General features: G+C 45.8%; 1 protein-coding gene across 1 annotated transcript; it reads left to right on the top strand.

Annotated features, from left to right (window-relative positions):
• The first annotated feature begins 2,115 nt into the window (after positions 1–2,115).
• Positions 2,116–33,793, top strand: LOC143386490 (palmitoyltransferase ZDHHC19-like). Its single transcript, XM_077107998.1, has 7 exons — positions 2,116–2,246; positions 2,607–2,728; positions 3,275–3,414; positions 4,173–4,345; positions 4,796–4,885; positions 18,946–18,961; positions 33,704–33,793. The coding sequence occupies exons 1-7, from the start codon at positions 2,116–2,118 to the stop codon at positions 33,791–33,793; spliced, it is 762 nt and encodes a 253-aa protein (XP_076964113.1).
• Positions 33,794–61,519: the final 27,726 nt, after the last annotated feature.

Below are 61,519 nucleotides of genomic sequence, written 5' to 3'. Positions count from 1 at the left end.
CACTGCTAACCTTTTTCCATGACCCAATGCATGTCATCCCTTCTTCTTGTGCTACAACAGAAATTGACATAAAACTTGGTGGTAGACTGTGACCCAAACATCACTTCATTCTCAGTAGAAACACAACTGACCAAGAGAAATCTGAAAAAAAATATTCAACATTACTAATCACTAGAGAAATGCAATTAAAATCATAATGGGATACCCTCTCGCACCTATTAGAATGGTTATTATCAAAAAGACAAAAGAACCAGTGGCACATGCCTTAATCTCAGGAACTCAGGAGGCTGAGGCAGGAGGATTATAAATTCAAGGTAAACCTCAGCAACTCAGTGAGACCTGATCTCAAAATAAAAAGTAAAAAGGTCTCCAGATGGCTATCAGGGTTAAAGTCCCCCTGGGTTCAACCCCCATCATAAATAAAAGAAAAAGAAAGACAAAAGATTTTAAGTACTGGTCAGGATGTGGAGAAACTAGAATTCTTGTACTATGTTTGGGGGAATGTAAATTAGTACAGTCATTATGGAAATTAGTATGGGAAGTTTCTTTAAAACTTAAAAATAGAGCTCAGTTGGGAGAGTGCTTGCCTTGCATGGACAAGGCCCTGGGTTCAATCCCCAGCACCAAAAAAAACAAAAACAAAAAACAAAAAACTACCCTATGGTCCAGCCAATCGGTGCATGAATGGATACAGAAAATGTGGTTTAGAAATATAAGGGGATACTCTTTAGTCTTTAAAAAAAATATAAGGAAATTCTGTCATTTATGACAAATGAATGAGGCCAAAGGACGTTTTATTGGGGGAAATAGCCACGCACAGGGCAACAATCACATGATCTCACCTACATGTGGAATCTATAAAAGTTGAACTCATAGAAACAGAGAGCAGAATGGTGACTGCCAGGGGCCCAGGAGTGGCTGGGCTGTGGAGGGGGAAGATGCTGGTCCCAGGAGAACAAATTACACTTAGATGAGAGGGATGAGTTTAAGGGATCTATTGTGCAATATAATGACTACAGTTAATAATAACATACAACAGAATGAGTACAGTTGATAATGTTATCTACACTAAAAATGACTCAAAGAGTAGATTTTAAGGGTCCTCACCACAAATAAGAATATGAAGTAATGTATATGTTAAAAAGCTTGACTCAGACGTTCTTCAATGTAACATTTTTCAAATTATGTTATATGCCATAAATATGTACAAATTATTATTAGTATTGTTATTATCATCATCATCAGGGATTGAACCTAGGATTGTTTAACCATTGAGTCACATCCCCAGCTCATTTTATTTTTGAGAGAGAATTACATCATAAATCCCACCATGGAAGTGAGTAAACTGGGAAGATATTTAATTGGTAGATTTCTACCTCCTTCCCCAAACTGGAGCTCTGTTACAACAAAAAGGAAGAAGTGGAGCTAGGATAGGCAATGAACACTGTTGACTCCAATTAGCACTGGGCCTGAAAGGGGGATGACCATCACCAAACTTCTCCCCATGCCATCTTCACATAATTTATGGCCTCTGTATTAGCCTGCTTTTTGTTGCTCTAACAAAATACCCGAGAACAGATAATTTATAAGGAGGTAAGTTTTATTTAACTCAGTATCCAAGATTTGGCAGCTCCTGCAAGTGATCTCTGGTGAGGGTGTTCACCAGATTGTGTGTCAGAAAACAGGGAGGGACCAATCTGGCTCTTTTGATAACAACTCCCTCTTACAGGAGCAAATGGGGGCCCATGAGAAGTCCATTACTCCCTTGAGGGGGCATCTTGCAGAGTGACTGAGTTACCTCCCACTAGGCCCACCTCTTTCAGGTTCTACCACCTCATCACTGAGGACCAACCCTCCAGCCTTTGAACCTTTGGGACAAACCACGTCATATCATCACAAGCTCCAACAAAGCTACCATCATCAGAGCAGGATGTCCCAGTCTACAACATGTGCGTATGTGGGGGTTGGGGAAGGTTGATCTCACAAGTCACTGGAAGCAGCCAGAGCCCCCATTCCAGAACCTCTGTGATGTCACTTCTGTTGTCATGGCAGTCTGGGTGCCAACCCAGAAGAGTTCGTTGGTGGCTTCAGTCTGTGAGACTTGGTGGTCTAGCCATGGCCTCTTCACAGAGTATCACGCCCCCAAATGAACCTCCGATCGAATCCTCATGGCTGAAACCAAGCCTGTTTCCAGCTTTTAATGCAATGCTTCTTATTACAATAAGTGGCATCTTCTTCGCCTTTCCGTGAGTCTCCCATGGAAGGTGTCAGTGTCTTAGACACAGAAGAGAAAATAGACAAGGACAGTACAGAGGCAGGGAGGGAAGTGGAGAGAGAGGGTCAGCAGGGGAAGGAGGATATAGAGTTAGAGGGAACCCAATGTGAAAGCACAGAGGTCTGGAGTGCCTGACGCATTTAGGGAACTATGAGAGACTGGTAATGCTGGTGACATGGTCTGATGACATGGCTGGAGTCTCCATGGTCTGTCTCTAACCTGGATATTTAGATCAGTCCTTAAGGCGAGTGAGTCCTACCTCAGGTGAACTAGGCCTTGTGGGGAGCTCTGGGTTTCCCCAGACTAGGACTGAGTCTGGCTCTGGTTTCAGGTGCCGGTGGTTGGCTCAGAATGGGCAGTGGGAATTTGCCGTGGTTTCGGGCCTATTCTTTATACTGTCCTTCTGCAGCCTCATTTTCCTCAACGGGTCAGACCCAGGCATTTTGCACAAAGGTAAGGCCTCAGACCCCTGGAGAAGGAGGTGGTATCCCAAGGGCTGATGCCTATAGGGGTGATTTCAAACATGCTAACCCCCCTCAACCCCACCCCCTGCCCCCGTGGCCTCAGGAGCCCTTCCCTCCATGTCATCATTACTTGGGCCCTGGAACTTCATTTCCCAAGCCACTGAAGTGCGAAAAAACAGAATCCTGGAGGTGTTCCAGCTGCTTTCGAAGGAAGGACTGGGCAGGCTGACAAGAGAGGCCAGCAGGCCCTTCCAAACCACGCAGTTCACTCCTCCGCGTTCCCATTTTACACACGACTTCAAGCACTGATCACTATTCCAAAAGGGGAGAGCTCTGTATAGAGCTCCTGTGGCTGGACAGCCCTTTCTCTCTGACTGCCGCCCATCTGAGTGGTCAGCTTGCTCAACAGGGACCGGGATTCCCCTGCACTCCTCCTCCCCACCCTTCTTGTTGCCCAATGATGCTATGGGGCAGCCCCAAGCAGTAGAATGGTGGAAGGGCCTCCTGCCACTGCCCAAATCTCTTCCCCTGCCAGGCTCCTTAGAAGAGGACCCCAACATTCAATACATAGCACGAGTGAACAACACGGCCTTTCGCCTGCAGTGGTGCTCGAAGTGTTCTTTCCATTGTCCACCCCGGACCCACCACTGTCCCTTCTGTAATATCTGTGTGGAGGTAAGTACTCCTCCTTCCTGTCCACTCACCAACCCATCCCAGGGCACCTGGCCAGGACCAGGAACCTCACATCATATGTGGTCCAGGGGTGGGTATGAGATCATCTTCCCACACTGCTACAAGTGGCTCTCAGCCACTCTTGGTCACTTATATATGTTATTGCCTCCAGTTCTGCACTTGTCCTGAGATGCTGGCATTGCTTGCACAGGTGCTGACATGCAAAGGGCACCATCTGTGCTGAGCCTGGTGGAGTCAAGGGGAGGAAAGGCAGTGACTGTCCCACTAGCTTGCTGATACTAGATACCCATAACTTTAGGCTGGCTGCTGCCCTGTTCTGGGTATTGTTGCCTGTCCACCTCTGGGTGTCCAATTGAGGGTTTCCTGGGTTCCGAGTGCTCTTCTCTCATGTGCACACCTTGCACGGGTTTCCAAGTACAGAAGGCTGGCTGGGCTAGAAATTCTTCTCATCCTTACCCAGTATCTGAAAAAATACAGCTTCACAGCTTTTCTGTATCCTGCTCAAAGTGACACCAGGCAGGTCTTGTCTCTAGAGACCTCACTCATGACAAATGACCTGATGAGCCATGGCGTCCTAACTGTGCTCTATCCATGGACGTGCTGGTTTCACCCTGGAGATGGGAGCTCACGTGCAGGGCCAAGAGCAGGAGGTCTAGGGGCTGGGTTGAGGGGGGGCCTCAAGATTTGGGGGTATTGGGCTAAGCCAAATAGACCCTCAAGGTCTGCCTTCTCTCCCCTAGGACTTTGACCACCACTGCCTGTGGGTAAACAATTGTGTAGGTCAAAGAAATTTCCGCGTATTCGTGCTGCTGCTGGTGTCCCTGTGCCTTTATCTGGTTGTTCTTCTGGCTACCAGTGTGCTTTTTCTCATTCGTACAAGACACATGCCCTTGTCGCTGGACTCAGCCATGGCGTATCCACCCAGTCCCAAGGGCCCACACTGGGAAGAGAATGGGTTGTGGGGAGGGACGGACAGCCAAGGGGCAGGACAGCCAAGAGGTGGGGTTAACCGAGGGAGGGCTGATGTTGTGGGCAGGGCTAAAGGGAGAAGCTACTTGGGAGGACCTATGAAGGACAGATTGAAGGCGAGTGGGGTCAGGGAGATGGGCGTGGTAGGATGGACTATGGAGTTAAGAATCTAGGGAGGCCAAGAAGTGGGGTAATGAAGGTTGAAAAGGGTCAAGTGGGAGGCCAGCATGGTGGGGTGAGGTTTCTCTTGGGTGTGCTGGATTAATTGTCCAGTCCAGGGAGGAAAAAGTGGGTGGGCGGGGCCAGCCAGGGCGGGGCTAATGAGGGCTGTGGGTCGTTGGGCGGGGCCAGGAGAGAAGAGTTTGTCTGTTCTTCTTAGCTTGTGTATGCACAGCATCGCAGTAGCTGTACCCGTCTTGGTACTCCTGCTGCCTGTCATTCTGCTCCTGATGATACAGGCTGTGTCGGTGAGCAAGGTAAGCGAGTACTGCAATACCAGACGGTGCGGAGGCATCTTGCATCTTTGGGAATCCGGCACTTTCGGCTGATCTTCACTGCCCTTGGTCCTGATGGTGCCTCATGAGTCCTTCCAGACCCACCCCTTAAGATGCAGCTCAGATCTTTCCTCCCCCTGGAGCTCAGTGGTCATTCTTCCTCGTGGGTGCATTGCATGGAGAGCCTGTTATTTGAGGGATGGGTGCATCATGCGCTTGTGTTGATAAGAACCCTGTGATCAGAATAACACCAGCAGACACCTAGGGAAACGCTTGAGACGGGGGTCGGTCCTGAGTGGTGTAGCAGCCTGCAAGAAACTGAGTTTGGCGAGGCCAGCATTGTAGAGGAGGACGTGCCACTCTTCCTGTCCTAGGTGTGATTTTGCAAAGGTGGAAGACAGGAGGGTGTTGTCTGTGAGAGGCACACCTTTGCAAAAAGGCAGAGAAACCCGAATGTAGGATGTTAAGGAAATGAGGAAGGAACGATTCTAAATCAAACCCAAGGTGCCAGATAATTTATAAGGAGGAGTCAAGATTAAAAAGCCACTAAAAGTTGAGCGTGAAATTTAGTTTTGATGAAGTGGAAACCTGGGAGCCATGGTGGGATTTAAAAGAAAAAACAACAAAAACTCATTTATTGAGGAATAAATTAAAACTGCAAAATTCACCCTTTTAGTCTAGGATACGGGATTTTGACAACTGTATACTGTCCTGCATTCTCCAGCATGATCAAGTTTAGGCAGTTTCTTTACTCCAGAATATCCTTTCATTCACCTGTTGTTGTCAGTCTCTCTCCCTATGTCCTTCTGGTTTTTCTTTTTTTCCAGGATCACATGTAAATGGAGTCATTGCCTTCTTTTCTCTGGCTTTATTTATTTAGGACAATGTATTTGAGATTCATCCATGTTGTCGCTCATATCAGTATTTTATTTCTTTTATTGCTGTGTAGAAGCGTATGGATGCCCTATAGATTGTTTATACATTCATCAAACGAAGGATTTTTTACATTATGTCTAGTTTTTGCGAGTATTTTTGTTTGTTTTGTTTTGTTTGTTTCATACTAGAAATTGAACCGGGGGGTGTTTAATTACTGAGGCACATCCCTAGCACCCATCCCATTATGTTTAAATTTTTTTTTTTTTAATTTTCAGACAGGGTCTCACTAAGTTGCTTAGCACATCACTAAGTTGCTGAGGCTGACTTTGAACTTGCCATCCTCTTGCGTCAGGCTCCCAAGCCTCTGGGATTATAGGTGTGGGCCACTATGCCTAGCTAGTTTGGGGTAGTTATAAATAAAGCTGCCCCATACATTGATGCACAGGCATGTGAACATAAGTTTTGTTTTTTGTTGAATAAATTCTTAAGGGTGGCATTGCTGAGTCATAAGGTAAACACGTGTGGAACTTTGTAGGAAATTGCCAAATTTGTCTTCCAAAACAACTGTAAGGTTTCTAAATTCTACCAGCAATGTTGGGAATTCCAGTTGCTTCACATCCTCACCAACATTTCACACTTTTTTTTTCAAATATATTTTAGGTATCAGTTGACCTTGTATTTATTTATATGCAGTGCTAAGAATCAAATTCAGTGCCTCACACACACTAGGCAAGCATTGTACCACTGAGCCACAACCCCAGCCCCTCACACTGTCCTTTGTTATTTTGTTTTGTCTTTTAATCAAACCTGTCTTATTAAATGAGTCGTAGTATTTCATTAAGGTTCCAGGTTGTGTTTTCCTAATGAGTAATGATGTTGAGCCTATTTTCATGTCTGTTTGGCCTTCAGTGGGTCTTTGGTAAAATGTTTACTCCTGGCAGGGCACAGTGGCGCACACCTGTAATCCCAGCAGCTTGGGAGGCTGAGACAGGAGGATTCCGAGTTCAAAGCCAGCCTCAGCAAAGCGAGGCACTAAGCAACTCTGTGAGACCCTGTCTCTAATAAAATACAAAAAAAAAAAAGGACTGGGGATGTGGCTCAGTGGTTGACTGTCCCTATATTCAATTCGTGGTACCCACTCCCCCCCAAAAGCGTTTACTCCAATCTTTTGCCCATTTGAAAAAACGGTTGTTTTCTTATTGAGTTTTAAGAGTTTTCTACATCAGATTCAGATCTAGGTTTTGCACATCTCTTCTTGCAATCTGTGACTTGTCATTCCATTTTCTTCATAGCATCTTCCCAAGAGCAGGAGTCCTTAGTGTTGTTTTTCTAGGACTAGGGGTTGAATCCGGGGTGCTCAACCACTGAGTTCTCCCTCAGCATTTTGTGGCTGTTGTACATTCTACATAGAAAATTGTCATCTGTGAAGAACAGTTTCATTACCTTCTTTGCAATCTGTGTATCTTTATTGCTTTTTCTTTTTAGTGTTGAATAGGAATGATAGGGGTGGGCATCTCTGCCCTGGGATTCCTTTAGTATGGCAATCTCTTGACTAAAGGCTCTTTCAGTAAGACTGGTGGGCAGCATCAGTGGGGGAGGGGACGCTGCAGACCCCGAGACAGTGAACAGACAGAGGAGCCTACCTGCTCATCACCTCCCATCCTTTTAATCCCCAGCCCACCACTGCCATATCTGGTCCTCCTCCCACCTGAGACTCTGTGCTTGGCCCTTATTCATCAGCCCTGTGGTCTGCCTTTACTTTGAGCTTGACCTTTACTGCTTTGTGTACTGAAGGCCTTCAGCCCAGATTTTCCTGGGCCATGTGATTTTTGACTAGGAAACTATGATGGGGCCTCCCCACTGCCCCTGTCCTCCCAGATAGTGAAATTCAGTTAAGGCATAATTTTAGAAAAAAAAAAATGAGAGGTGGGGAAATGAAGTGGGAGTGGGGTGGTGACATTGTCTTTGGAGCAATTGAGCAGCACAAGGAAGAGTTTAAAAGGTATCTGAAAGGGGCTGGGGTTGTAGCTCCGTGGCAGAGAACTTGCCTAGCATGTGTGAGGCACTGAGTTTGATCCTCAGCACCCCATACAAATTAAAAAATAATAATAAGGTCTATCAACAACTAAAAAATATTTTTTTTAAAAAGGGGGGTGTGTGGAAGGATGAGGTAAGAGGACAGGTGTGGCCAATGGAGACAGAACAAGGATCTTGCACAGGGAGGCACAGGATGATGAGGAGCCCTGAGAAGGCAGGAGAAAGGAGTGCAGTGTCAGCACTGTCTGCGGAGAGCTGCTCACAAGTGGGTCAAGGGAGGTCACTCTTCCTAGGAGCATAGGAAGGCAGGAGGCCCTGGGTCACTCTTGGGCTCCCCTGCCCTTAGAATCTTGCTCCAGGCCTGGGCTGAGCCCTGGCTAAGCTGACTGACTTAGGAGGAGTCACTGTGAGATGGCCTTGCCCAGTCCTGCTGATTCTGAGCTCCTCTTCCCATCCCCATCTCCCTCCAGGGCAAATCACTCCGGAACAACAACCCCTTCGACCAGGGCTGTGCCAACAACTGGTATTTGACCATTTGTATGCCAGTGGGACCCAAGTGAGTTGGTAAACTGAAGGCTCAAGTGGTGGATCTCTGGGGCTGGTGGGAGTGGGGTGAGATAAAGCTGGGTTTTCTTCTTTGGTCCCTGACCCCAGCTCCCAGGCCCTGTCACCCATTGTCCTTTCCTTTGGGGTTTTCCCCAAGGCACTCTGGGAGCCTCTGGGAACGTCCCTATTCATTGCCCTTCTAGGTTCTTGCCCTAAGAAATGGAGTAGAGGGGAAATGCAGCCTGGATGAGACTCCTGGCTGGGAACCCTGGGCTCTGTGCTTTCCAAGCTGAGGGTGAGGGTGGTCAGGGGGACCAGGCCAAGGTGGGTAGTGACTCCCTGCATTTGGTCTATCACGCCCCAGGTACATGTCTGCAGCTACTTGGATGCAGCAGGCGGAAGGCACGGAGTGGGACCCTGAGCAAGGGGACCCAGTGCACACACGGTTCTCGCCACAATATTCCCGTCAACACCGTCCCACAGAGCTCCCTGGGCCCACATCTCCAACACATGGGCAGGGCCCCCCAGGGAGTGGCGAGGCTGCAGCTTTACAGGAGGTGAGGAATAGTGGGTGTGCATTGGGAGAAGGATGTCTGTGGGTCACACATGTGTTGGGGGAGGCTCCTGAGGTTGGGCTGGCCCTGAAGCTGAAGCACATGGAGCTTAAGGAACGGAAATATGAACCTGAGTGTGCGGGTTCCAGGTTTCAGAGTACTCCCAGGTGTTGCTGAATAGACAAAGAGAAAAGACTGCACCACTAATTTGCTAGTTGGCCTTGGCCAGTCCCTTACCTTTCTAGGCCTCAGTTTCCTCAGTTATTAATGAGGATGGAGACTACTAATTTATGTTTTAAAGGAGATTCTTTTTTGGGGGGAAGGGGGACAGGGAATTGAACTCAGGGCACTCGACCCCTGAGCCACATCCCCAGCCCTATTTTGTATTTTATTTAGAGACAGGTTCTCACTAAGTTACTTAGTGCCTCACTTTTGCTGAGGCTGGCTTTGAACTTGTGATCCTCCTGCCTCAGCCTCCCAGGCCACTAGAATTATAGTCATGTGCCACTGTGCCTGGCTCTTTTTTTTTTAATGGAAATTTGTACTTGAAATCCCATGTGAAATATATGAAGTGGAGCATTAGGAGTGCAGTAGGGTAGATAACCCATGGTGTCCACCAAGGGCCCTTGCATTACTTGGGGTAAAAGCCCTCTCCTTTGTCCTGTCTCCTGGGGCCCAGAGCCATGACTGTGAACTGCAGGGTAGAAGCTAGAAAGAACACCCATATATTGACTTATGTGTTTAGATTTCCATCAGCCCGATGCCGCAGCAAAAAGCCCACAGAGAAGACTTGGCCTCCCATCCACGAGCCTCTCACTCACCCATTCAAACTGCTGGATACCAGGACATCTGAACTTCATCTTTTGAGCCTCCATGTGGAGGCCTCTCGTAGCTGAGCCCTCAATCACTCCCCTATTGGGAGTGCTAAGACTTCCATTCCTGTTGTACATTTGTAAATAGTTTTTACTTCTTCCTATGGCTGCTCTGTCTGTTTGTTCTAGGTTTAGAGAAGCGGTGTTTCCTGGGGATGTAGGGAGGCTCTGAGGGGTTGGAACAAAGCCCTCTTGGAAGGGAAAGATCCTTGCTCTCTGAGAACCCAAGCTAGGGAACCAACATTGTCTAGCTCATTGACCTTGAGCAAGACACTTGTCATTTCTCTCATCCTTAAAATGTGGCAACAGTAATAATCACAGTGACTGACCTGGCTGGCTTCCTGGCAAGGGCTGGAGATGGGAGGAGAGAAAACCCCCAGCTAGCACTAGGGATGGAGCAAGCCCTGTCCTGCAGCATCCCTGTCTGACTACAGGGGGTGCCAGCTGCCCAGGAATTTGAAAACCAAGTCTGGCCCAGCCCTCTAGTGGGAGGTGAGCCAGCCTGAGTCAGTCTGGAGCCCCCTCCTGGGCGCCTCCTCCCCAGATGTGGGAGGGTGGGGGCATTCATCCTGCATCTCTCCTGCAACTGTGTCCCACCCTGGTCCCTTCCCCCTGGGGTGCATCAGTTGCTGGTTCTGGTCCTGTCCCTGGGGTAGGCTCAGGAATTTTGAGTCTGCAGGCCCCAGAGTGTTGGGCAGGGGGCACATCAAACCGTGTGTCTGTTAGTCTCCAGAGTGTGATCTTGGGACTGGGCATAATATCACTTTCGTAGTAGGTTGTTGGAGGAGGAGGTGAGGTGTTTCATCTAGTGCACAGCAGGCAAGCAATGGATGCAGCTGGAATGATTTATGGTTATTTTCTCCACTAGTTGGGCGACCCAACCATGTCAGAATTTCCAGAGTACTATTAGTGGTTGTGGGGCTCTCTGAATTTGTATCAAGGACCCCATATCATCTTGCCACATGAAGCATCAGGACAGACAAACTATACTGCTTCTTTCCATACTTGTATCTGGGTGAAACCATCTTGTGTGATAAAGGTGGAGGCAAAAGGATGTCACCCAAGGGGTCAGATGCATGTCCCTAGGGTGTGTGTGTGTGTGTGTGTGTGTGTGTGTGTGTGTGTGAGAGAGAGAGAGAGAGAGAGAGAGAGAGAGAGAGAGAGAGAGAGAGAGAGAGTATGCACATGTTTGGTATGAGTTCATCCTCGGGGGTGTGTTCGCCCAGCCCCTTATCCTTTCTGACCAACTTTAGGAGGTGGGTGACCTATGATGCAGGATGTGTCTCCAAGTCTCCAGACCACAAAGTCCCACGACAAGACTGCTCTTCCCTCTTCCTTCCCTCCTCAACCTCTCCTGGGAAGCCCAGGCCCAGCCCCACCCCCCTGCCCTGGCTTGAACTCCAACACTTCTCATCCCCTTTCCCTGTCCCAATATCTATCTCCCTGGGCTCAAGTCCTTTTGGGGCTTAAGGCTTTTCTCAAATCTTATTCCTGCTCACTTCCTCTGTCTGGGAAGCCCAAGTTCATGGGCACATGGCAGAGAAAGAGGGGAGGAGTCCCTGTGCCCAGGTTTTAGTGCCTGTGAATCTGTGTGTGCAGTAGGGATGTCTCAACCCTGCTGACCAACAGGGGGAAAGGCCGAGTGGGGAAGCCAGAGGCTCCCAAGCTCATTCCCAAAGGACAGCCCTCCCAATAAACTGGATCTGAGTGAGGGAGGAGAGAGGTGGTCCAGGAGCCTGGGCCAAGTCCTGGATGTGCATCATGGAACTGCCTGGGTGGGGGAGTGCTGGAGGGAGTCCAGCTCCAAGCGGGGCCCAGAAGGCCAGGCCCCAGTCTCTGAGGAGTTCATGCTGCCTCCTCCAGCCCCGCTGGCTGTCCCCCTGCCATCCTGCCATTCCCCCTGCCATCCTGCCTGGTTCAGGTCTGCACTCATTGGCTCCCTGCCTTCAGGTATACAGGGCCTCACTCAGTCTCAGGCAAGGGCCTTTTAAGTCCTAAGCTAGATGTGACACATCTCCTTGACAATCTGGTCCTCAGTTTCCCCACTAGAAAAGGATGTAATTTCCCTCAGATTCTCAAAAGAGGACATGGCCTTTCCAAAGGCAAAGACTTCCTGCTCTGGGATGAAGATTTTAGGTGTGTCCGCCCCCTGCCCCCAGCCTAGGATTCCTAGGATTTCCTTAAGAAAGACCCTTGGATCAGGCTCATTGCTTCTTGAGCATTAAGTGGGACATAGAACATTCCTTCCTTTGACGTCCTCCACCATACCCTCTACCCTAAGCCTTGGGCCAGTCTTGTGCCTCCTTGCCAAGTTGAGAGGACCCAACTGGGCTGCACCCCCTTCCCTTTTTGCCCCCTTCTCATTTCTGCTGAATGTGCCCTTGATTCTCAGACATGCCCCACCCAATCCTTGGCCCATGGATAAGACAAGGGGTGTTATAGGGGACCAGTTATGGGGCCCACTGTCCACCTACCCAGGAAACTCTGCCATCCCTGGGCCAGAGCCAAGAAATGGCCCCCACGCCTGCAGGGCTACCAGGTGCCCACAAGCTCCTAGAACCGTAATGCCAGATTCGTGGGACCCCAATAGACCTCCAGGAGCCGAATCTGATGCAATTACACAAGAGTCTTTATTGCAGGCTCGCGCCTGGACTCTCAACCGTTTGCAATTCAGCGGTCCTGAGTAGTGAGTCCCAACCCTTAGTTAGTGAGAATTTATAGGTTTTGGGGGGATACACTATGCATCACAACATCACACAGAAAATCATTTTATACCGCGGGAAAATCAAACAACAATTCTTAACATTGATGAGCACATTCACTGGCCGGAACACGTTGGGTAAGGGTAGTGGGTGAATTCAAATGATGGATATATTTGAACTGATTGGTTTAGGCCCGGAAGGGTTGCAAGAGTCTCTATGCCAAACTGCAGGGTTGCCTAATCATGTTATACATCACGGAAACTACTGGGAGGTCACCTGACATTTCAGATATTTTTCCTGTCTCCTGCTGATTGGTGGTTGCTAGGGGGTTGCTATGGGTCCTCACCTAGCTTAACTGAGTCAGGGTCACCTAGCACCACAGATCCCTTTTGTTAAACAACTCAGCAGGGTGGGTATGTGCCTAAGAACCTTCTGTGGGTTTTTCCAAGGACAAGAGTCATGCCCCCTCCCTCTGGACAGGCCTTGAGGTAGAAGCTGATTTCTCAAAAATGGAGTCACATCAGTTTCTCAGAACCTGGGATGGAGAGCCTAGCATCTCCAGACCTTTCCTCATGGGCCTCTTGGGAAGTCAGGGCATATAGGATGAGACTCAACCTAGTCACCCAGCTCTGCCGCCAACTAATGTGCCACAGGAGAATCTGTCTTCCCTTTGCTAAAACTTGGAGTCCTCAAGGTAATCATAGATATCACACTGAGGGTCACAGACTCTTAAGTCTTTAGGGAGGGTAGGGACTCCGGGATACCTCATCCAGCTGTCTGCCACCTCCAGTTTTGCAGATGGGGCTCTTAGGTCCTGCAGAGGGAAGAGTTTGCCCAAGATAACCTGGTGGCATCAGCCTGATGGCTTTCTCTGGTTCCCAGGGGACCACTCTCATTCCTGCTTCCAGGGCCATTCCAGCAGGGGAAGGGCTTGGACAGTGACCACAGGGCCCCACTCTCTAGGCAAACTTAGAGCTGGCAGTGAAGTTCAGCACAGGGCTGTCTACTGAAAAGGCGGCCAGTTTGAACCCCTCTCCAACCCTGCACTGTGCCCATAGTGCTCCTGCTGCCTCTGGCTCAGCCCTGTCCTGCTCTGCCCTGAGGGCCCCACCCAAGAAGGCCTGCAAGTGGCTGAGGGTGAGGCAAGGCTAGGACCCCTGGGGCAGAGGAGCTGGTTGTCTGAGGAAGTGGGGGTGTCCTGCCCCTTTTACACACTTTAGAATTCCTTTGTTCTCATGCCTTCACTTCCTCACAACCTGCTTACTTGACCTAAAAGATGGAGTGATCCAAGGGCCAGAAGGAAGTGGATCAGGGGTCCTGGCAAGAAGGGAGCAGCCTAGGAGGCATTCATTAACAGCCCCTACAACTCCCTGCAGGGAGGAATAATCCCTGGAGGCTGGTAACCTTGGCAACAGGTGGAAAAGGGGAAGTGCTCTAGAGGTATTAACATTTTATTACTTTTCCTTTCAAACCAGCCTCCATCTTTCTGATCTGACCCATTATTTATTACTTGCACTGTCCTTTTGTCCCCACCAACAACACTTTCTGAATATGTGTCCTATGAAGACAATGAAATTTGATTCCACGTGTACAGACCACTGATTACTTCAATTTTCCTTACTTCCAATCACCTCTCCCCGTACCTTGGACCTCCCTGCTTCGTTATCATAAATATCCCTAAACCTTATGGGGGAGAGATCTGAGACTTGATCTGTCTTCTGGCTTGGCTGCCTCCTAAATAAACCTTTTCTCGTTTGCAAAACTGGTCATTTTGGGATAGTAATTTGGGAAGACAGAGAGACATACTAAGTGTCAAAAGCAGCGCCATAAACCGCTAAATGTGAAAGGCTCCCTCCAACACTTGCAACTTTGAGGGCAATGTGCAAAGGAGGGTGTAAAATTGTGTAGCTCTACCCTGCCTCCACCTCTAGACCAGCCCCTAGCTATCCTCCCTCTGCAAATACTAACACCCCATACCAACAGGTTGCTGTCTGTCTCTCTGGAGATAGCCTGCTTTTCCCCAAAGGGGTCTCTCTCTTAAGATAAGCCCCCATTCTTCCTTGAATATGTATCGACTTCACAAATAAACCTCTGTCTCTGCCTTTGACTGGTGCATGGTAAAATTCTTTTCTGTCATGTCTGCAAGAACCCTGCTGGCCTTGAGTCAAGTTCTCCATTTCTCTGGAAACTTCTCAGACCATTCTTCAGAGAAATATCTTCTCCTGTGACAGGTTCAGTGATTGGCATGCCATCTATGGGAGGCGGGTGGCCAGGACCATGCCTAATTCAGTAACTGACTGTCATGGAGAAGAGATCTCTTCCAAGAAGGGCAGCAAAGAATTTCAGCATGAGTCTGGCAAAGGCAGAGACAAAGGTTTATTTAGAAAGTAGATACACATTTAAGGGAGAATACCATCTGTCTCAAGAGTGAGAAGCCCCTCCTTGAGTTGGAGGTCCAACATATGTAGAAGGGCCATAGTCAGGGACAGGACTGAGGTGGAGACAGGGTGGAGCTGCACAATTGTAAGCTCAGTTTTCCCTGAGTTTATGTATTTCCCTCATTTTACAAGGACATGAGCCAAGAGCCTGTCAAGATTTTAACACAGTGACTCCCACTGCTTCCCTTCCTCAAGCTTGTCTCTTTTGTCTAAAGAAAACACAGAGACCAAGCTAGAATTTCATAGGACCAAGCAAATGGGGAAAGGGCCGAGAAAGGAGTGCAGGTTTGGGGTTTGGGGAGGGAATACTGAGAAGATAGCTCTGGCTGTCTCCCTATTCATTCGTACCTACTCCCTTTCTTGCAGTTTTGGAGAGAATACAGGTATGGGGGGAAGGCTGCAAAAGGGGTGGGGGGAGGCTTTCTTTTTGCCCCAGTGGTATCTGAAGAGCCAAAGTGGGCAGCAGGACAGAAGCTGACTCTCTTGCCTAGCTGACTCACAGTTTTTATTATTTGATTGCTTGTTTTCTTTTGGCTGACTATACCTACCCTCAATTTTGCCTAAACACACACACTGGCTCATTAATTTAGAGGCATATGCTGAATACCCACCAGTGACAAGAGTAAGATGTGACCCCGTGCTCATTGTTCACAGACCTAGAAAGGGAGATGGACACTTAAAGAGTTAGTAAAAAAGATGAAAAGTGTCAAAACAAGTAGGACTGTCTGTGAATGTATTAATCATACCTTTATATTCTGATTTTTGTTGTTATTGTTGTAGTTTTTAAATAAGGGACTGCTTCTTTGGGGTTATCCATTTCCTAAAGACAGTAAAAAACTGCCTAAGGCACACCTCTTATATGCATACCAACCACTGGGGGTGGGGGCTATACTTCTAACCTCTTCTTTTAGCAAGCTCTTAATGTTCCCTTTACCTAATTGCCCCAGGGCCAGGTACCAGATTGCAAGAGACATTCCTAAATGCTGCAGCCTATTGGAGTTAGCCAAACCAAACAATTCAAAACTTATGCTCCTTTACCCAGTCCTTCCCTTAAAAACCACAATAAAGGCTCTGACCTTGTTTTCTGACTGACCTGGTATTTCCCTGTGTGCTCCCCATTCACAGCCTGCAGTGCCTTCTGTTTGTAGGGATCAGTAGTATAAGTCCCTTCTTGCTTCATGACAGTACTTTCTTTGTCTATGTGACTTAACACACATTTCAAACAATCCTGGGATTGGGTATGATGGTGCATACCAGTAATCCCAGCAGTTCAGTAGGCTGAGACAGGAAGATAACAAGTTCAAAGCCACCTCAGCAATTTAGCAAGGCCCTGTCTCAAAATGAAAAATAAAAAAAAAGGCTGGGGATGTATGATATACTCAATGATTAAGTGCCCTTGGGCTCAATCCATGGTGTCCAAACAACCAAGGAAAAAAAAAAAAAGCAACCACCACCATTTCTGGTTACACTTAAAACAGTGAATACCTATATCTCCCCTACTATTTTGTTTAGTATAAACAAACATAACTAGATAAGAGTTTGTTCCCCACATGGGTTCTGTTTCATCATTCTCAGAGCAAAGTGTCTACTTATTTGTTTATGAACTACATTAGTATTCCTGGGATGCTAAAATAAAAAATAACAAATTTATTCCTCACAGTTCTGGGGACTGGAAAATGTAAGGTCATGGTACCAGCTTTCCTGATTCATAAATAACTTCCTGCTGTGTCCTCACTTACTGAAAGGGGCAGATAAGCCCCCTTGGCTTATTTTGAAGAACACTATCCCATTTTTAAAGATAGTAATCTCTGGCAATAGGCATGCACTGTATACAGGAATATAGGGCTCTGCCCTCATGACTTCATCATCTCCCATAGGTTCCACTTCCTGATGCCATCCCCTTGGAGGCTTAGAAATTCAACATATGAATTTGGGGGTTGGAAGTAGGAATACAAACATTCAGACCATAGCAAGAATTTTTGTTTAAGAAACTGGGTGGGGGCCTGGGGCTGAAGCTCAGTGGTAGAGCGCTTGCCTCACCCATGTGAGGCACTGGATTTGATCCTCAGCACCACATTAAAAAATAAATTCATAAACAAAAATATTGTCTCCATCAACAACTAAAAAAAAAAGAAAGAAAGAAAGAGGGGCTGTGGATGTGGCTCAAGTGGTAGCGTGCTCACCTGGCATGCTCGGTGCCCTGGGTTCGATCCTCAGCACCACATACAAATTAAAGATGTTGTGTCCGCTCAAAAGAAAAAACTATAAAATAAATATCAAAAAATTCTCTCTCTCTCTCTCTCTCTCTCTCTCTCTTTAAAAAAAGAAAGAAAGAAACTGGGTTGGATTTGGAGGCGGTTGCTGGGGAATTTTGATTAATTAGGAATATCCTATATGTAATGAATTCTTAGTAAGTTTCAAACAAAAACCAGGTAGTCTGACAACTTCTGAATATCAAAGAAAACTATCCATTTCTAGAACTTCAATTGCCAGGCTCCTCTGTGTTTGCAAAGTATCTTTATAGCTAATCTGTCATTACTCACATTACTGATAATAGTTGAGAGATGCTATAAGACTCACTTGGCTTGTAATACCTTGGCCAATAACCTGGGTTTCCTCCTACTCTATTTGGTATAAATTGCCTAGTTATAGCCTCTATCAAAGGGTAATTTAAGTTATCTGGCAGGGGAGAAATGTCTCTCTTTGATGATTTGCAGCTGTTGAAGATTTCTAGTAACTAGCTTGACATAGAAATGTGGGGATGTTTCTCAAGAAATATCAGCTTAGAGGGCTGGGGTTGTGGCTCAGTGGTAAAGTGCTCGCCTAGCATGCAGAAGGCACTGGGTTCCATCTTCAGCACCACATAAGTGTAAAATGAAGATATTGTGTCCACCTAAAACTAAGAAATAAACATTTTTTTTAAAAAAGAAATATCAGCTTAGGGTTTAATTCTGCTAATTCTGGGTATTCTTAGATGACCCCTAAAGCTCAAGTGTTGAAGAGTTGGTCCCCAATGCAGCAGTGTTCAAAGATGGGGGTCTTTGAGAACAGATTAAATCACAAGAACTCTGACTTCAACAATGCATTCATTCATTTATGGTTCAGAGTTTACTGGGTTTTGAGTGAGAGGCTTTGTTATAAAAGCAAATTCTCTTTGCTTCCTAGGCACAACGAGGTCAATAGCTTTGGTCTACCACATCTCCCTCAGTGATGTTCTGCCTCACTATAGGCCTAAAAGCAACAGAATCAGCTAATCATAGAATGAAACCTCTGAAACTATAACCCAAATATAAATATTTTCTCTTTTGTAGTTGTATATCTTAAGTATTTTGTCAGTGACACAAAGCTGATCAACAAACTGAATTCCAATCTTTTCCTTGGACATATTACCACAAATAGGTTTGGATAATTACTTTGGCAGACACTGAGACTGACTGGGGCAGGATAGGTGTTCAATAAAATTTATTGCATATTCAGTTGAATGAATGGAAGCTTTACTGCATCAGTTCCAGCTGTGATTTGCATAGAACAGGGACCAAATCTAGTTATACAAAGCAAATAGAGAAATTCCTGGAAGGGTATAAGGAGTTCATAGAATTAAGGCAGTTATCTGGATTGTGGCAGATTGCAGAATCAAGGCAGTTCCAGGGAGCTGGCACAAATCCACAGGTTCATGAATAATCTGTCCCTAGAATTGCCATTAGCCCCACCTCCAGCATCCCTTCTGATCCAGGATTCAAATTCCTGGGACTTCAATGGTCTAAATTACCTGTCTGAAATAATTAACCCAAAGGAGATAAAAGAAGGGTCTTCAACTCCCAAGATGGGAGGCTGCAATGGAAGACACATACTAAGAATTGTTCCAATAAAGCCTTCACACAATCAGAAAAATTTCAAAAAAGAATATGGTGGTAATAGAAGAGGGGAATTAGATATTGCACTGTGAAGAAAGACAAATGTCATTCACATTGATACTAAAAGAGAGATGGGCTGGGTGGGGGGGGCGGCGGTTACTGGTAAAGGAGGAAATATAAGGGTGTAGTTTCAGAAGAAGAAAAAAGTGACCATCACAGTCCTCATGTAGCTGGCCAGACAGCTACAAGAACCTGGACAATGGGGTACAGAAAATAAGTATTTCATGGAGTTCCCAGGCTAACATAGGAGCTGAACAAATATTTGTTCATTGAATTCACAAGAAAATGGAAACCTAAAACATGCTATTTAGATACAAGGAACTGAGTTTCGTTCTGTTAGCTCAGTGGGGAATGTGTCCCCATAGACAGTGACTCATCCTTAGAACCAGTTGAGACTTCCCATTTACTCTTAGGCCCTTATCAAAGATACTGGGTTATCTTTTGCCTTCTGTGTCAGAAGTATGGGGTCTCCATGAAGTTAGTCTTGGGCTTTCCCAGACTTCAGCTACACTGGAATGACTGCTTGCATGCTCCCAAGAGACATGCTTCTCTTTCTGGGTTTTCAGATAAAGAATCAGCCCTTAACCAGGTGAATGAGAAGTAATACTCTATTTATACATGTTGTGTCAAAATGCATTCTACTGTCATGTAGAATAGAACAATTAAAAAAAAAAAGAATCAGCCCTTAATTCCTGGAAATTATTTATCTCTTTTTCTATAAGAATCTCTTTTCTAGCCAATCGCAGTGGTGCACAGCCAGTAATCCCAGTGGCTCGGGAGTCTGAGACAGGAGGATCGTGAGTTCAAAGCCAGCCTCAGCAATGGCGAGGTGCTAAGCAACTCGTGAGACCCTGTGTCTAAAGAAAATACAAAAAAGGGCTGGGAATGTGACTCTGCGGTCAAGTGCCCTGAGTTCAATCCACAGACCCCCTCAAAAAAAGAATCTTCTCTGCTGCACGCTTCCCAGTCATCTGGCCCAGCTGACGGTGACCTGTGGACTCTCTGACAGAAGAGTCACCTGGCCCTCGAATGCACCATGTCTTGTTCCTCCAGCGTTGACACTATGAAGAAGGTGGTTCATCAGCTCTGGCTGGAGGCCGGACTCAACCACATGAAGGTTTCCCAGGCAGTTGCTGACTTGAAAAAATTTTGTCTGCAGAATGCTCACCATGATCCCCTACTGACTGGAGTATCTTCATGTACAAGTTCCTTCAGACCCCAGAAAGTCTATTCCTTTTTGTAGTCATCTTTCTGAGGTTTCCCAAACCCACTGCTCAAGAACCAGTGAATATTCAAGAGAGCTTAATTTGAAGCCTGTACAAAAAATTTCCCTGTAACACATGTACCAAAATACAATCTTCTACTTTTGTCAATCCTCAACATCTACCACTCTGAATTTTCATGAATTTCTATTTCACAATGGTAATTATTTTATATACACTGGCAGCAACATACAATAAAATATTTATTTATTTTTTAGTACCGGGGATTGAACCCAAGGGCATTCAACCACTGAGCCACATCCCCAGCCCTATTTTGTGTTTTATTTAGAGACAGGATCTCACTGAGTTGTTTAGTGCCTTGCTTTTGCTGAGGCTGGCTTTGAACTCTCGTTCTCCTGTCTCAGTCTCCCCGGCTGCTAGGATTACAGGCACGTGCCACTACACCTGGCTCAAAATACTTGGTATTAAAAGAAAAAAAAAAAACTTTCTTTTTCCTCTTGCAGAGAAGCCACATAACCCAGATATTGAATCCTGGTGTACTATAAATCTGAATTTCAATCTTAGGTCTTTCCCATATTTGCTGGTTGTCTCATCTTGTTGAATATGACCAGAGCCAGTTCATTACTCTGCGAAACACCTGTCCTACAGGAATTTTGAGTGAAAATATACTTAAAGTTCCAGACACATAAAATACTGGATTTCTCATGATACCCAGCCATTAGGTCGTGTCCAAAAGATAGACCTATTAAAAATAATGCTCAAGGGCTGGGGATGTACCTCAGTGATAAATTGGTTGCTTGCATGAGGCCCTGGGTTCAATTCCCAGCATTTAAAACAAAAGAAAATTTCAAGATACCACCTCCCCTCACTCCAAAAGAATATGTTAGACAGGTGTGGTGGCACCTGTGATCCAAGTGGCTTTGGAGGATGAGGCAGGAGAACTGTGGGTTCAAAGCCAGCCTTAGCAACTTAGTGAGGCCTTAAGAAACTCAGTGAGACTCTATCTCTAAATAAAATACAAAAACATGCTGGGGATGTTGCTCAGTGGCTAAGCACCCCTGGGTCCAATTCCCAGTACCAAAAAAAAAAAAAAAAAAAAAAAGAATATGTTAGCTGGAACATGAGACTGATCAAATTATGTGCATGCAAGGATATGGTATAATGAATCCCAGTATTATGTAAAATTTTACTAATAAAAATAAATAAATGGATTGCAATTTTTTACTTGGGGGAAAAAAAGCAATGTATTTTCTTATCAACAACCCCAGAGTAAATCTGTAAATCAGATGGCTGGCATCATAAGTGTATCTGGTGGGTACAAAAAATCATTTTCTAGAAACCCATTATTTTGTCAAAAAGCAACATTTCATTAGGTACTATCAGAGCTTGAATAAAATTTCCCAGTAACATCTCTCCATTCTGGTCCAACGGTGTCATTCAGTGATGGAGCAATTGCCTAGCTCATGTGAGGCTCTGGGTTTGATCCACAGCACAGGGATCTCCCAAATCCTTTAAAGAAACAAGTGGTTCGGTACACAAAGATGTTTGTTAGATAGAAGGAAGGTCACCACAGTGTAAAGGTAACGTGTAAAGCTTGAAATTACTACAGAGAATTAAATAAATTATAATATAAATTATAATAATTTGTTATAGATTTTTATGTAGCCGTCGTTTAGAGATTCTGCAGAAATATATTTACTCACAAGTGGCTTTCTGAGGTAGTAGCATGCAGTGAGAGTGGTCTGTCAGAGATTCCACCACGGGTATGGTCGGGCCAAAAGCACAGAAGGCAATGGTGCAGCCCATCACCCTCTTCTTCAGATGCTTGCAAAATAGGTGCCAATTTCAGGGGTGGTTCTATGAGCAAATGAATATAATGATAAGAGCTGTATCATTGGTTTTGATGAGTACATGAGCATTGTATCAGATGATGAGAACAGATTTATTTTAAAACAGTCAAGAAAACAACTGGGTTGGATCATACTAAAAGAAGATAATATTGGGCTGGGTACAGTGGCGCCTGGCTGTAATCCCTGCAGCTTGGGAGACTAAGACAGGAGGATCTCAGATTCAAAGCCAGCCTCAGTAAAATCAAGGTGCTAAGCAACTCAGTGAGACCCTGTCTCTAAAATAAAATACCAAATAGGTCTGGGGATATGGGCTCAGTGGTCAAGTGTCATGAGTTCAATCCCCAGTACCCCCCCACCCAGAAAAAGAGATAATATTATTCTGTCACAAAGTGCCTCCAACTAGAAATGATAACTGAAAGGCTGGGACTGTAGCTCAGTGGTAGAGCACCCGAATCACACATGTGAGGCACTGGGTTTGATCCTCAGTACCACATAAAAATAAATAAAGACATTGTGTCCAACTACAACTATATATATATATATATATATATATATATATATATATACATATATTTGGGGGAAACATTTTTTTCATATAGTTTTTGTTACCTTTTTGATATTATCAGATGACAATGCTGTGGGGTTGATTTTATTTTAAAAAGTTCTGGGCCAGGACAGTGGCACATGCCTAAATTCAGGAGGCTGAGACAAGACTATCACAAGTTGAAGGCTAGCCTTAGCAACTTAATAAAAAGTAAAAAGAAATGATCATTGCATCCTTTTTGCCTTGATATTAGCCTCTTCAAGGACCCCATTTTTTGGTACAGGGGATTGAAATAGGGGCTTTCACATGCTAGGCAAGTGCTCTACTAACGAGCACCATACCCAGCCAATCCCCCTTGATTTTAGACAGGGTCCACCTGAGTTGCCCAAGCTGGCATCAAATTTGCCATCTTCCTGCCTCAGCCTTTTGCGTAGTGGGGATGAGGAGACATGTCCTGCAATGACTGGCTGAGACTAGATTTTTCAAAAAACTTTTTCTCAAGCATATCTCTTAAGAAGATACAGGAACAAAACTGTGTCCAGAAAAACAATTTAAAATGTATATTGAAGGCATGTCTCCCACATGAGCTTTTGGAGGACACACAATATCAAACCATGATACACTGGGTAGAGGATTATCGGCTGGTGGGTTTTCCTTTCAACACTTCAAAATTTCACTCAACTCTCTTTCTCTAGCACATTTTAGGAGAAGTCCACTAAGATTCTTATCTTGGCTCCTGTATGAGTAAGATGATTTCTTTAAATACCATCTCTTTGGCTTTGATTTTCAGCAATTTGAAAGATGGTAGGTGTAGATTTTGGGTATTTGCCTTGTTTGATGTTCTCAGAACTCCCTGTATCTATTACTTCATAAAAGTTTTCTGTCATTATTACTCGAAGTCTTTCCTCAACTCTGTTCTATTTTGCTTCTCCTCCTCCTATTCCAACTGCACGTGTGTTTATCTTTTGTAATTGCCCCGTTGTTCTTAAATTTTCTGTTTCAATTTTTCTTTTCTCTTTGCAATTTTGCCTGAGAAATTTCTTCTGACCTATCTGCAAGTTCACTAATATTCTCCCCAGTCATGTCCAGGGTACTAGTGAGCCCATCAAAGGTGTTAAGCATTCATCTTAGTCATTTTATCTCCAGTCTTTCCTTTTTTTTCTTGTTTACCATTTCCATCATTAGCTTACATTATCTATCTTTTCTTGAATATTCTTGTTCAGCTCTAACCCTCTATAACCCTTAGGATCTCAATCATAGTTGTTTCAAATCCCTGTCTGATAATTCCCACAGCCTCATCATTTGAGGGTCTCATTCGAATGCTTGCTTTATGTCATTCTTCTTGCTTTTTAGTATGTATACCTTATAATTATTTTTGATTGAAAGCTAGACAGTGTACTGAATAATAGGAACTGAGGTAAATAGGCCATTTATTTGGTGAGATTTTGTGCTCATCTGTCTAGAAGTTCAGTCATGTTTAGTGTTTTCTGTTGCCAAAGAGGCCAGAAACTTTCAGATTCCTATAATGTGCTTATTTTCATTTCTTGCCAGAAAGAATTTGTGTCTTCAACTCTTTCATCTCTAATTCTCTAAAGTTGTGCGGAGGCTTTTTGGTATAGTGGCACAGTAGAGAGGAAGGAAGGATTCTGTGGTCTATGATTAGATCATGGTGTTGAGTGAGCCTGTATTGCTGGGGTGTGACTTTCACTGGTGTTTCCTACTTTTCCACCACCACTAGCACCTTGCAGGAGATAAGAGCCTGGAGTAGGAGAAACGCCTTCCCCCTTGAGGGACAAGGCTCTGGTGAAATCCTTGTACTTGGAGAGTAGGTTTCTGTTCTGGAGAATGGTGGCTCTTTTCACAATGGTTACCTCCATGTCCAGGATCACTATTCTCAAGGGACCTAAATGTGGTGTGCCCTCTGGGATTCACCAATCAGGGCTCCTTTCCATTATTGGCAGCACCCATCTCAGGCACTGATCCAATGCTCCAACTTCATTCCCTTTCTACTCAGCCCCCTGACTGCAACTCCTCCTGGAGTCACTTGCTTGGTGGTTGGTGGCAAGGACTCTGGAGCCAGGCCTCATAAGTCCAAATCACAGCTCTACAACTGTCCAGCAGGGAGACCTTGGGTAGCACTTAGCACCTGGTCACTCAATTTCCCTATCTGTAAAACAAGGAATTGTGGTTTAATTCATGTAAACCACATAGAACAGTGGTGTGCCACAAAGTGCCCTGTGTGCTGAAGACAGACCACGATATATGCTGATGTAGAAGGGGAAAAGGTACACTCATACACTGCTGGTGGGACTGCAAATTGGTGCAACCCAATCTGGAAAGCAGTATGGAGATTCCTTAGAAAACTTGGAATAGAACCACCATTTGACCCAGCTATCCCTCTCTTAGGTCTATACCTAAATGACTTAAAATCAGCATATTACAGGGACACAGTCACATCAATGTGTATAGCAGCTCAATTCACAATTGCTAAACTGTGGAAACAGCCTGGATGCCCGTCAATAGATGAATGGATAGAGAAACTGTGGTATATATACCTAATGGAATATTACTCAGCATTAAAAGAGAATAAAATTACGACATGTAATGAATGGAGTTAGAGAATATCATGCTAAATCAAGTAAGCCAATCCCAAAAATCCAAAGGCTGAATGTTCTCTCTGATAAGGAAAAATGGAGGAACTTTGATGGGGCAAAGGGGAGGCAGAGGTGAGGAGGGGGCATGGGGGTAGGAAAGATGGTGGAATGAGATGGACATCATTACCCTAGGTACATGTATGAATGCACATATGGTGTGAACGCTACATCAGGTACAACCATAGAAATGTAAATTTGTGCTGCAGTTGTGTACAATGAATTAAAATGCATGGTGCTGTCATATATATCTAATGAAAAATACAAAACAAAAAGAGAAACCCTAAGGCTAGCATGGTCTGCTCCAAAGCTCAATAGACCTGGTAGTTATGATTCTAGTACCACTGCTAACCTTTTTCCATGACCCAATGCATGTCATCCCTTTTTCTTGTGCTACAACAGAAATTGACATAAAACTTGGTGGTAGACTGTGACCCAAACATCACTTCATTCTCAGTAGAAACACAACTGACCAAGAGAAATCTGAAAAAAAATATTCAACATTACTAATCACTAGAGAAATGCAATTAAAATCATAATGGGATACCCTCTCGCACCTATTAGAATGGTTATTATCAAAAAGACAAAAGAACCAGTGGCACATGCCTTAATCTCAGGAACTCAGGAGGCTGAGGCAGGAGGATTATAAATTCAAGGTAAACCTCAGCAACTCAGTGAGACCTGATCTCAAAATAAAAAGTAAAAAGGTCTCCAGATGGCTATCAGGGTTAAAGTCCCCCTGGGTTCAACCCCCATCATAAATAAAAGAAAAAGAAAGACAAAAGATTTTAAGTACTGGTCAGGATGTGGAGAAACTAGAATTCTTGTACTATGTTTGGGGGAATGTAAATTAGTACAGTCATTATGGAAATTAGTATGGGAAGTTTCTTTAAAACTTAAAAATAGAGCTCAGTTGGGAGAGTGCTTGCCTTGCATGGACAAGGCCCTGGGTTCAATCCCCAGCACCAAAAAAAACAAAAACAAAAAACAAAAAACTACCCTATGGTCCAGCCAATCGGTGCATGAATGGATACAGAAAATGTGGTTTAGAAATATAAGGGGATACTCTTTAGTCTTTAAAAAAAATATAAGGAAATTCTGTCATTTATGACAAATGAATGAGGCCAAAGGACGTTTTATTGGGGGAAATAGCCACGCACAGGGCAACAATCACATGATCTCACCTACATGTGGAATCTATAAAAGTTGAACTCATAGAAACAGAGAGCAGAATGGTGACTTCCAGGGGCCCAGGAGTGGCTGGGCTGTGGAGGGGGAAGATGCTGGTCCCAGGAGAACAAATTACACTTAGATGAGAGGGATGAGTTTAAGGGATCTATTGTGCAATATAATGACTACAGTTAATAATAACATACAACAGAATGAGTACAGTTGATAATGTTATCTACACTAAAAATGACTCAAAGAGTAGATTTTAAGGGTCCTCACCACAAATAAGAATATAAAGTAATGTATATGTTAAAAAGCTTGACTCAGACGTTCTTCAATGTAACATTTTTCAAATTATGTTATATGCCATAAATATGTACAAATTATTATTATTATTATCATCATCATCAGGGATTGAACCTAGGATTGTTTAACCATTGAGTCACATCCCCAGCTCATTTTATTTTTGAGAGAGAATTACATCATAAATCCCACCATGGAAGTGAGTAAACTGGGAAGATATTTAATTGGTAGATTTCTACCTCCTTCCCCAAACTGGAGCTCTGTTACAACAAAAAGGAAGAAGTGGAGCTAGGATGAGCAATGAGCACTGTTGACTCCAATTAGCACTGGGCCTGAAAGGGGGATGACCATCACCAAACTTCTCCCCATGCCATCTTCACATAATTTATGGCCTCTGTATTAGCCTGCTTTCTGTTGCTCTAACAAAATACCCGAGAACAGATAATTTATAAGGAGGTAAGTTTTATTTAACTCAGTATCCAAGATTTGGCAGCTCCTGCAAGTGATCTCTGGTGACGGTGTTCACCAGATTGTGTGTCAGAAAACAGGGAGGGACCAATCTGGCTCTTTTGATAACAACTCCCTCTTACAGGAGCAAATGGGGGCCCATGAGAAGTCCATTACTCCCTTGAGAGGGCATCTTGCAGAGTGACTGAGTTACCTCCCACTAGGCCCACCTCTTTCAGGTTCTACCACCTCATCACTGAGGACCAACCCTCCAGCCTTTGAACCTTTGGGACAAACCACATCATATCATCACAAGCTCCAACAAAGCTACCATCATAAGAGCAGGATGTCCCAGTCTACAACATGTGCGTATGTGGGGGTTGGGGAAGGTAGATCTCACAAGTCACTGGAAGCAGCCAGAGCCCCCATTCCAGAACCTCTGTGATGTCACTTCTGTTGTCATGGCAGTCTGGGTGCCAACCCAGAAGAGTTCGTTGGTGGCTTCAGTCTGTGAGGCTTGGTGGTCTAGCCATGGCCTCTTCACAGAGTATCACGCCCCCAAATGAACCTCCGATCGAATCCTCATGGCTGAAACCAAGCCTGTTTCCAGCTTTTAATGCAATGCTTCTTATTACAATAAGTGGAATCTTCTTCGCCTTTCTGTGAGTCTCCCATTGAAGGTGTCAGTGTCTTAGACACAGAAGAGAAAATAGACAAGGACAGTACAGAGGCAGGGAGGGAAGTGGAGAGAGAGGGTCAGCAGGGGAAGGAGGATATAGACTTAGAGGGAACCCAATGTGAAAGCACAGAGGTCTGGAGTGCCTGACGCATTTAGGGAACTATGAGAGACTGGTAATGCTGGTGACATTTTGTGGAGTCTCCATGGTCTGTCTCTAACCTGGATATTTAGATCAGTCCTTAAGGCGAGTGAGTCCAACCTCAGGTGAACTAGGCCTTGTGGGGAGCTCTGGGTTTCCCCAGACTAGGACTGAGTCTGGCTGTGGTTTTAGGTGCCGGTGGTTGGCTCAGAATTGGCAGTGGGAATTTGCCGTGGTTTCGGGCCTATTCTTTATACTGTCCTTCTGCAGCCTCATTTTCCTCAACGGGTCAGACCCAGGCATTTTGCACAAAGGTAAGGCCTCAGACCCCTGGAGAAGGAGGTGGTATCCCAAGGGCTGATGCCTATAGGGGTGATTTCAAACATGCTAACCCCCCTCAACCCCACCCCCTGCCCCCGTGGCCTCAGGAGCCCTTCCCTCCATGTCATCATTACTTGGGCCCTGGCACTTCATTTCCCAAGCCACTGAAGTGCGAAAAAACAGAATCCTGGAGGTGTTCCAGCTGCTTTCGAAGGAAGGACTGGGCAGGCTGGCAAGAGAGGCCAGCAGGCCCTTCCAAACCACGCAGTTCACTCCTCCGCCTTCCCATTTTACACACGACTTCAAGCACTGATCACTATTCCAAAAGGGGAGAGCTCTGTATAGAGCTCCTGTGGCTGGACAGCCCTTTCTCTCTGACTGCCGCCCATCTGAGTGGTCAGCTTGCTCAACAGGGACCGGGATTCCCCTGCCCTCCTCCTCCCCACCCTTCTTGTAGCCCAATGATGCTATGGGGCGGCCCCAAGCAGTAGAGTGGTGGAAGGGCCTCCTGCCACTGCCCAAATCTCTTCCCCTGCCAGGCTCCTTAGATGAGGACCCCAACATTCAATACATAGCACGAGTGAACAACACGGCCTTTCGCCTGCAGTGGTGCTCGAAGTGTTCTTTCCATCGTCCACCCCGGACCCACCACTGTCCCTTCTGTAATATCTGTGTGGAGGTAAGTACTCCTCCTTCCTGTCCACTCACCAACCCATCCCAGGGCACCTGGCCAGGACCAGGAACCTCACATCATATGTGGTCCAGGGGTGGATATGAGATCATCTTCCCACACTGCTACAAGTGGCTCTCAGCCACTCTTGGTCACTTATATATGTTATTGCCTCCAGTTCTGCACTTGTCCTGAGACGCTGGCCTTGCTTGCACAGGTGCTGACATGCAAAGGGCACCATCTGTGCTGAGCCTGGTGGAGTCAAGGGGAGGAAAGGCAGTGACTGTCCCACTAGCTTGCTGATACTAGATACCCATAACTTTAGGCCGGCTGCTGCCCTGTTCTGGGTATTGTTGCCTGTCCACCTCTGGGTGTCCAATTGAGGGTTTCCTGGGTTCCGAGTGCTCTTCTCTCATGTGCACACCTTGCACAGGTTTCCAAGTACAGAAGGCTGGCTGGGCTAGAAATTCTTCTCATCCTTACCCAGTATCTGAAAAAATACAGCTTCACAGCTTTTCTGTATCCTGCTCAAAGTGACACCAGGCAGGTCTTGTCTCTAGAGACCTCACTCATGACAAATGACCTGATGAGCCATGGCGTCCTAACTGTGCTCTATCCATGGACGTGCTGGTTTCACCCTGGAGATGGGAGCTCACGTGCAGGGCCAAGAGCAGGAGGTCTAGGGGCTGGGTTGAGGGGGGGCCTCAAGATTTGGGGGTATTGGGCTAAGCCAAATAGACCCTCAAGGTCTGCCTTCTCTCCCCTAGGACTTTGACCACCATTGCCTGTGGGTAAACAATTGTGTAGGTCAAAGAAATTTCTGCGTATTCGTGCTGCTGCTGGTGTCCCTGTGCCTTTATCTGGTTGTTCTTCTGGCTACCAGTGTGCTTTTTTCTCATTCGTACAAGACACATGCCCTTGTCGCTGGACTCAGCCATGGCGTATCCACCCAGTCCCAAGGGCCCACACTGGGAAGAGAATGGGTTGTGGGGAGGGACGGACAGCCAAGGGGCAGGACAGCCAAGAGGTGGGGTTAACCGAGGGAGGGCTGATGTTGTGGGCAGGGCTAAAGGGAGAAGCTACTTGGGAGGACCTATGAAGGACAGATTGAAGGCGAGTGGGGTCAGGGAGATGGGCGTGGTAGGATGGACTATGGAGTTAAGAATCTAGGGAGGCCAAGAAGTGGGGTAATGAAGGTTGAAAAGGGTCAAGTGGGAGGCCAGCATGGTGGGGTGAGGTTTCTCTTGGGTGTGCTGGATTAATTGTCCAGTCCAGGGAGGAAAAAGTGGGTGGGCGGGGCCAGCCAGGGCGGGGCTAATGAGGGCTGTGGGTCGTTGGGCGGGGCCAGGAGAGAAGAGTTTGTCTGTTCTTCTTAGCTTGTGTATGCACAGCATCGCAGTAGCTGTACCCGTCTTGGTACTCCTGCTGCCTGTCATTCTGCTCCTGATGATACAGGCTGTGTCGGTGAGCAAGGTAAGCGAGTACTGCAATACCAGACGGTGCGGAGGCATCTTGCATCTTTGGGAATCCGGCACTTTCGGCTGATCTTCACTGCCCTTGGTCCTGATGGTGCCTCATGAGTCCTTCCAGACCCACCCCTTAAGATGCAGCTCAGATCTTTCCTCCCCCTGGAGCTCAGTGGTCATTCTTCCTCGTGGGTGCATTGCATGGAGAGCCTGTTATTTGAGGGATGGGTGCATCATGCGCTTGTGTTGATAAGAACCCTGTGATCAGAATAACACCAGCAGACACCTAGGGAAACGCTTGAGACGGGGGTCGGTCCTGAGTGGTGTAGCAGCCTGCAAGAAACTGAGTTTGGCGAGGCCAGCATTGTAGAGGAGGACGTGCCACTCTTCCTGTCCTAGGTGTGATTTTGCAAAGGTGGAAGACAGGAGGGTGTTGTCTGTGAGAGGCACACCTTTGCAAAAAGGCAGAGAAACCCGAATGTAGGATGTTAAGGAAATGAGGAAGGAACGATTCTAAATCAAACCCAAGGTGCCAGATAATTTATAAGGAGGAGTCAAGATTAAAAAGCCCCTAAAAGTTGAGCGTGAAATTTAGTTTTGATGAAGTGGAAACCTGGGAGCCATGGTGGGATTTAAAAAAAAAAAACAACAAAAACTCATTTATTGAGGAATAAATTAAAACTGCAAAATTCACCCTTTTTGTCTAGGATACGGGATTTTGACAACTGGATACTGTCCTGCATTCTCCAGCATGATCAAGTTTAGGCAGTTTCTTTACTCCAGAATATCCTTTCATTCACCTGTTGTTGTCAGTCTCTCTCCCTATGTCCTTCTGGTTTTTCTTTTTTTCCAGGATCACATGTAAATGGAGTCATTGCCTTCTTTTCTCTGGCTTTATTTATTTAGGACAATGTATTTGAGATTCATCCATGTTGTCGCTCATATCAGTATTTTATTTCTTTTATTGCTGTGTAGAAGCGTATGGATGCCCTATAGATTGTTTATACATTCATCAAACGAAGGATTCTTTACATTATGTTTAGTTTTTGCGAGTATTTTTGTTTGTTTTGTTTTGTTTGTTTCATACTAGAAATTGAACCGGGGGGGTGTTTAATCACTGAGGCACATTCCTAGCACCCCTCAAATTATGTTTAAAATATTTTTTTTTTAATTTTGAGACAGGGTCTCACTAAGTTGCTTAGCGCATCACTAAGTTGCTGAGGCTGACTTTGAACTTGCCATCCTCTTGCTTCAGGCTCCCAAGCCTCTGGGATTATAGGTGTGGGCCACTATGCCTAGCTAGTTTGGGGTAGTTATAAATAAAGCTGCCCCAAACATTGATGCACAGGCATGTGAACATAAGTTTTCATTTTTGTTGAATAAATTCTTAAGGGTGGCATTGCTGAGTCATAAGGTAAACACGTGTGGAACTTTGTAGGAAATTGCCAAATTTGTCTTCCAAAACAACTGTAAGGTTTCTAAATTCTACCAGCAATGTTGGGAATTCCAGTTGCTTCACATCCTCACCAACATTTCACACTTTTTTTTTTCAAATATATTTTAGGTATCAGTTGACCTTGTATTTATTTATATGCAGTGCTAAGAATCGAATTAGTGCCTCACACACACTAGGCAAGCATTGTACCACTGAGCCACAACCCCAGCCCCTCACACTGTCCTTTGTTATTTTGTTTTGTCTTTTAATCAAACCTGTCTTATTAAATGAGTCGGAGTATTTCATTAAGGTTCCAGGTTGTGTTTTCCTAATGAGTAATGGTGTTGAGCCTATTTTCATGTCTGTTTGACTTCAGTGGGTCTTTGGTAAAATGTTTACTCCTGGCAGGGCACAGTGGCACACACCTGTAATCCCAGCAGCTTGGGAGGCTGAGACAGGAGGATTCCGAGTTCAAAGCCAGCCTCAGCAAAGCGAGGAACTAAGCAACTCTGTGAGACCCTGTCTCTAATAAAATACAAAAAAAAAATGGACTGGGGATGTGGCTCAGTGGTTGAGTGTCCCTATATTCAATCCGTGGTACCCACTCCCCCCAAAAGCGTTTACTCCAATCTTTTGCCCATTTGAAAAAACGGTTGTTTTCTTATTGAGTTTTAAGAGTTTTCTACATCAGATTCAGATCTAGGTTTTGCACATCTCTTCTTGCAATCTGTGACTTGTCATTCCATTTTCTTCATAGCATCTTCCCAAGAGCAGGAGTCCTTAGTGTTGTTTTTCTAGGACTAGGGGTTGAATCCGCGGTGCTCAACCACTGAGTTCTCCCTCAGCATTTTGTGGCTGTTGTACATTCTACATAGAAAATTGTCATCTGTGAAGAACAGTTTCATTACCTTCTTTCCAATCTGTGTATCTTTATTGCTTTTTCTTTTTAGTGTTGAATAGGAATGATAGGGGTGGGCATCTCTGCCCTGGGATTCCTTTAGTATGGCAATCTCTTGACTAAAGGCTCTTTCAGTAAGACTGGTGGGCAGCATCAGTGGGGGAGGGGATGCTGCAGACCCCGAGACAGTGAACAGACAGAGGAGCCTACCTGCTCATCACCTCCCATCCTTTTAGTCCCCAGCCCACCACTGCCATATCTGGTCCTCCTCCCACCTGAGACTCTGTGCTTGGCCTTTATTCATCAGCCCTGTGGTCTGCCTTTACTTTGAGCTTGACCTTTACTGCTTTGTGTACTGAAGGCCTTCAGCCCAGATTTTCCTGGGCCATGTGATTTTTGACAAGGAAACATGATGGGGCCTCCCCACTGCCCCTGTCCTCCCAGATAGTGAAATTCAGTTAAGGCGTAATTTTAGAAAAAAAAAAAATGAGAGGTGGGGAAATGAAGTGGGAGTGGTGTGGTGACATTGTCTTTGGAGCAATTGAGCAGCACAAGGAAGAGTTTAAAAGGTATCTGAAAGGGGCTGGGGTTGTAGCTCAGTGGCAGAGAACTTGCCTAGCATGTGTGAGGCACTGAGTTTGATCCTCAGCACCCCATATAAATTAAAAAAAAATAATAAGGTCTATCAACAACTAAAAAAAATTTTTTTAAAAAGGGGGGTGTGTGGAAGGATGAGGTAAGAGGACAGGTGTGGCCAATGGAGACAGAACAAGGATCTTGCACAGGGAGGCACAGGATGATGAGGAGCCCTGAGAAGGCAGGAGAAAGGAGTGCAGTGTCAGCACTGTCTGCGGAGAGCTGCTCACAAGTGGGTCAAGGGAGGTCACTCTTCCGAGGAGCATAGGAAGGCAGGAGGCCCTGGGTCACTCTTGGGCTCCCCTTCCCCTAGAATCTTGCTCCAGGCCTGGGCTGAGCCCTGGCTAAGCTGACTGACTTAGGAGGAGTCACTGGGAGATGGCCTTGCCCAGTCCTGCTGATTCTGAGCTCCTCTTCCCATCCCCATCTCCCTCCAGGGCAAATCACTCCGGAACAACAACCCCTTTGACCAGGGCTGTGCCAACAACTGGTATTTGACCATTTGTATGCCAGTGGGACCCAAGTGAGTTGGTAAACTGAAGGCTCAAGTGGTGGATCTCTGGGGCTGGTGGGAGTGGGGTGAGATAAAGCTGGGTTTTCTTCTTTGGTCCCTGACCCCAGCTCCCAGGCCCTGTCACCCATTTTCCTTTCCTTTGGGGTTTTCTCCTGGGCACTCTGGGAGCCTCTGGGAACGTCCCTATTCATTGCCCTTCTAGGTTCTTGCCCTAAGAAATGGAGTAGAGGGGAAATGCAGCCTGGATGAGACTCCTGGCTGGGAACCCTGGGCTCTGTGCTTTCCAAGCTGAGGGTGAGGGTGGTCAGGGGGACCAGGCCAAGGTGGGTAGTGACTCCCTGCATTTGGTCTATCACGCCCCAGGTACATGTCTGCAGCTACTTGGATGCAGCAGGCGGAAGGCACGGAGTGGGACCCTGAGCAAGGGGACCCAGTGCACACACGGTTCTCGCCACAATATTCCCGTCAACACCGTCCCACAGAGCTCCCTGGGCCCACATCTCCAACACATGGGCAGGGCCCCCCAGGGAGTGGCGAGGCTGCAGCTTTACAGGAGGTGAGGAATAGTGGGTGTGCATTGGGAGAAGGATGTCTGTGGGTCACACATGTGTTGGGGGAGGCTCCTGAGGTTGGGCTGGCCCTGAAGCTGAAGCACATGGAGCTTAAGGAACGGAAATATGAACCTGAGTGTGCGGGTTCCAGGTTTCAGAGTACTCCCAGGTGTTGCTGAATAGACAAAGAGAAAAGACTGCACCACTAATTTGCTAGTTGGCCTTGGCCAGTCCCTTACCTTTCTAGGCCTCAGTTTCCTCAGTTATTAATGAGGACTGAGACTAGTAATTTATGTTTTAAAGGAGATTCTTTTTTGGGGGGGAGGGGGACAGGGAATTGAACTCAGGGCACTCGACCCCTGAGCCACATCCCCAGCCCTATTTTGTATTTTATTTAGAGACAGGATCTCACTAAGTTACTTAGTGCCTCACTTTTGCTGAGGCTGGCTTTGAACTTGTGATCCTCCTGCCTCAGCCTCCCAGGCCACTAGAATTATAGTCATGTGCCACTGTGCCTGGCTCTTTATTTATTTTTTTTTTATGGAAATTTGTACTTGAAATCCCATGTGAAATATATGAAGTGGAGCATTAGGAGTGCAGTAGGGTAGATAACCCATGGTGCCCACCAAGGGCCCTTGCATTACTTGGGGTAAAAGCCCTCTCCTTTGTCCTGTCTCCTGGGGCCCAGAGCCATGACTGTGAACTGCAGGGTAGAATCTAGAAAGAACACCCATGTATTGACTTATGTGTTTAGATTTCCATCAGCCCGATGCCGCAGCAAAAAGCCCACAGAGAAGACTTGGCCTCCCATCCACGAGCCTCTCACTCACCCATTCAAACTGCTGGATACCAGGACATCTGAACTTCATCTTTTGAGCCTCCATGTGGAGGCCTCTCGTAGCTGAGCCCTCAATCACTCCCCTATTGGGAGTGCTAAGACTTCCATTCCTGTTGTACATTTGTAAATAGTTTTTACTTCTTCCTATGGCTGCTCTGTCTGTTTGTTCTAGGTTTAGAGAAGCGGTGTTTCCTGGGGATGTAGGGAGGCTCTGAGGGGTTGGAACAAAGCCCTCTTGGAAGGGAAAGATCCTTGCTCTCTGAGAACCCAAGCTAGGGAACCAACATTGTCTAGCTCATTGACCTTGAGCAAGACACTTGTCATTTCTATCATCCTTAAAATGTGGCATCAGTAATAATCACAGTGACTGACCTGGCTGGCTTCCTGGCAAGAGCTGGAGATGGGAGGAGAGAAAACCCCCAGCTAGCACTAGGGATGGAGCAAGCCCTGTCCTGCAGCATCCCTGTCTGACTACAGGGGGTGCCAGCTGCCCAGGAATTTGAAAACCAAGTCTGGCCCAGCCCTCTAGTGGGAGGTGAGCCAGCCTGAGTCAGTCTGGAGCCCCCTCCTGGGCGCCTCCTCCCCAGATGTGGGAGGGTGGGGGCATTCATCCTGCATCTCTCCTGCAACTGTGTCCCACCCTGGTCCCTTCCTCCTGGGGTGCATCAGGTGCTGGTTCTGGTCCTGTCCCTGGGGTAGACTCAGGAATTTTGAGTCTGCAGGCCCCAGAGTGTTGGGCAGGGGGCACATCAAACCGTGTGTCTGTTAGTCTCCAGAGTGTGATCTTGGGACTGGGAATAATATCACCTTCGTAGTAGGTTGTTGGAGGAGGAGGTGAGGTGTTTCATCTAGTGCACAGCAGGCAAGCAATGGATGCAGCTGGAATGATTTATGGTTATTTTCTCCACTAGTTGGGCGACCCAACCATGTCAGAATTTCCAGAGTACTATTAGTGGTTGTGGGGCTCTCTGAATTTGTATCAAGGACCCCATATCATCTTGCCACATGAAGCATCAGGACAGACAAACTATACTGCTTCTTTCCATACTTGTATCTGGTTGAAACCATCTTGTGTGATAAAGGTGGAGGCAAAAGGATGTCACCCAAGGGGTCAGATGCATGTCCCTAGGGTGTGTGTGTGTGTTTGTGTGTGTGTGTGTGTGTGTGTGAGAGAGAGAGAGAGAGAGAGAGAGAGAGAGAGAGAGAGAGAGAGAGAGAGAGAGAATGCACATGTTTGGTATGAGCTCATCCTCCGGGGTGTGTTCGCAGAGCCCCTTATCCTTTCTGACCAACTTTAGAAGGTGGGTGACCTATGATGCAGGATGTGTCTCCAAGTCTCCAGACCACAAAGTCCCACGACAAGACTGCTCTTCCCTCTTCCTTTCCTCCTCAACCTCTCCTGGGAAGCCCAGGCCCAGCCCCACCCGCCTGCCCTGGCTTGAACTCCAACACTTCTCATCACCTTTCCCTGTCCCAATATCTATCTCCCTGGGCTCAAGTCCTTTTGGGGCTTAAGGCTTTTCTCAAATCTTATTCCTGCTCACTTCCTCTGTCTGGGAAGCCCAAGTTCATGGGCACATGGCAGAGAAAGAGGGGAGGAGTCCCTGTGCCCAGGTTTTAGTGCCTGTGAATCTGTGTGTGCAGTAGGGATGGCTCAACCCTGCTGACCAACAGGGGGAAAGGCCGAGTGGGGAAGCCAGAGGCTCCCAAGCTCATTCCCAAAGGACAGCCCTCCCAATAAACTGGATCTGAGTGAGGGAGGAGAGAGGTGGTCCAGGAGCCTGGGCCAAGGCCTGGATGTGCATCATGGAACTGCCTGGGTGGGGGAGTGCTGGAGGGAGTCCAGCTCCAAGCGGGGCCCAGAAGGCCAGGCCCCAGTCTCTGAGGAGTTCATGCTGCCTCCTCCAGCCCCGCTGGCTGTCCCCCTGCCATCCTGCCATTCCCCCTGCCATCCTGCCTGGTTCAGGTCTGCACTCATTGGCTCCCTGCCTTCAGGTATACAGGGCCTCACTCAGTCTCAGGCAAGGGCCTTTTAAGTCCTAAGCTAGATGTGACACATCTCCTTGACAATCTGGTCCTCAGTTTCCCCACTAGAAAAGGATGTAATTTCCCTCAGATTCTCAAAAGAGGACATGGCCTTTCCAAAGGCAAAGACTTCCTGCTCTGGGATGAAGATTTTAGGTGTGTCCGCCCCCTGCCCCCAGCCTAGGATTCCTAGGATTTCCTTAAGAAAGACCCTTGGATCAGGCTCATTGCTTCTTGAGCATTAAGTGGGACATAGAACATTCCTTCCTTTGACGTCCTCCACCATACCCTCTACCCTAAGCCTTGGGCCAGTCTTGTGCCTCCTTGCCAAGTTGAGAGGACCCAACTGGGCTGCACCGCCTTCCCTTTTTGCCCACTTCTCATTTCTGCTGAATGTGCCCTTGATTCTCAGACTTGCCCCACCCAATCCTTGGCCCATGGATAAGGCAAGGGGTGCTATAGGGGACCAGTTATGGGGCCCACTGTCCACCTACCCAGGAAACTCTGCCATCCCTGGGCCAGAGCCAAGAAATGGCCCCCACGCCTGCAGGGCTACCAGGTGCCCACAAGCTCCTAGAACCGTAATGCCAGATTCGTGGGACCCCAATAGACCTCCAGGAGCCGAATCTGATGCAATTACACAAGAGTCTTTATTGCAGGCTCGCACCTGGACTCTCACCCGTTTACAATACAGAGGTCCTGAGTAGTGAGTCCCAACCCTTAGTTAGTGAGAATTTATAGGTTTTGGGGGGATACACTATGCATCACAACATCACACAGAAAATCATTTTATACCGCGGGAAAATCAAACAACAATTCTTAACATTGATGAGCACATTCACTGGCCGGAACACGTTGGGTAAGGGTAGTGGGTGAATTCAAATGATGGATATATTTGAACTGATTGGTTTAGGCCCGGAAGGGTTGCAAGAGTCTCTATGCCAAACTGCAGGGTTGCCTAATCATGTTATACATCACGGAAACTACTGGGAGGTCACCTGACATTTCAGATATTTTTCCTGTCTCCTGCTGATTGGTGGTTGCTAGGGGGTTGCTATGGGTCCTCACCTAGCTTAACTGAGTCAGGGTCACCTAGCACCACAGATCCCTTTTGTTAAACAACTCAGCAGGGTGGGTATGTGCCTAAGAACCTTCTGTGGGTTTTTCCAAGGACAAGAGTCATGCCCCCTCCCTCTGGACAGGCCTTGAGGTAGAAGCTGATTTCTCAAAAATGGAGTCACATCAGTTTCTCAGAACCTGGGATGGAGAGCCTAGCATCTCCAGACCTTTCCTCATGGGCCTCTTGGGAAGTCAGGGCATATAGGATGAGACTCAACCTAGTCACCCAGCTCTGCCGCCAACTAATGTGCCACAGGAGAATCTGTCTTCCCTTTGCTAAAACTTGGAGTCCTCAAGGTAATCATAGATATCACACTGAGGGTCACAGACTCTTAAGTCTTTAGGGAGGGTAGGGACTCCGGGATACCTCGTCCAGCTCTGTGCCACCCCCAGTTTTGCAGATGGGGCTCTTAGGTCCTGCAGAGGGAAGAGTTTGCCCAAGATAACCTGGTGGCATCAGCCTGATGGCTTTCTCTGGTTCCCAGGGGACCACTCTCATTCCTGCTTCCAGGGCCATTCCAGCAGGGGAAGGGCTTGGACAGTGACCACAGGGCCCCACTCTCTAGGCAAACTTAGAGCTGGCAGTGAAGTTCAGCACAGGGCTGTCTACTGAAAAGGCGGCCAGTTTGAACCCCTCTCCAACCCTGCACTGTGCCCATAGTGCTCCTGCTGCCTCTGGCTCAGCCCTGTCCTGCTCTGCCTTAGGGCCCCACCCAAGAAGGCCTGCAAGTGGCTGAGGGTGAGGCAAGGCTAGGACCCCTGGGGCAGAGGAGCTGGTTGTCTGAGGAAGTGGGGGTGTCCTGCCCCTTTTACACACTTTAGAATTCCTTTGTTCTCATGCCTTCACTTCCTCACAACCTGCTTACTTGACCTAAAAGATGGAGTGATCCAAGGGCCAGAAGGAAGTGGATCAGGGGTCCTGGCAAGAAGGGAGCAGCCTAGGAGGCATTCATTAACAGCCCCTACAACTCCCTGCAGGGAGGAATAATCCCTGGAGGCTGGTAACCTTGGCAACAGGTGGAAAAGGGGAAGTGCTCTAGAGGTATTAACATTTTATTACTTTTCCTTTCAAACCAGCCTCCATCTTTCTGATCTGACCCATTATTTATTACTTGCACTGTCCTTTTGTCCCCACCAACAACACTTTCTGAATATGTGTCCTATGAAGACAATGAAATTTGATTCCACGTGTACAGACCACTGATTACTTCAATTTTCCTTACTTCCAATCACCTCTCCCCGTACCTTCGACCTCCCTGCTTCGTTATCATAAATATCCCTAAACCTTATGGGGGAGAGATCTGAGACTTGATCTGTCTTCTGGCTTGGCTGCCTCCTAAATAAACCTTTTCTCGTTTGCAAAACTGGTCATTTTGAGATAGTAATTTGGGAAGACAGAGAGACATACTAAGTGTCAAAAGCAGCGCCATAAACCGCTAAATGTGAAAGGCTCCCTCCAACACTTGCAACTTTGAGGGCAATGTGCAAAGGAGGGTGTAAAATTGTGTAGCTCTACCCTGCCTCCACCTCTAGACCAGACCCTAGCTATCCTCCCTCTGCAAATACTAACACCCCATACCAACAGGTTGCTGTCTGTCTCTCTGGAGATAGCCTGCTTTTCCCCAAAGGGGTCTCTCTCTTAAGATAAGCCCCCATTCTTCCTTGAATATGTATCGACTTCACAAATAAAACTCTGTCTCTGCCTTTGACTGGTGCATGGTAAAATTCTTTTCTGTCATGTCTGCAAGAACGCTGCTGGCCCTGAGTCAAGTTCTCCCTTTCTCTGGAAACTTCTCAGACCATTCTTCAGAGAAATATCTTCTCCTGTGACAGGTTCAGTGATTGGCATGCCATCTATGGGAGGCGGGTGGCCAGGACCATGCCTAATTCAGTAACTGACTGTCATGGAGAAGAGATCTCTTCCAAGAAGGGCAGCAAAGAATTTCAGCATGAGTCTGGCAAAGGCAGAGACAAAGGTTTATTTAGAAAGTAGATACACATTTAAGGGAGAATGCCATCTGTCTCAAGAGTGAGAAGCCCCTCCTTGAGTTGGAGGTCCAACATATGTAGAAGGGCCATAGTCAGGGACAGGACTGAGGTGGAGACAGGGTGGAGCTGCACAATTGTAAGCTCAGTTTTCCCTGAGTTTATGTATTTCCCTCATTTTACAAGGACATGAGCCAAGAGCCTGTCAAGATTTTAACACAGTGACTCCCACTGCTTGCCTGTCCTCAAGCTTGTCTCTTTTGTCTAAAGAAAACACAGAGACCAAGCTAGAATTTCATAGGACCAAGCAAATGGGGAAAGGGCCGAGAAAGGAGTGCAGGTTTGGGGTTTGGGGAGGGAATACTGAGAAGATAGCTCTGGCTGTCTCCCTATTCATTCGTACCTACTCCCTTTCTTGCAGTTTTGGAGAGAATACAGGTATGGGGGGAAGGCTGCAAAAGGGGTGGGGGGAGGCTTTCTTTTTGCCCCAGTGGTATCTGAAGAGCCAAAGTGGGCAGCAGGACAGAAGCTGACTCTCTTGCCTAGCTGACTCACAGTTTTTATTATTTGATTGCTTGTTTTCTTTTGGCTGACTATACCTACCCTCACTTTTGCCTAAACACACACACTGGCTCATTAATTTAGAGGCATATGCTGAATACCCACCAGTGACAAGAGAAAGATGTGACCCCGTGCTCATTGTTCACAGACCTAGAAAGGGAGATGGACACTTAAAGAGTTAGTAAAAAAGATGAAAAGTGCCAAAACAAGTAGGACTGTCTGTGAATGTATTAATCATACCTTTATATTCTGCTTTTTGTTGTTATTGTTGTAGTTTTTAAATAAGGGACTGCTTCTTTGGGGTTATCCATTTCCTAAAGACAGTAAAAAACTGCCTAAGGCACACCTCTTATATGCATACCAACCACTGGGGGTGGGGGCTATACTTCTAACCTCTTCTTTTAGCAAGCTCTTAATGTTCCCTTTACCTAATTGCCCCAGGGCCAGGTACCAGATTGCAAGAGACATTCCTAAATGCTGCAGCCTATTGGAGTTAGCCAAACCAAACAATTCAAAACTTGTGCTCCTTTACCCAGTCCTTCCCTTAAAAACCACAATAAAGGCTCTGACCTTGTTTTCTGACTGACCTGGTATTTCCCTGTGTGCTCCCCATTCACAGCCTGCAGTGCCTTCTGTTTGTAGGTATTAGTAGTATAAGTCCCTTCTTCCTTCATGACAGTACTTTCTTTGTCTATGTGACTTAACACACATTTCAAACAATCCTGGGATTGAGTATGATGGTGCATACCAGTAATCCCAGCAGTTCAGTAGGCTGAGACAGGAAGATAACAAGTTCAAAGCCACCTCAGCAATTTAGCAAGGCCCTGTCTCAAAATGAAAAATAAAAAAAAAGGCTGGGGATGTATGATATACTCAATGATTAAGTGCCCTTGGGCTCAATCCATGGTGTCCAAACAACCAAGGAAAAAAAAGAAAAAAAAAACAACCACCACCATTTCTGGTTACACTTAAAACAGTGAATACCTATATCTCCCCTACTATTTTGTTTAGTATAAACAAACATAACTAGATAAGAGTTTGTTCCCCACATGGGTTCTGTTTCATCATTCTCAGAGCAAAGAGTCTACTTATTTGTTTATGAACTACCTTAGTATTCCTGGGATGCTAAAATAAAAAATAACAAATTTATTCCTCACAGTTCTGGGGACTGGAAAATGTAAGGTCATGGTACCAGCTTTCCTGATTCATAAATAACTTCCTGCTGTGTCCTCACTTACTGAAAGGGGCAGATAAGCGTCCTTGGCTTATTTTGAAGAACACTATCCCATTTTTAAAGATAGTAATCTCTGGCAATAGGCATGCACTGTATACAGGAATATAGGGCTCTGCCCTCATGACTTCATCATCTCCCATAGGTCCCACTTCCTGATGCCATCCCCTTGGAGCCTTAGAAATTCAACATATGAATTTGGGGGTTGGAAGTAGAAATACAAACATTCAGACCATAGCAAGAATTTTTGTTTAAGAAACTGGGTGGGGGCCTGGGGCTGAAGCTCAGTGGTAGAGTGCTTGCCTCACCCGTGTGAGGCACTGGATTTGATCCTCAGCACCACATTAAAAAATAAATTCATAAACAAAAATATTGTCTCCATCAACAACTAAAAAAAAAGAAAGAAAGAAAGAGGGGCTGTGGATGTGGCTCAAGTGGTAGCGTGCTCACCTGGCATGCTCGGTGCCCTGGGTTCGATCCTCAGCACCACATACAAATTAAAGATGTTGTTTCCGCTCAAAAAAAAACTTATAAAATAAATATCAAAAAATTCTCTCTCTCTCTCTCTCTCTCTCTCTCTTTAAAAAAAGAAAGAAAGAAACTGGGTGGGATTTGGAGGCGGTTGCTGGGGAATTTTGAGGAATTAGGAATATCCTATATGTAATGAATTCTTAGTAAGTTTCAAACAAAAACCAGGTAGTCTGACAACTTCTGAATATCAAAGAAAACTATCCATTTCTAGAACTTCAATTGCCAGGCTCCTCTGTGTTTGCAAAGTATCTTTGTAGCTAATCTGTCATTACTCACATTACTGATAATAGTTGAGAGATGCTATAAGACTCACTTGGCTTGAAATACCTTGGCCAATAACCTGGGTTTCCTCCTACTCTATTTGGTATAAATTGCCTAGTTATAGCCTCTATCAAAGGGTAATTTAAGTTATCTGGCAGGGGAGAAATGTCTCTCTTTGATGATTTGCAGCTGTTGAAGATTTCTAGTAACTAGCTTGACATAGAAATGTTGGGATGGTTCTCAAGAAATATCAGCTTAGAGGGCTGGGGTTGTGGCTCAGTGGTAAAGTGCTCGCCTAGCATGCAGAAGGCACTGGGTTCCATCTTCAGCACCACATAAGTGTAAAATGAAGATATTGTGTCCACCTAAAACTAAGAAATAAACATTTTTTTTAAAAAAAAGAAATATCAGCTTAGGGTTTAATTCTGCTAATTCTGGGTATTCTTAGATGACCCCTAAAGCTCAAGTGTTGAAGAGTTGGTCCCCAATGCAGCAGTGTTCAAAGATGGGGGTCTTTGAGAACAGATTAAATCACAAGGACTCTGACTTCAACAATGCATTCATTCATTTATGGTTCAGAGTTTACTGGGTTTTGAGTGAGAGGCTTTGTTACAAAAGCAAATTCTCCTTTGCTTCCTAGGCACCACGAGGTCAATAGCTTTGGTCTACCACATGCTCCCTCAGTGATGTTCTGCCTCACTATAGGCCTAAAAGCAACAGAATCAGCTAATCATAGAATGAAACCTCTGAAACTATAACCCAAATATAAATATTTTCTCTTTTCTAGTTGTATATCTTAAGTATTTTGTCAGTGACACAAAGCTGATCAACAAACTGAATTCCAATCTTTTCCTTGGACATATTACCACAAATCAGTTTGGATAATCACTTTGGCAGACACTGAGACTGACTGGGGCAGGATAGGTGTTCAATAAAATTTATTGCATATTCAGTTGAATGAATGGAAGCTTTACTGCATCAGTTCCAGCTGTGATTTGCATAGAACAGGGACCAACTCTAGTTATACAAAGCAAATAGAGAAATTCCTGGAAGGGTATCAGGAGTTCATAGAATTAAGGCAGTTATCTGGATTGTGGCAGATAGCAGAATCAAGGCAGTTCCAGGGAGCTGGCACAAATCCACAGGTTCATGAATAATCTTTCCCTAGAATTGCCATTAGCCCCACCTCCAGCATCCCTTCTGATCCAGGATTCAAATTCCTGGGACTTCAATGGTCTAAATTACCTGCTTGAAATAATTAACCCAAAGGAGATAAAAGAAGGGTCTTCAACTCCCAAGATGGGAGGCTGCAATGGAAGACACATACTAAGAATTGTTCCAATAAAGCCTTCACACAATAAGAAACATTTCAAAAAAGAATATGGTGGTAATAGAAGAGGGGAATTAGATATTGCACTGTGAAGAAAGACAAATGTCATTCACATTGATACTAAAAGGGAGATGGGCTGGGTGGGGGGGGCGGCGGTTACTGGTAAAGGAGGAAATATAAGGGTGTAGTTTCAGAAGAAGAAAAAAGTGACCATCACAGTCCTCATGTAGCTGGCCAGACAGCTACAAGAACCTGGACAATGGGGTACAGAAAATAAGTATTTCATGGAGTTCCCAGGCTAACATAGGAGCTGAACAAATATTTGTTCATTGAATTCACAAGAAAATGGAAACCTAAAACATGCTATTTAGATACAAGGAACTGAGTTTCCTTCTGTTAGCTCAGTGGGGAATGTGTCCCCATAGACAGTGACTCATCCTTAGAACCAGTTGAGACTTCCCATTTACTCTTAGGCCCTTATCAAAGATACTGGGTTATCTTTTGCCTTCTGTGTCAGAAGTATGGGGTCTCCATGAAGTTAGTCTTGGGCTTTCCCAGACTTCAGCTACACTGGAATGACTGCTTGCATGCTCCCAAGAGACATGCTTCTCTTTCTGGGTTTTCAGATAAAGAATCAGCCCTTAACCAGGTGAATGAGAAGTAATACTCTATTTATACATGTTGTGTCAAAATGCATTCTACTGTCATGTAGAATAGAACAATTAAAAAAAAAAGAATCAGCCCTTAATTCCTGGCAATTATTCATCTCTTTTTCTATAAGAATCTCTTTTCTAGCCAATCGCAGTGGTGCACAGCCAGTAATCCCAGTGGCTCGGGAGTCTGAGACAGGAGGATCGTGAGTTCAAAGCCAGCCTCAGCAATGGCGAGGTGCTAAGCAACTCGTGAGACCCTGTGTCTAAAGAAAATACAAAAAAGGGCTGGGAATGTGACATTGCAGTCAAGTGCCCTGAGTTCAATCCACAGACCCCCTCAAAAAAAGAATCTTCTCTGCTATACGCTGCCCAGTCATCTGGCCCAGCTGACGGTGACCTGTGGACTCTCTGACAGAAGAGTCACCTGGCCCTCGAATGCACCATGTCTTGTTCCTCCAGCGTTGACACTATGAAGAAGGTGGTTCATCAGCTCTGGCTGGAGGCCGGACTCAACCACATGAAGGTTTCCCAGGCAGTTGCTGACTTGAAAAAATTTTGTCTGCAGAATGCTCACCATGATCCCCTACTGACTGGAGTATCTTCATGTACAAGTTCCTTCAGACCCCAGAAAGTCTATTCTTTTTTGTAGTCATCTTTCTGAGGTTTCCCAAACCCACTGCTCAAGAACCAGTGAATATTCAAGAGAGCTTAATTTGAAGCCTGTACAAAAAATTTCCCTGTAACACATGTACCAAAATACAATCTTCTACTTTTGTCAATCCTTAACATCTACCTCTCTGAATTTTCATGAATTTCTATTTCACAATGGTAATTATTTTATATACACTGGCAGCAACATACAATAAAATATTTATTTATTTTTTAGTACCGGGGATTGAACCCAAGGGCATTCAACCACTGAGCCACATCCCCAGCCCTATTTTGTGTTTTTATTTAGAGACAGGATCTCACTGAGTTGTTTAGTGCCTTGCTTTTGCTGAGGCTGGCTTTGAACTCTCGTTCTCCTGTCTCAGTCTCCCCGGCTGCTAGGATTACAGGCACGTGCCACTACACCTGGCTCAAAATACTTGGTATTAAAAGAAAAAAAAAACTTTCTTCTTGCTCTTGCAGAGAAGCCACATAACCCAGATATTGAATCCTGGTGTACTATAAATCTGAATTTCAATCTTAGGTCTTTCCCATATTTGCTGGTTGTCTCATCTTGTTGAATATGACCAGAGCCAGTTCATTACTCTGCGAAACTCCTGTCCTACAGGAATTTTGAGTGAAAATATACTTAAAGTTCCAGACACATAAAATACTGGATTTCTCATGATACCCAGCCATTAGGTCGTGTCCAAAAGATAGACCTATTAAAAATAATGCTCAAGGGCTGGGGATGTACCTCAGTGATAAATTGGTTGCTTGCATGAGGCCCTGGGTTCAATTCCCAGCATTTAAAACAAAAGAAAAGTTCAAGATACCACCTCCCCTCACTCCAAAAGAATATGTTAGACAGGTGTGGTGGCACCTGTGATCCAAGTGGCTTTGGAGGATGAGGCAGGAGAACTGTGGGTTCAAAGCCAGCCTTAGCAACTTAGTGAGGCCTTAAGAAACTCAGTGAGACTCTATCTCTAAATAAAATACAAAAACATGCTGGGGATGTTGCTCAGTGGCTAAGCACCCCTGGGTTCAATTCCCAGTACCAAAAAAAAAAAAAAAAAAAAAAAGAATATGTTAGCTGGAACATGAGACTGATCAAATTATGTGCATGCAAGGAAATGGTATAATGAATCCCAGTATTATGTAAAATTTTACTAATAAAAATAAATAAATAGATTGCAATTTTTTACTTGGGGGAAAAAAAAGCAATGTATTTTCTTATCAACAACCCCAGAGTAAATCTGTAAATCAGATGGCTGGCATCATAAGTGTATCTGGTGGGTACAAATAATCATTTTCTAGAAACCCATTATTTTGTCAAAAAGCAACATTTCATTAGGTACTATCAGAGCTTGAATAAAATTTCCCAGTAAAATCTCTCCATTCTGGTCCAACGGTGTCATTCAGTGATGGAGCAATTGCCTAGCTCATGTGAGGCTCTGGGTTTGATCCACAGCACAGGGATCTCCCAAATCCTTTAAAGAAACAAGTGGTTCGGTACACAAAGATGTTTGTTAGATAGAAGGAAGGTCACCACAGTGTAAAGGTAACGTGTAAAGCTTGAAATTACTACAGAGAATTAAATAAATTATAATATAAATTATAATAATTTGTTATAGATTTTTATGTAGCCGTCGTTTAGAGATTCTGCAGAAATATATTTACTCACAAGTGGCTTTCTGAGGTAGTAGCATGCAGTGAGAGTGATCTGTCAGAGATTCCACCACGGGTATGGTCGGGCCAAAAGCACAGAAGGCAATGGTGCAGCCCATCACCCTCTTCTTCAGATGCTTGCAAAATAGGTGCCAATTTCAGGGGTGGTTCTATGAGCAAATGAATATAATGATAAGAGCTGTATCATTGGTTTTGATGAGTACATGAGCATTGTATCAGATGATGAGAACAGATTTATTTTAAAACATTCAAGAAAACAACTGGGTTGGATCATACTAAAAGAAGATAATATTGGGCTGGGTACAGTGGCGCCTGCCTGTAATCCCTGCAGCTTGGGAGGCTAAGACAGGAGGATCTCAGATTCAAAGCCAGCCTCAGTAAAATCAAGGTGCTAAGCAACTCAGTGAGACCCTGTCTCTAAAATAAAATACCAAATAGATCTGGGGATATGGGCTCAGTGGTCAAGTGTCATGAGTTCAATCCCCAGTACCCCCCCACCCAGAAAAAGAGATAATATTATTCTGTCACAAAGTGCCTCCAACTAGAAATGATAACTGAAAGGCTGGGACTGTAGCTCAGTGGTAGAGCACCCGAATCACACATGTGAGGCACTGGGTTTGATCCTCAGTACCACATAAAAATAAATAAAGACATTGGGTCCAACTACAACTAATATATATATATATATATATATATATATATATATATATATATATATATATATACATATATTTGGGGGAAACATTTTTTTCATATAGTTTTTGTTACCTTTTTGATATTATCAGATGACAATGCTGTGGGGTTGATTTTATTTTAAAAAGTTCTGGGCCAGGACAGTGGCACATGCCTAAATTCAGGAGGCTGAGACAAGACTATCACAAGTTGAAGGCTAGCCTTAGCAACTTAATAAAATTAAAAAGAAATGATCATTGCATCCTTTTTGCCTTGATATTAGCCTCTTCAAGGACCCCATTTTTTGGTACAGGGGATTGAAATAGGGGCTTTCACATGCTAGGCAAGTGCTCTACTAACGAGCACCATACCCAGCCAATCCCCCTTGATTTTAGACAGGGTCCACCTGAGTTGCCCAAGCTGGCATCAAATTTGCCATCTTCCTGCCTCAGCCTTTTGCGTAGTGGGGATGAGGAGACATGTCCTGCAATGACTGGCTGAGACTAGATTTTTCAAAAAACTTTTTCTCAAGGATAAATCTTAAGAAGATACAGGAACAAAACTGTGTCCAGAAAAACAATTTAAAATGTATATTGAAGGCATGTCTCCCACATGAGCTTTTGGAGGACACACAATATCAAACCATGATACACTGGGTAGAGGATTATAGGCTGGTGGGTTTTCCTTTCAACACTTCAAAATTTCACTCAACTCTCTTTCTCTAGCACATTTTAGGAGAAGTCCACTAAGATTCTTATCTTGGCTCCTGTATGAGTAAGATGATTTCTTTAAATACCATCTCTTTGGCTTTGATTTTCAGCAATTTGAAAGATGGTAGGTGTAGATTTTGGGTATTTGCCTTGTTTGATGTTCTCAGAACTCCCTGTATCTATTACTTCATAAAAGTTTTCTGTCATTATTACTCGAAGTGTTTCCTCAACTCTGTTCTATTTTGCTTCTCCTCCTCCTATTCCAACTGCACGTGTGTTTATCTTTTGCAATTGCCCCGTTGTTCTTAAATTTTCTGTTTCAATTTTTCTTTTCTCTTTGCAATTTTGCCTGAGAAATTTCTTCTGACCTATCTGCAAGTTCACTAATATTCTCCCCAGTCATGTCCAGGGTACTAGTGAGCCCATCAAAGGTGTTAAGCATTCATCTTAGTCATTTTATCTCCAGTCTTTCCTTTTTTTTCTTGTTTACCATTTCCATCATCAGCTTACATTATCTATCTTTTCTTGAATATTCTTGTTCAGCTCTAACCCTCTATAACCCTTAGGATCTCAATCATAGTTGTTTCAAATCCCTGTCTGATAATTCCCACAGCCTCATCATTTGAGGGTCTCATTCGAATGCTTGCTTTATGTCCTTTCTTCTTGCTTTTTAGTATGTATACCTTATAATTATTTTTGATTGAAAGCTAGACAGTGTACTGAATAATAGGAACTGAGGTAAATAGGCCATTTATTTGGTGAGATTTTGTGCTCATCTGTCTAGAAGTTCAGTCATGTTTAGTGTTTTCTGTTGCCAAAGAGGCCAGAAACTTTCAGATTCCTATAATGTGCTTATTTTCATTTCTTGCCAGAAAGAATTTGTGTCTTCAACTCTTTCATCTCTAATTCTCTAAAGTTGTGCGGAGGCTTTTTGGTATAGTGGCACAGTAGAGAGGAAGGAAGGATTCTGTGGTCTATGATTAGATCATGGTGTTGAGTGAGCCTGTATTGCTGGGGTGTGACTTTCACTGGTGTTTCCTACTTTTCCACCACCACTAGCACCTTGCAGGAGATAAGAGCCTGGAGTAGGAGAAACGCCTTCCCCCTTGAGGGACAAGGCTCTGGTGAAATCCTTGTACTTGGAGAGTAGGTTTCTGTTCTGGAGAATGGTGGCTCTTTTCACAATGGTTACCTCCATGTCCAGGATCACTATTCTCAAGGGACCTAAATGTGGTCTGCCCTCTGGGATTCACCAATCAGGGCTCCTTTCCATTATTGCCAGCACCCATCTCAGGCACTGATACCATGCTCCAACTTCATTCCCTTTCTACTCAGCCCCCTGACTGCAACTCCTCCTGGAGTCACTTGCTTGGTGGTTGGTGGCAAGGACTCTGGAGCCAGACCTCATAAGTCCAAATCACAGCTCTACAACTGTCCAGCAGGGAGACCTTGGGTAGCACTTAGCACCTGGTCACTCAATTTCCCTATCTGTAAAACAAGGAATTGTGGGTTAATTCATGTAAACCACATAGAACAGTGGTTGTGCCACAAAGTGCCCTGTGTGCTGAGGACAGACCACGATATATGCTGATGTAGAAGGGGAAAAGGTACACTCATACACTGCTGGTGGGACTGCAAATTGGTGCAACCCAATCTGGAAAGCAGTATGGAGATTCCTTAGAAAACTTGGAATAGAACCACCATTTGACCCAGCTATCCCTCTCTTAGGTCTATACCTAAATGACTTAAAATCAGCATATTACAGGGACACAGTCACATCAATGTTTATAGCAGCTCAATTCACAATTGCTAAACTGTGGAAACAGCCTGGATGCCCGTCAATAGATGAATGGATAGAGAAACTGTGGTATATATACCTAATGGAATATTACTCAGCATTAAAAGAGAATAAAATTACGACATGTAATGAATGGAGTTAGAGAATATCATGCTAAATCAAGTAAGCCAATCCCAAAAATCCAAAGGCTGAATATTCTCTCTGATAAGGAAAAATGGAGGAACTTTGATGGGGCAAAGGGGAGGCAGAGGTGAGGAGGGGGCATGGGGGTAGGAAAGATGGTGGAATGAGATGGACATCATTACCCTAGGTACATGTATGAATGCACATATGGTGTGAACGCTACATCAGGTACAACCATAGAAATGTAAATTTGTGCTGCAGTTGTGTACAATGAATTAAAATGCATGGTGCTGTCATATATATCTAATGAAAAATACAAAACAAAAAGAGAAACCCTAAGGCTAGCATGGTCTGCTCCAAAGCTCAATAGACCTGGTAGTTATGATTCTAGTACCACTCCTAACCTTTTTCCATGACCCAATGCATGTCATCCCTTCTTCTTGTGCTACAACCGAAATTGACATAAAACTTGGTGGTAGACTGTGACCCAAACATCACTTCATTCTCAGTAGAAACACAACTGACCAAGAGAAATCTGAAAAAAAAAATATTCAACATTACTAATCACTAGAGAAATGCAATTAAAATCATAATGGGATACCCTCTCGCACCTATTAGAATGGTTATTATCAAAAAGACAAAAGAACCAGTGGCACATGCCTTAATCTCAGGAACTCAGGAGGCTGAGGCAGGAGGATTATAAATTCAAGGTAAACCTCAGCAACTCAGTGAGACCTGATCTCAAAATAAAAAGTAAAAAGGTCTCCAGATGGCTATCAGGGTTAAAGTCCCCCTGGGTTCAACCCCCATCATAAATAAAAGAAAAAGAAAGACAAAAGATTTTAAGTACTGGTCAGGATGTGGAGAAACTAGAATTCTTGTACTATGTTTGGGGGAATGTAAATTAGTACAGTCATTATGGAAATTAGTATGGGAAGTTTCTTTAAAACTTAAAAATAGAGCTCAGTTGGGAGAGTGCTTGCCTTGCATGGACAAGGCCCTGGGTTCAATCCCCAGCACCAAAAAAAACAAAAACAAAAAACAAAAAACTACCCTATGGTCCAGCCAATCGGTGTATGAATGGATACAGAAAATGTGGTTTAGAAATATAAGGGGATACTCTTTAGTATTTAAAAAAATATAAGGAAATTCTGTCATTTATGACAAATGAATGAGGCCAAAGGACGTTTTATTGGGGGAAATAGCCACGCACAGGGCAACAATCACATGATCTCACCTACATGTGGAATCTATAAAAGTTGAACTCATAGAAACAGAGAGCAGAATGGTGACTGCCAGGGGCCCAGGAGTGGCTGGGCTGTGGAGGGGGAAGATGCTGGTCCCAGGAGAACAAATTTCACTTAGATGAGAGGGATGAGTTTAAGGGATCTATTGTGCAATATAATGACTACAGTTAATAATAACATACAACAGAATGAGTACAGTTGATAATGTTATCTACACTAAAAATGACTCAAAGAGTAGATTTTAAGGGTCCTCACCACAAATAAGAATATGAAGTAATGTATATGTTAAAAAGCTTGACTCAGACGTTCTTCAATGTAACATTTTTCAAATTATGTTATATGCCATAAATATGTACAAATTATTATTAGTATTGTTATTATCATCATCATCAGGGATTGAACCTAGAATTGTTTAACCATTGAGTCACATCCCCAGCTCATTTTATTTTTGAGAGAATATTACATCATAAATCCCACCATGGAAGTGAGTAAACTGGGAAGATATTTAATTGGTAGATTTCTACCTCCTTCCCCAAACTGGAGCTCTGTTACAACAAAAAGGAAGAAGTGGAGCTAGGATGAGCAATGAGCACTGTTGACTCCAATTAGCACTGGGCCTGAAAGGGGGATGACCATCACCAAACTTCTCCTCATGCCATCTTCACATAATTTATGGCCTCTGTATTAGCCTGCTTTCTGTTGCTCTAACAAAATACCCGAGAACAGATAATTTATAAGGAGGTAAGTTTTATTTAACTCAGTATCCAAGATTTGGCAGCTCCTGCAAGTGATCTCTGGTGACGGTGTTCACCAGATTGTGTGTCAGAAAACAGAGAGGGACCAATCTGGCTCTTTTGATAACAACTCCCTCTTACAGGAGCAAATGGGGGCCCATGAGAAGTCCATTACTCCCTTGAGAGGGCATCTTGCAGAGTGACTGAGTTACCTCCCACTAGGCCCACCTCTTTCAGGTTCTACCACCTCATCACTGAGGACCAACCCTCCAGCCTTTGAACCTTTGGGACAAACCACATCATATCATCACAAGCTCCAACAAAGCTACCATCATAAGAGCAGGATGTCCCAGTCTACAACATGTGCGTATGTGGGGGTTGGGGAAGGTAGATCTCACAAGTCACTGGAAGCAGCCAGAGCCCCCATTCCAGAACCTCTGTGATGTCACTTCTGTTGTCATGGCAGTCTGGGTGCCAACCCAGAAGAGTTCGTTGGTGGCTTCAGTCTGTGAGGCTTGGTGGTCTAGCCATGGCCTCTTCACAGAGTATCACGCCCCCAAATGAACCTCCGATCGAATCCTCATGGCTGAAACCAAGCCTGTTTCCAGCTTTTAATGCAATGCTTCTTATTACAATAAGTGGCATCTTCTTCGCCTTTCCGTGAGTCTCCCATGGAAGGTGTCAGTGTCTTAGACACAGAAGAGAAAATAGACAAGGACAGTACAGAGGCAGGGAGGGAAATGGAGAGAGAGGGTCAGCAGGGGAAGGAGGATATAGAGTTAGAGGGAACCCAATGTGAAAGCACAGAGGTCTGGAGTGCCTGACGCATTTAGGGAACTATGAGAGACTGGTAATGCTGGTGACATTTTGTGGAGTCTCCATGGTCTGTCTCTAACCTGGATATTTAGCTCAGTCCTTAAGGCGAGTGAGTCCTACATCAGGTGAACTAGGCCTTGTGGGGAGCTCTGGGTTTCCCCAGACTAGGACTGAGTCTGGCTCTGGTTTCAGGTGCCGGTGGTTGGCTCAGAATGGGCAGTGGGAATTTGCCGTGGTTTCGGGCCTATTCTTTATACTGTCCTTCTGCAGCCTCATTTTCCTCAACGGGTCAGACCCAGGCATTTTGCACAAAGGTAAGGCCTCAGACCCCTGGAGAAGGAGGTGGTATCCCAAGGGCTGATGCCTATAGGGGTGATTACAAACATGCTAACCCCCCTCAACCCCACCCCCCACCCCCGTGGCCTCAGGAGCCCTTCCCTCCATGTCATCATTACTTGGGCCCTGGCACTTCATTTCCCAAGCCACTGAAGTGCGAAAAAACAGAATCCTGGAGGTGTTCCAGCTGCTTTCGAAGGAAGGACTGGGCAGGCTGGCAAGAGAGGCCAGCAGGCCCTTCCAAACCACGCAGTTCACTCCTCCGCCTTCCCATTTTACACACGACTTCAAGCACTGATCACTATTCCAAAAGGGGAGAGCTCTGTATAGAGCTCCTGTGGCTGGACAGCCCTTTCTCTCTGACTGCCGCCCATCTGAGTGGTCAGCTTGCTCAACAGGGACCGGGATTCCCCTGCCCTCCTCCTCCCCACCCTTCTTGTTGCCCAATGATGCTATGGGGCGGCCCCAAGCAGTAGAGTGGTGGAAGGGCCTCCTGCCACTGCCCAAATCTCTTCCCCTGCCAGGCTCCTTAGAAGAGGACACCAACATTCAATACATAGCACGAGTGAACAACACGGCCTTTCGCCTGCAGTGGTGCTCGAAGTGTTCTTTCCATCGTCCACCCCGGACCCACCACTGTCCCTTCTGTAATATCTGTGTGGAGGTAAGTACTCCTCCTTCCTGTCCACTCACCAACCCATCCCAGGGCACCTGGCCAGGACCAGGAACCTCACATCATATGTGGTCCAGGGGTGGGCATGAGATCATCTTCCCACACTGCTACAAGTGGCTCTCAGCCACTCTTGGTCACTTATATATGTTATTGCCTCCAGTTCTGCACTTGTCCTGAGACGCTGGCCTTGCTTGCACAGGTGCTGACATGCAAAGGGCACCATCTGTGCTGAGCCTGGTGGAGTCAAGGGGAGGAAAGGCAGTGACTGTCCCACTAGCTTGCTGATACTAGATACCCATAACTTTAGGCCGGCTGCTGCCCTGTTCTGGGTATTGTTGCCTGTCCACCTCTGGGTGTCCAATTGAGGGTTTCCTGGGTTCCGAGTGCTCTTCTCTCATGTGCACACCTTGCACGGGTTTCCAATACAGAAGGCTGGCTGGGCTAGAAATTCTTCTCATCCTTACCCAGTATCTGAAAAAATACAGCTTCACAGCTTTTCTGTATCCTGCTCAAAGTGACACCAGGCAGGTCTTGTCTCTAGAGACCTCACTCATGACAAATGACCTGATGAGCCATGGCGTCCTAACTGTGCTCTATCCATGGACGTGCTGGTTTCACCCTGGAGATGGGAGCTCACGTGCAGGGCCAAGAGCAGGAGGTCTAGGGGCTGGGTTGAGGGGGGGCCTCAAGATTTGGGGGTATTGGGCTAAGCCAAATAGACCCTCAAGGTCTGCCTTCTCTCCCCTAGGACTTTGACCACCACTGCCTGTGGGTAAACAATTGTGTAGGTCAAAGAAATTTCTGCGTATTTGTGCTGCTGCTGGTGTCCCTGTGCCTTTATCTGGTTGTTCTTCTGGCTACCAGTGTGCTTTTTCTCATTTGTACAAGACACATGCCCTTGTCGCTGGACTCAGCCATGGCGTATCCACCCAGTCCCAAGGGCCCACACTGGGAAGAGAATGGGTTGTGGGGAGGGATGGGCAGCCAAGGGGCAGGACAGCCAAGAGGTGGGGTTAACCGAGGGAGGGCTGATGTTGTGGGCAGGGCTAAAGGGAGAAGCTACTTGGGAGGACCTATGAAGGACAGATGGAAGGCGAGTGGGGTCAGGGAGATGGGCGTGGTAGGATGGACTATGGAGTTAAGAATCTAGGGAGGCCAAGAAGTGGGGTAATGAAGGTTGAAAAGGGTCAAGTGGGAGGCCAGCATGGTGGGGTGAGGTTTCTCTTGGGTGTGCTGGATTAATTGTCCAGTCCAGGGAGGAAAAAGTGGGTGGGCGGGGCCAGCCAGGGCGGGGCTAATGAGGGCTGTGGGTCGTTGGGCGGGGCCAGGAGAGAACAGTTTGTCTGTTCTTCTTAGCTTGTGTATGCACAGCATCGCAGTAGCTGTACCCGTCTTGGTACTCCTGCTGCCTGTCATTCTGCTCCTGATGATACAGGCTGTGTCGGTGAGCAAGGTAAGCGAGTACTGCAATACCAGACGGTGCGGAGGCATCTCGCATCTTTGGGAATCCGGCACTTTCGGCTGATCTTCACTGCCCTTGGTCCTGATGGTGCCTCATGAGTCCTTCCAGACCCACCCCTTAAGATGCAGCTCAGATCTTTCCTCCCCCTGGAGCTCAGTGGCCATTCTTCCTCGTGGGTGCATTGCATGGAGAGCCTGTTATTTGAGGGATGGGTGCATCCTGCGCTTGTGTTGATAAGAACCCTGTGATCAGAATAACACCAGCAGACACCTAGGGAAACGCTTGAGACGGGGGTCGGTCCTGAGTGGTGTAGCAGCCTGCAAGAAACTGAGTTTGGCGAGGCCAGCATTGTAGAGGAGGACGTGCCACTCTTCCTGTCCTAGGTGTGATTTTGCAAAGGTGGAAGACAGGAGGGTGTTGTCTGTGAGAGGCACACCTTTGCAAAAAGGCAGAGAAACCCGAATGTAGGATGTTAAGGAAATGAGGAAGGAACGATTCTAAATCAAACCCAAGGTGCCAGATAATTTATAAGGAGGAGTCAAGATTAAAAAGCCCCTAAAAGTTGAGCGTGAAATTTAGTTTTGATGAAGTGGAAACCTGGGAGCCATGGTGGGATTTAAAAAAAAAAAAAACAACAAAAACTCATTTATTGAGGAATAAATTAAAACTGCAAAATTCACCCTTTTAGTCTAGGATACGGGATTTTGACAACTGGATACTGTCCTGCATTCTCCAGCATGATCAAGTTTAGGCAGTTTCTTTACTCCAGAATATCCTTTCATTCACCTGTTGTTGTCAGTCTCTCTTTCTATGTCCTTCTTTTTTTTCTTTTTTTCCAGGATCACATGTAAATGGAGTCATTGCCTTCTTTTCTCTGGCTTTATTTATTTAGGACAATGTATTTGAGATTCATCCATGTTGTCGCTCATATCAGTATTTTATTTCTTTTATTGCTGTGTAGAAGCGTATGGATGCCCTATAGATTGTTTATACATTCATCAAACGAAGGATTTTTTACATTATGTCTAGTTTTTGCGAGTATTTTTGTTTGTTTTGTTTTGTTTGTTTCATACTAGAAATTGAACCGGGGGGTGTTTAATCACTGAGGCACATCCCTAGCACCCCTCCCATTATGTTTAAATTTTTTTTTTTTTTAATTTTGAGACAGGGTCTCACTAAGTTGCTTAGCGCATCACTAAGTTGCTGAGGCTGACTTTGAACTTGCCATCCTCTTGCTTCAGGCTCCCAAGCCTCTGGGATTATAGGTGTGGGCCACTATGCCTAGCTAGTTTGGGGTAGTTATAAATAAAGCTGCCCCAAACATTGATGCACAGGCATGTGAACATAAGTTTTCATTTTTGTTGAATAAATTCTTAAGGGTGGCATTGCTGAGTCATAAGGTAAAGACGTGTGGAACTTTGTAGGAAATTGCCAAATTTGTCTTCCAAAACAACTGTAAGATTTCTAAATTCTACCAGCAATGTTGGGAATTCCAGTTGCTTCACATCCTCACCAACATTTCACACTTTTTTTTTCAAATATATTTTAGGTATCAGTTGACCTTGTATTTATTTATATGCAGTGCTAAGAATCGAATTCAGTGCCTCACACACACTAGGCAAGCATTGTACCACTGAGCCACAATCCCAGCCCCTCACACTGTCCTTTGTTATTTTGTTTTGTCTTTTAATCAAACCTGTCTTATTAAATGAGTCGTAGTATTTCATTAAGGTTCCAGGTTGTGTTTTCCTAATGAGTAATGATGTTGAGCCTATTTTCATGTCTGTTTGGCCTTCAGTGGGTCTTTGGTAAAATGTTTACTCCTGGCAGGGCACAGTGGTGCACACCTGTAATCCCAGCAGCTTGGGAGGCTGAGACAGGAGGATTCCGAGTTCAAAGCCAGCCTCAGCAAAGCGAGGCACTAAGCAACTCTGTGAGACCCTGTCTCTAATAAAATACAAAAAAAAAAAAGGACTGGGGATGTGGCTCAGTGGTTGACTGTCCCTGTATTCAACCCGTGGTACCCACTCCCCCCCCCAAAGCGTTTACTCCAATCTTTTGCCCATGTGAAAAAACGGTTGTTTTCTTATTGAGTTTTAAGAGTTTTCTACATCAGATTCAGATCTAGGTTTTGCACATCTCTTCTTGCAATCTGTGACTTGTCATTCCATTTTCTTCATAGCATCTTCCCAAGAGCAGGAGTCCTTAGTGTTGTTTTTCTAGGACTAGGGGTTGAATCCGGGGTGCTCAACCACTGAGTTCTCCCTCAGCATTTTGTGGCTGTTGTACATTCTACATAGAAAATTGTCATCTGTGAAGAACAGTTTCATTACCTTCTTTCCAATCTGTGTATCTTTATTGCTTTTTCTTTTTAGTGTGAATAGGAATGATAGGGGTGGGCATCTCTGCCCTGGGATTCCTTTAGTATGGCAATCTCTTGACTAAAGGCTCTTTCAGTAAGACTGGTGGGCAGCATCAGTGGGGGAGGGGACGCTGCAGACCCCGAGACAGTGAACAGACAGAGGAGCCTACCTGCTCATCACCTCCCATCCTTTTAGTCCCCAGCCCACCACTGCCATATCTGGTCCTCCTCCCACCTGAGACTCTGTGCTTGGCCCTTATTCATCAGCCCTGTGGTCTGCCTTTACTTTGAGCTTGACCTTTACTGCTTTGTGTACTGAAGGCCTTCAGCCCAGATTTTCCTGGGCCATGTGATTTTTGACAAGGAAACTATGATGGGGCCTCCCCAGTGCCCCTGTCCTCCCAGATAGTGAAATTCAGTTAAGGCGTAATTTTAGAAAAAAAAAATGAGAGGTGGGGAAATGAAGTGGGAGTGGGGTGGTGACATTGTCTTTGGAGCAATTGAGCAGCACAAGGAAGAGTTTAAAAGGTATCTGAAAGGGGCTGGGGTTTTAGCTCAGTGGCAGAGAACTTGCCTAGCATGTGTGAGGCACTGAGTTTGATCCTCAGCACCCCATACAAAGTAAAAAAAATAATAAGGTCTATCAACAACTAAAAAATATTTTTTTTAAAAAGGGGGGTGTGTGGAAGGATGAGGTAAGAGGACAGGTGTGGCCAATGGAGACAGAACAAGGATCTTGCACAGGGAGGCACAGGATGATGAGGAGCCCTGAGAAGGCAGGAGAAAGGAGTGCAGTGTCAGCACTGTCTGCGGAGAGCTGCTCACAAGTGGGTCAAGGGAGGTCACTCTTCCTAGGAGCATAGGAAGGCAGGAGGCCCTGGGTCACTCTTGGGCTCCCCTGCCCTTAGAATCTTGCTCCAGGCCTGGGCTGAGCCCTGGCTAAGCTGACTGACTTAGGAGGAGTCACTGGGAGATGGCCTTGCCCAGTCCTGCTGATTCTGAGCTCCTCTTCCCATCCCCATCTCCCTCCAGGGCAAATCACTCCGGAACAACAACCCCTTTGACCAGGGCTGTGCCAACAACTGGTATTTGACCATTTGTATGCCAGTGGGACCCAAGTGAGTTGGTAAACTGAAGGCTCAAGTGGTGGATCTCTGGGGCTGGTGGGAGTGGGGTGAGATAAAGCTGGGTTTTCTTCTTTGGTCCCTGACCCCAGCTCCCAGGCCCTGTCACCCATTGTCCTTTCCTTTGGGGTTTTCTCCAGAGCACTCTGGGAGCCACTGGGAACGTCCCTATTCATTGCCCTTCTAGGTTCTTGCCCTAAGAAATGGAGTAGAGGGGAAATGCAGCCTGGATGAGACTCCTGGCTGGGAACCCTGGGCTCTGTGCTTTCCAAGCTGAGGGTGAGGGTGGTCAGGGGGACCAGGCCAAGGTGGGTAGTGACTCCCTGCATTTGGTCTATCACGCCCCAGGTACATGTCTGCAGCTACTTGGATGCAGCAGGCGGAAGGCACGGAGTGGGACCCTGAGCAAGGGGACCCAGTGCACACACGGTTCTCGCCACAATATTCCCGTCAACACCGTCCCACAGAGCTCCCTGGGCCCACATCTCCAACACATGGGCAGGGCCCCCCAGGGAGTGGCGAGGCTGCAGCTTTACAGGAGGTGAGGAATAGTGGGTGTGCATTGGGAGAAGGATGTCTGTGGGTCACACATGTGTTGGGGGAGGCTCCTGAGGTTGGGCTGGCCCTGAAGCTGAAGCACATGGAGCTTAAGGAACAGAAATATGAACCTGAGTGTGCGGGTTCCAGGTTTCAGAGTACTCCCAGGTGTTGCTGAATAGACAAAGAGAAAAGACTGCACCACTAATTTGCTAGTTGGCCTTGGCCAGTCCCTTACCTTTCTAGGCCTCAGTTTCCTCAGTTATTAATGAGGACTGAGACTAGTAATTTATGTTTTAAAGGAGATTCTTTTTTGGGGGGGAGGGGGACAGGGAATTGAACTCAGGGCACTCGACCCCTGAGCCACATCCCCAGCCCTGTTTTGTATTTTATTTAGAGACAGGTTCTCACTAAGTTACTTAGTGCCTCAATTTTGCTGAGGCTGGCTTTGAACTTGTGATCCTCCTGCCTCAGCCTCCCAGGCCACTAGAATTATAGTCATGTGCCACTGTGCCTGGCCCTTTATTTTTTTTTTTATGGAAATTTGTACTTGAAATCCCATGTGAAATATATGAAGTGGAGCATTAGGAGTGCAGTAGGGTAGATAACCCATGGTGCCCACCAAGGGCCCTTGCATTACTTGGGGTACCAGCCCTCTCCTTTGTCCTGTCTCCTGGGGCCCAGAGCCATGACTGTGAACTGCAGGGTAGAAGCTAGAAAGAACACCCATGTATTGACTTATGTGTTTAGATTTCCATCAGCCCGATGCCGCAGCAAAAAGCCCACAGAGAAGACTTGGCCTCCCATCCACGAGCCTCTCACTCACCCATTCACACTGCTGGATACCAGGACATCTGAACTTCATCTTTTGAGCCTCCATGTGGAGGCCTCTCGTAGCTGAGCCCTCAATCACTCCCCTATTGGGAGTGCTAAGACTTCCATTCCTGTTGTACATTTGTAAATAGTTTTTACTTCTTCCTATGGCTGCTCTGTCTGTTTGTTCTAGGTTTAGAGAAGCGGTGTTTCCTGGGGATGTAGGGAGGCTCTGAGGGGTTGGAACAAAGCCCTCTTGGAAGGGAAAGATCCTTGCTCTCTGAGAACCCAAGCTAGGGAACCAACATTGTCTAGCTCATTGACCTTGAGCAAGACACTTGTCATTTCTCTCATCCTTAAAATGTGGCAACAGTAATAATCACAGTGACTGACCTGGCTGGCTTCCTGGCAAGGGCTGGAGATGGGAGGAGAGAAAACCCCCAGCTAGCACTAGGGATGGAGCAAGCCCTGTCCTGCAGCATCCCTGTCTGACTACAGGGGGTGCCAGCTGCCCAGGAATTTGAAAACCAAGTCTGGCCCAGCCCTCTAGTGGGAGGTGAGCCAGCCTGAGTCAGTCTGGAGCCCCCTCCTGGGCGCCTCCTCCCCAGATGTGGGAGGGTGGGGGCATTCATCCTGCATCTCTCCTGCAACTGTGTCCCACCCTGGTCCCTTCCTCCTGGGGTGCATCAGGTGCTGGTTCTGGTCCTGTCCCTGGGGTAGACTCAGGAATTTTGAGTCTGCAGGCCCCAGAGTGTTGGGCAGGGGGCACATCAAACCGTGTGTCTGTTAGTCTCCAGAGTGTGATCTTGGGACTGGGAATAATATCACCTTCGTAGTAGGTTGTTGGAGGAGGAGGTGAGGTGTTTCATCTAGTGCACAGCAGGCAAGCAATGGATGCAGCTGGAATGA

The sequence above is a fragment of the Callospermophilus lateralis genome, unplaced genomic scaffold (genome assembly GCF_048772815.1).
Source record: "Callospermophilus lateralis isolate mCalLat2 unplaced genomic scaffold, mCalLat2.hap1 Scaffold_1064, whole genome shotgun sequence".
Classification (NCBI taxonomy): Eukaryota; Metazoa; Chordata; class Mammalia; order Rodentia; family Sciuridae; genus Callospermophilus; species Callospermophilus lateralis.
This window is presented reverse-complemented; position numbering and strand designations above follow the sequence as displayed.

What these genes read in the sequence shown, in the direction of transcription:
- LOC143386490 (XM_077107998.1), top strand. Translation starts at nt 2,116, where the DNA reads ATGGCCTCTTCACAGAGTATCACGCCCCCAAATGAACCTCCGATCGAA. An exon ending in GGCATCTTCTTCGCCTTTCC is followed by an intron (nt 2,247 to 2,606) that starts GTGAGTCTCCCA and finishes CTCTGGTTTCAG; the next exon opens with GTGCCGGTGGTTGGCTCAGA. An exon ending in CCCAGGCATTTTGCACAAAG is followed by an intron (nt 2,729 to 3,274) that starts GTAAGGCCTCAG and finishes TTCCCCTGCCAG; the next exon opens with GCTCCTTAGAAGAGGACCCC.